The sequence below is a fragment of the Medicago sativa genome, chromosome 8 (assembly GCF_051527215.1).
Source record: "Medicago sativa cultivar Bolivia chromosome 8, Bolivia_mono, whole genome shotgun sequence".
Classification (NCBI taxonomy): Eukaryota; Viridiplantae; Streptophyta; class Magnoliopsida; order Fabales; family Fabaceae; genus Medicago; species Medicago sativa.
In genome coordinates, this window is record NC_140756.1 from 6,407,841 (window position 1) to 6,479,929 (window position 72,089).

The 72,089-nt window shown below is 33.5% G+C and overlaps 3 protein-coding genes and 1 long non-coding RNA gene across 5 annotated transcripts; 1 reads left to right on the forward strand and 3 right to left on the reverse strand.

Moving 5' to 3' along the window:
- Nucleotides 1–9,105: 9,105 nt before the first annotated feature.
- Nucleotides 9,106–9,916, reverse strand: LOC146896475 (uncharacterized). The gene is made up of 2 exons (XR_015023586.1): nucleotides 9,767–9,916; nucleotides 9,106–9,651 (listed from the first exon to the last, which is right to left on the reverse strand). It is a non-coding gene; the product is annotated as an uncharacterized LOC146896475 (long non-coding RNA).
- Nucleotides 9,917–25,700: 15,784 nt separating this feature from the next.
- LOC146896476 (NAD-dependent malic enzyme, mitochondrial-like) lies at nucleotides 25,701–44,262 on the reverse strand. 2 transcript variants are annotated; one of them, XR_015021063.1, is made up of 19 exons: nucleotides 43,966–44,262; nucleotides 41,966–42,062; nucleotides 41,525–41,643; nucleotides 40,427–40,594; nucleotides 34,259–34,387; nucleotides 33,633–33,693; nucleotides 32,848–32,951; nucleotides 32,656–32,739; nucleotides 32,180–32,286; nucleotides 31,681–31,792; nucleotides 31,209–31,322; nucleotides 30,278–30,343; nucleotides 29,891–29,963; nucleotides 29,706–29,792; nucleotides 28,371–29,118; nucleotides 28,199–28,270; nucleotides 27,550–27,612; nucleotides 27,345–27,459; nucleotides 25,701–26,143 (listed from the first exon to the last, which is right to left on the reverse strand). XR_015021063.1 is itself a non-coding variant. In XM_085731346.1 (19 exons), the coding sequence occupies exons 1-19, from the start codon at nucleotides 44,149–44,151 to the stop codon at nucleotides 26,069–26,071; spliced, it is 1,887 nt and encodes a 628-aa protein (XP_085587472.1). In that variant the 5' UTR covers nucleotides 44,152–44,262; the 3' UTR covers nucleotides 25,701–26,068. The 2 variants fall into 2 exon arrangements, 1 of the variants encoding a protein (XP_085587472.1); XM_085731346.1 differs by having other exon boundaries at nucleotides 28,371–28,425.
- Nucleotides 44,263–49,790: 5,528 nt separating this feature from the next.
- LOC146896477 (phragmoplastin DRP1E-like) lies at nucleotides 49,791–57,690 on the forward strand. Its single transcript, XM_085738016.1, has 15 exons — nucleotides 49,791–50,072; nucleotides 50,162–50,225; nucleotides 50,903–51,010; nucleotides 51,595–51,696; nucleotides 53,214–53,264; nucleotides 53,375–53,436; nucleotides 54,299–54,389; nucleotides 54,477–54,541; nucleotides 54,620–54,814; nucleotides 54,887–55,006; nucleotides 55,100–55,170; nucleotides 55,671–55,896; nucleotides 55,990–56,040; nucleotides 56,127–56,558; nucleotides 57,307–57,690. Exons 1-15 carry the CDS (start codon nucleotides 49,926–49,928, stop codon nucleotides 57,433–57,435), a joined length of 1,914 nt encoding a protein of 637 aa, XP_085594142.1. The 5' UTR covers nucleotides 49,791–49,925; the 3' UTR covers nucleotides 57,436–57,690.
- Nucleotides 57,691–59,541: 1,851 nt separating this feature from the next.
- Nucleotides 59,542–66,787, reverse strand: LOC146896478 (UMP-CMP kinase 3-like). Its single transcript, XM_085738017.1, has 10 exons — nucleotides 66,740–66,787; nucleotides 65,250–65,306; nucleotides 64,554–64,605; nucleotides 63,820–63,937; nucleotides 63,364–63,520; nucleotides 63,177–63,257; nucleotides 62,974–63,081; nucleotides 62,817–62,888; nucleotides 61,851–61,896; nucleotides 59,542–59,809 (listed from the first exon to the last, which is right to left on the reverse strand). The coding sequence occupies exons 2-9, from the start codon at nucleotides 65,277–65,279 to the stop codon at nucleotides 61,888–61,890; spliced, it is 627 nt and encodes a 208-aa protein (XP_085594143.1). The 5' UTR covers nucleotides 65,280–65,306; nucleotides 66,740–66,787; the 3' UTR covers nucleotides 59,542–59,809; nucleotides 61,851–61,887.
- Nucleotides 66,788–72,089: the final 5,302 nt, after the last annotated feature.

The window sequence follows — 72,089 nt, forward strand, 5'->3', positions numbered from 1 at the left end:
AAGAAATAGTCACAAGAAAGGGGGGTTTGAATTGTGACCCTTTTAAAATTTAGTCCTGCAACTTAAATAAGTATATATACTCAAGAAGGTTCTTGGTAAATGTTAGTCTAACAAGATTAAAGTATTAGATATATAACAATTGATTTATACACGACCAGAATGTTCTGGATTAAATAAACCTTAAATGATTAAATAGTTTTGTCAAGGACCAGAATGTTCTGGAGAATGATTATATAAGTAGAATGAGAAAAATGATATTTAAGATAAAATGTGAAAACTATTTTGTCAAGGACCAGAATGTTCTGGATAGAGTAAGGTTAAATAATTAAGCAGTTTTACTAAGGACCAGAATGTTCTGGATAACAGTTATGAGATTAATTATTTAAACTGAATGATAAAATAATATTATGGTTAATTAAGGACCAGAGAACTCTGGATAAATATAACGAAGTTATAATTAATTATTAAGCTGCATGATAAAACAATATTAATGGTTATTTAAGGACCAGAGAATTCTGGATTAATTTTGTTGTGATTAATTAGGACCAGAATATTCTGGAGATAAATAAATATTAATGCGTGTGATGGTGTGTGCATATCGTGTAAAAATAAAAGATAGAGAGAGAGGGAGAGAGAAAGAAGAATAACACATGAGAGTTATCCTGGTTCACCAAACCCGGCTACTTCCAGTCCCCACACTTCGTGTGAGATTATCCACTATAGTATTCAGTTGGTAGAAACTTCTAACCAACACTATAAGGTCTTGATCACACCAGATCAGTCCGTAACCCCTGTATTATCAACCTCAGCAGGCTTCTACAATTCTTTGCTTTCGCACAAGAAAGGTTGGAACTTTTCTATCTCAAACTATTAAGCCCAATAGACTTGAGACTTAGCTCTTTACACTTTGTATGATGGAAGATTTTAGATCACGTCTCAAAACAAAAGAGACTTTTACAAACACAAACTCAAATAGATATCTCAAACAAAAGAGATATAGAGAATAAATATAGTGATGATTATGGAGTTTGCTTAGTGTTTGTTGAAGAGAATGATCGAGAGAATGTTCTTGCTTTGAGAGAGAGGGTTATCAAAGCTTTACATTTCAAACTCTTGCTCTAAGCCTCCAATGACCTCTTCTATTTATAGAGCACGAATAGCCTTTGAGGACAGGTCACAAAAGAGCTGTTTGAATCCATTTCAAACTAAAAAATGAGCTCCAAATGTTGCTTGGGGAACAAGTGTGCAAGCTGTCTTCAGAGAACGTTCTCAAGAACGTTTTTTCAGTGTCAACCAAAACTTGGGCATGAAGCAACACGTTTTTGCAAGGTGTCTATGAGCTGTTTGCCTTCTTTTAGAAACTTGGAGGCCACTTGAGATGATGTATTCTTGATGTCATTGTATGATGTCATAGAGTGACTCCTTTGATGATGTCATGTGAAAATATCATTTGAAGAAACTTTCCTTAATGGACCTTTTTCCATTCATTCCTTAATGGGTCGAAAATCTCATGGGGCCTAATCAGATTTTATTCCTTTGTAGTCTTGTGGTCCATGTGCACATACACTCTAGATTTGCTACACCTTTAAATGCCATTTTAAGGAATCTTGATCTCTTATGATTTTGATCCTTCTTTTGGTGGGACAAAGAGAATAACCATTATTCTTGACCTTTAATTCTGCACACTATTGTTCATTAATTAATAGATCATATTTGTCCTTTGTTTTGATGAAGATGCTTTGTTATCTTTGTGAAGTCAGAACGTTCTCGAGAACATTCTCACTGAAACATTCTCACAAAAAAACATTAGTAGATAACAAGATAATAAATGTAAATATGTGTTATATTTTAAAAACATCAAGTGAGGATGTTCTCTTCACAATGTATGACTAGAATGTTGTTTGTAAGAACATGATAAACCTTTCTTAAAGTAAAAATTTCTTTGATTGATTATTATTCTCCCAAATCATATCTTGAAAAATGATGGAAGATTCTTAGATCATCATAAATCTTATGATAGAATTTTCATGCATTTTATCATGAATTTTCTTCCTTGATAATTCTCCAATTGATGAATGACTTAATGAATAATTCATTCATGGATTGGTTTCTCTTTAGAGTTGATTCTAATCATTTCGATGAAGGAATAAGAATAATTTCAAGTGTAATAATCATCTTCATCATGAGAACATTCTTTTCATCAAAGTTGATAATGTTCTCTTTTATATGAGAAGACAATATCTTCTTGGCCAATTAACCTTGAATTATTTTGTCTGGTGATGTGATTTTTCTCATAATTCCTCTCAGTGATTTCACACAATGTTTCTTGCCCATTGAGTATCTTTGAGATGTTTTAGTTTAGGCATGCATGTAATCATGAAGGTACATTCATTCATTCTCTTGAATGAAACTTTTGTGCCTTTTCCTTAAACTCTTTTAGAAACTATTTGAAGATCATTTCTTTCAAATATTATCCTTTTATTCGTCGAATCTTTAAGGCTTTGTTGAAAACCATGTGGTGACGAGGATGAGTCAAATAATCATAAAATTCATCTTCTTGTTGAATCTATAATCAACACTCTTTTGATTCAAACAATATTGTTTTTATATCATCTTTGAGCTTGTGATGCTACTGTTTTGGTATTCTTTTATCCAGTATATATATGCACTTGTAAGAGACTTATTTCTTGTCTACTTCTCTGAAAAGACTAAAGTGCAAACATCAGTAGATCACTATTCATAAAACTTAGCGTTTTATTCCATAAGGTTTGTTATCATTAAAACATTCATCAAAAAGATTTTTGGTTCAACAACGATAACTCTACTTACTACTATTACTTCGATAGGCCGTGCACTTGCGGTTTGGCCCTATCAGTTCTTTTGTTTGGATGGTTCTCTCTTTTATTGGTTGATGGTGATGGTTTTTTCTGCTCTCTCTACAAAGATAACTCACTTTGGTTGCTGCTCTCCATTGGTTTTGTTAACAGCTGATTTGGTTTATTTTTCTGGGTTAATTTGTAACAAGCTTAAAGTAGTAAGCTTCAGCTTGAGGGGTAGTGTTAGAACTTTATATTATTTAGTATGTTTTTCGTATTTTGTTTGACAAACTCACAATGCTTCTTGTTGACTCATTGTGAGTTTGAGGGTAGATGTTAGCTAATAAAGTATTGGGCTTAAGTTGTTGGCATTTATATTAATAAGTTAGAGTCTGTTAGGTTTATTATATATTCTTTTATAACCTTTTGTAATGTTATGTCATTGACTAGACTTTTCACCCGTGTTGTCGCACGGGTCATAAACAATGTAAATGTAGTAGACAAAGGCAAGATTATATCGTACAGTCTCAACTTAATATTTAACTGTTATAACTTTAAATACAATAATAATTTAAGTTTCTTGTGTCTACACATTTCGAAAAATTTCTTTAAACACTACATTCGAAGTACTATCAATCTCAACATCGTCTTCATCTATTAGCAAATTTTTTTAGACCATTTCTTGATGTAACTCTTGATATTGCTACATAAAGTTGACCATGCGAGAACACCAGTCGTAGAAGGTATATGCCCAATTTTCGTTAATACCACGTTTTTGTTATCATTGTCAGACAGAAAATCCATAATTTATAGAAAATTTTACAAAACTCATTTGTCATTGAAATCAATGACATTATTGATGTAGTGATAATGTTACAAAACTCATTTGTTATATTAACAGTCTCCTCATTGTCAGCCCCTAAATGAATAAAGCAACACACCGAATATACTTATTAAGATACTGATTAGATATGAGTACATTTAGGTACTACGTTTCTATTTGCAGCATTTCTGATGCTTTGAGTAGTGACTAAGATTATGAACATATAAGAGTTTCACTTGTAGCATTCCTTATGTTATGAGTAGTACCTAATACATTTTTTTCTTGTTTAAAAAAAAAACATAACTTCATACAATAGTTCTATGAAATTCATCCCATTTGATGAATGAGTAATTTCTTTTACATCATACTTGTATGATCCATATTGGATCATAATACATAAATAAATTTAAAGCCTTCTCAAGATGCTCAAGTTCCTAAATACAGAAGTAAAACTCATTGTATTTAAGTATATCATATTATAAAGTGATAGTAAAATTACATAACCTTTCCGAAGTTACCATGTTAGCAGATGTATCAAAACTTTATATCCAAGATGATTATAAAACTTTGCAAGATAAACATAAACACTTTATATTGATACCTATAAATCATATGATAATTAACTTTCAAAGCTGCACATTTAGTTTTTCTGTCCAACGTGGGAATTTAGTTAGATATGGGCTAAATACGCATAAGCTCTTCATGATTGGTTATAGTTTTTTCTTAACATTTATCCTTCTTGACCTCTTCTTAAACCCTTCTCCCAACTTTAGACCTTTTTTTTGCTTATTTGTAACCATTAAAAAGGTTAAAGAAAGGAAGAAGAAAATTTTCTAAAAAAGCAATTTTCATCCAATGTCATTATTAGAACAAAACCAAAACAACCACCATAAGTGACAAACAAAAAGTAAAATACAAAGCAAAAATTGAACAAATTAACATTCACCCTCTATTGATGATAGCACCAAAACAGAAATGTTGTGTTTCACAATTGCAACCACCTCCCAATTCCTAGATTATTCAACTTACCATGTGAAAGAAAAAACAATTATTTATATGAACAACAGTGCTGGCGAATAGGAATCATACGAAGAACTTTTTCAAAACTAAGTAAAAAAATGAGTTATTTATTCCATAAGATAATGCAAATTAAGAAGTTCAAAGGAAAAACAATTAAGAAAACAAAGACTTGGCTTGTGATAAACAGAGTCTATAAGGAAAAAGTAAAGTACCTTCAAAAATGATGAATATTGAGACCTGATGTATTCAATTACTGGACCTCATACATCCATAGAATGCATATTGGCTGCACCACCGTTAGCATTTCAATTGCTAAAGTTACATTGCCACTGAAAAAATTACCAGAAAAAAGATAAATTACTTTGATTTAGGAAATCCCAGATATAAAAATTCCTAAATTGGCAAACAAATCAAACCCCAACTATTAGTTGCTCTCAAAATCACAAAGAATGATATGATACCATATGATAAGCACATCGAATAATTACCTAAACGGTGGAAACCGAATCGTCTCCGAAATGCTTCCTGGGTTGTAGAAGAGAAGTCTTGCAATTGACTCATTCATTGGAGAATATTAACCATGTGTTGTATTAAGTTGTCTCGTTGTGACCATTGCGACGTGGAGCCATGGATTCAAAATCAATGCTTGAAGAAAGTATAAAGAAATATTAGCATATAGCATGAAACCAAATACAGAAAGTATAATCAACTAATCAATTACCATCTACAAAATATCAATTTAAGATAAAGAACTAACCTTTTGTAGTGATGAGAAATCAATGCCAAAAATTGCTAGATGTTGTGCTAAAAGTGGATCCAACACATTATCAATTTATCATCATCCGGATAGGAGAAAACATCTGAGCTGCCCCAATATGTTGTCCATAATTAGCACATACATTGCAAAATAAATTACTTCTATTTGCAAAATCTCAGTACGGAAATTCCTAAATTGACAAACAAACCAAACCCTAACAAATTTATAAAACAATTACCTTCATTTGTGAGAGAAAAATCAAAATCGAACTGTAGACTATAGCCACCGCATAAACCGCCATCAAATAATCCTTAACCAAACACAGATGTGCGATAAAGGAGGAACCTGATTACAGAGACGTACCCATGATGAATCCAGAGAACTTGGTGAAAGGAGCGATACACGACAAACCGCAAGTAGAGATTGATGTTATGAGTTTGTTGTAAAGATATGATGCCACAGACGGAGGCGGGTCGGCGACCACCAGTATCGCCGTCGTGACGTTTGTCGCCGCCGTTTCAACCCTATATTTTCAACAACTTAAAACCCTATCAATTCTAGAAACAACAATGGTGAAAAGAGAGTGGAAGGAGGAGACTGTAGTATTGCCAGAAGTGGAGACGGCACGCGAAGAGGATGAGGCTGTTGTTGCGGCGGGAGGTGAAAAGTTGGTAGAAGAGAGTGGTTGAGTTGTGTAAGGAGGTGTGTGGAGCAGAAGGGGGAGAACGCCGGTGGATTGAGGGAGAGGTTTGGTGGTTGCCAATGGATGGGGGAGAGGGTTGGCGGTGGTGATGATGATAAGAGGAAGAAATGAGGTTGTTTTGAGAAAGAGTAAACGCGTGTATTGATATTTGAGACATGAAATATGTTTTCCAATGTATACGCGTTTTCCAATGCAGGAGGGATATGAGGGAAATTCAAATTCAAATTTCAAACAGTTGGAGCCAAATAATTAGGTTTAGAGTTTGGCAATTAAGGTAAGCATGCTTGCTAGGATTAAATATAAAGGATATTTTATGAAACCCTAGCTGTCTTTGTTGTTCCTATTCTCTCTTTCTCTATTTTGCATTGGTATTCTTAACAAATGTAACGTTAATTCCTCCAACAGACGCCGTATTTAACTTTCCTCCAACAAGTCACACTCGCATTTGCACACCATAAAAAGATACCAAAGTGGTTCATTATTTGTTCCACATGTATTTGAACACTCTACACCTTTATCAGTCTCACTATACACCTTCCAGATATAGCTATGAACCCTACAAGTTGATTCACTCTTTCTTCCACATGTTATTCTTCACAAATTTCACAAAGAAGCATGCATCGCAATAACTTAAATATGTAGTACCAAATACTTAAATTTCATGTTAAATGAGAATGAAATACTTCATAATGATTCGGATTCCACTTGTGTACCATTAAGGTGTACCATTAAGGTACCAATGGTATATACCATTGACCAATTAGAGTGTGCCACCTACCAATGTTACTTTATAAATGCTTTATTTGATATACTTTTTTAAAGGGTGTGCCACATGGCACATTCTAATTAGGCAATGGTATATACCATTATGATACACAAGTGCTATCCATAATGATTCATAAAGAGTTCCACATGTTATTCTTCACAAATTTCACAAAGAAGCATGCATCGCAATAACTTAAATATATACAGTTAAAACTCTATAAATTAATAATGTCAGGACCGGAGAAATTTATTAATTTAGAGAGTTATTAATTTATCGATAAATTAATAATTATTAATTTAAAGAGTTTTTAAGTAATTATACTGTACATACCAAACAAAAAGGCAAATTAGTCTATGCCTCTTAGAATTACGTTGCAGCGAACCTTGGAACTCAACGTAAATTAGTAACTACTGTGTTCATATGCATTGGAAATCAATAATGACTTTTGAAGTGCAGTAAATGTAAACAAGAGCAACAAATGTGTTCAATGTATTCTTAATATTTTTTTTTCAGTTTCTATGAATTATTAATTTATGATTTTCTTGGGACCAAAAATTATAAAGGGATCTCCCGAAAAATTATTATCTTATTATTTATATTTTATCGAGTTTTTCAATTTTTTACATTGGCCCAAGTCGGGACCGGACAAATTTATTATTTTAGAGAGTTTATTAATTTACCGAGTATTAAATTAAAGAGTTTCTACTGTAGTACTAAATACTTAAATTTCATGTTAAATGAGAATGAAATACTTCATAATGATTCGGATTTCACTTGTGTACCATTAAGGTGTACCATTAAGGTATCAATGGTATATACCATTGACCAATTAGAGTGTATCACCTACCAATGTTACTTTATAAATGCTTTATTTGATATACTTTTTTAAAGGGTGTGCCACATGGCACATTCTAATTGGACAATGGTATATACCATTATGGTACACAAGTGTTATCCATAATGATTCATAAAGAGTCATGGAACCATGACATTCTATCAGGAGCAATTATTTTTTTATTATCTTTGCATTTTATTGAAGATATCGATCAAATCAGCGGAAAATCAAGCCAGAATTTGGGTTTCCTGACATAGAAGCACAATAAGATATATATGAGATTGATTTATCAAAATCATGCAGAATTACTAAATTTCTACATTTAATTTGTTGATTTTGAATTAGAAAGGTTTGATCTAAAGCAACATGGCTTCAGAAATCCAAAACACCGCTTTGCAATCTATTACATTAAAAAATGGCAATGCTATCTTTATTGAGATAAACAAAATACCAAGGTGGTCCATATAGGAGAAGAAACAAAAATTATGAATTTAAATATTGCACTATGCCTTTAACAACGTAAGCTAGCCATAAAACCCAAATAATTGCTATAAATTTCTGGATTCCTTTTGAGAATACTATACCTTCAGTGAATATCACTCTCCGGCCAACAATGACAGTCGATAAAATTACGATGCCTCATGAGATCAAAATAATGATAGCAGCGGTCCACGAAACAAGACTCACTTTTATAAATGATATCGCAGTATACATTTCCTCAAAAAATATTATTTTACTTGATATATATTTTAAAATTTTAACTGTTGGATTGTAAGTTTGTATTATAATTATTCGTGTAAAAAAAAATGAAGTTTAAGTATGAACCATTAGCTACATTTAACTATGATCAATTTAAAGTTAGGGGTAGATGTGGTTAGTGGTCACAGATCACAATCTACTATCCAATGAACGAGAAGATCTTTCTGGTGTGTTTTTGGAACTTTACTTTGATGACCAAATTGTTTTCATGACCCTCGAAGAAAAGGAATGTAACCCTGTTTGGAATAAGAGCTTCTTATTCAACATGTAAGATCCTTCCATGCAGTTCTATATTAATACAAGTGTAGTGTAGAACCTTTGGCTACTACCAACCCCTCTATCTCCCCATAGACAGGTTGGAAACTAGAAGAGGCTTGAATTTAATATGTGCACATCTTAGGGAGGACCAAGTCATCAGTTCTATATTTTTTGAAAAACCTGAACTCTCTAAAGCCTTAATAGAAGGAGTTGGCTCTTTATTGAGTTATTGAAATCATTTTAACAAATAAAATTACAACAAAAATGGTAAATAATAAATTAAAAATAAAAAATATTGATTTCATAAGTGCAAATAAATAAATAAAATTCAAAAGTAAATTAATCAAAATATGTACTACACAACGAAATACAATAAAAAGAGACAACCCAATACAATGTCACGTATGTCATTCTTCAAGCTAATAAGAGACAATAATTCTTAATAATTGTAAACGAAAAATTTAAAAGGGCTGTCTGGTGCACATAGCTCCCGCAGGATTTGAGAAGAGGTTTTAGTATTTTGTGTATTGTATATAGTCTTATCTTTGTTTTTACACATGAGACTGTTTCAAGACTTGGACATGTGACATTTCAATCACATGACAACGACAACCTTCCTGTCGCACCCAAGCTCCCCCTTTGTATACGAAAAATTTAACAAAAACAAAATTGTGCCTACCTAATGAGTGCAACTTCTCCTCAAATTCTTCCAAAACCTTAGCTTTGTCAGGGCTTCGACTACCAAGGTAGAAATACATTGTAGCATCATACAATTTTGCATAAAAAAATTAGCTAAAAACAGCTCATGCTCGTCTCCATTAATTAACTCTTACAAATTTCACACCATGGAGAGAAGCGAAACACTTTGGCACAACAGCAGAATTCAAAACCTCTTCCGAAAATTCATGTATTCCCTGATGATAAACCATCAAACAAAGTCTAAATAAGACACTAAAAGAGCAAAATGAAAAGTCGATAAAAAATGGATAAGTAATCATAGTTGCATTATTAAATACTAATAGTACCAACCTTGAGAATTAGTGACTTAAGAACCGGTGATTTTTGAAGTAAAGATAAGAGAACATCAACCCTAACGAAGCCAACGTCTAAATACGTCAACATTGAAAATACACATAGTTGTTGTGGTGGAGCCAGATCCTGCATAACACATAGAAACTAATTCATATTGCAATAGAGGAATAAACTTAGATCATTCATTAGAACAAACTTATGAAATACATGAAAGAAATTCGGGAATAAGTATTTTATTAAGATATCAAATCACCCATGTGTAACCCTTAGGTAGTGAAAGTATTATATTACACGACTCAATCACTTTTAATCAAATACATATTCTATTAAATATATGGATAGATTGAAAGTATATATCATATAGATGATTTATGTAAATTTTTACATAAATTTTAAATTGCTTTATATAATTGAAACGCGTCAAGATAAACTCAGCATCTTTATTAAACAACGGAAATCATTATGTGCCAATAACATTTAAAAATAACTTCAAATTTACATAAAAAAATTATAGAGATGGTTTGACATAGATCATCAATCCAACAAGAGTTTATCAAAATATTATTGAGAAGTATAATACAACTACAGTGTTACACTAGTGTAACTGAGTTGTCTTTTGGTGTAATACGTATTTGACTGACTTTTGCAAATACATAAAAGCAAGATCAATATATTTATGTGCGCTATTACGTGAAGAAAAAAATGTGTGTAATACACTGTTAACCCACCAATGATCTAGTAATTGATAATAAGAATAAGAATTTTTCATTTTAAGAACTTAAACTAACCCACCAAAATAAACTCCTTACATGTTAATAAAAACCCTATTTTGTTTTTCCCGCGCGCAGAACCAATACATCATTCATGCTTCATTTCATCAAACTCATCGGCACCCAAAATGTTGGGTGTAAGGGATCAACTTCCTTTAACTACAAACCATACAATCAAATCAAACATACGGTGTAGTATTATCAATTAAATCATACGAGACATAAACGGCAAAAAAAAAATCCAAAAATCTCTTTTTTTTTATAAGGTCTTTACGCAATGTTACGCTTGCTCTTAAACTAAAAGATCCGGATATAAACGAGCCACGAAGGCTATGCAAATGTCATGATAATGAATTTCAATATATATATATATATAGATATATATATATGGATTTGCTAACTTAGACCAACAAAAAACATAGGTCCAAGTTAGCAAAAGTGCACCATTTCATTTGGACAAAAATATACTTCATCTTTATTATTTATCTTTATTATTTAAAACAGCTTGAGGGTTACTTTAGTAATTTTCATTAAAACATATTTGTTCCAATTTGCTAACTTAGACCCACTTTTATTTACTAAACTATCTCTTACTTTAAATTGGTTTACACTAATGGATATTGATTTTTTATTTGTTGGTGTAGCCAAGAGGTTAATTAAAGTGGTGGTTATTGTGGAGGACAAAAACAAAATGCACTAAGGAGGTATTAATTTAGTCAACCCTTTTGATTTTGTAGCAAGGTGACGTTAAAATTTTGTAAGGAAAAGAAGGATAATGGTGTGTGAATCAAAATTGATACATATTCAATCACTATCAGCTAAACACATTTGGTTGCTAACTATAACATTTTATTTAATTTCATTTACTCATTATTATGAGTTTTGATTCAACACTTTACCACTTCTCATTATGGTTATTACAAGTATTATGAGGATTGTCTTGCCAAATTGAATAAAATGGGTCGATCATCAATTCAATCGGTGCAACATATTTTTTTTTTACATCCATTGGTCATAAAATAAGTTTATTTTTTTTGAAGGACGGTCATAAAATAAGTTGTTAACTAAATAAAAATCAATAAAAATATTATAAAAATGATATATATGAATTTTATAAAACATTGGGTCGTTATAAAAGCAACAAATAATTTAAGACAAATAAAAAAGAGGAACAAATAATAAAGAGGCATGAGATGAAGGGAGAACCTTTCGGTCAAAATCGAAGGTGCTATCTTTACCGAGAAAAACAAAATTTCAAGCCAGTCCTTTCAAAAATAAAAATTTCAAGCTGGTCCATATAGGAAAAGAAGAACAAAATTATAAATTGAAATAATCTACTATGCCTTTAACAGCATAAGCTAACAATAAATTATCAATTCAAATAATCCACTATGCCTGTAACAGCATAAGCTAGCAATAGGAACCAAGTCACTGCTCTCAATATCTGGATTCCTTTCGAGAATACTATATCTTCTTTGGAGATCACTTCCCAGTTAACAATGATAAGCGATAAAATCAAGATGCCCCAACAGATCAAAATGATGATAGCAGCAGTCCACGAAACTAGACTCACTTCTATAAATGATATTGCAGTTGATAGCAGAAGTATGAATATGATCCCGAATATATTGTTATTAGCCGGGTGCGATGTCATTACAGAAAATATAAATGATTGAAAAAACATAACAAGCGGGACGATCAAGGCTATCACGACAGTCTCGTTGAATTTACCACCATCTGATGACATCTTTAGGGCAGGGAAGATAATCAATATCCAGCATAATATCACCGAGAACGAGACCACAACTACTTGCTCAATCCAGCTCTCATCATCGCTAAACACATTCATGTATATTTTATGTGTTAATTCAATAAAAAAAAGTATAATAATTGGAAAGAAAGTAAATCAAAAAGATTGAATACCTTGTTGGGTCCTTTGAATCGGAGGAAGTAGGTGGTTCTTTGATCGTAATCACTTGATCTTCCAAGTTTTTTTCACAATCGCTATAATAATGTGTATAAGTTAGTGAGATACATACATTATCTTAGAAATTAAAATATGAAAAGCATAGCATGAGGGTAAATTAAAGAGATAGAGTACCTTTGATTTATCGGTTGATACTTAGATTCTCCCATCGGATTCACTTGATTTTTTGTGTGCTAGAGTAGAGAGATCGTTAATAAATATTGTTTGAAGGCTAACGGAAGAAGACCTAAAATTAAGGATGAGTGATAGCACAGGAAAGGAACTATAGAGAAGAGGTATATGGTCTTAAGAACACTCTCAATTCTGAAGGGAGAGAAGAGAGGAAAAGCACAGGAAACATCAACTGTGAATTTTTGTGTGTAGAATGCATTGTGTGAGCACTCTATTTATAGAGAAAATTCACAACTAATAAGTGAGAAACTTTGGGAACAAGTAATTCACATATTATATCTAGTACAAAAATATCTCAATTGAGTACCAAAATATATTATATTGAGTACATAAATATATTATTCAGTACATAAATATATTATTGAGTATCAAAATATATTTCAGATCATGTACTAAAATATATTTGATTGCCTACCAAGATAGTTCAGATTGTATTCCAAAATATTCTATATTGCATTCCAAAATATTTTATCAAAACTTGGGGATTAAGGAAACACTTTCTAATAATGATTAAATTAACTATTTAATTTATCATTTCCAAATAATAAAATATACTATCAATATATATTTTTCTATAATGATTACTTCGTTCACATAATTATGAACCTCTAGCAGAGATACACGCCCACTATAAAAACACTACTAATGTGTGTGTTTTATCCGATGTGGGACTTTCACTTTTTTCAATTCACACGACACTATTCTACCTAATATGAGAATTTGTGTTTAGTCTTTTAACTCAATTTCCACATATATTCCAACAGTTACCAAACACAACGAATGATGCTAAGGAAACGCGCCCGAAGTTTACAGCAGTTCAAAATCTACCCAAAAGGGTAGATACAAAGGTTACAAATGAATTGCTCTTCAAGGGAAACCCTGAACACCTGACAATTACCTCATTCTCAAAGCATTGAAAACTCCTTATCTCATACCTTACTTTAAAGAGAAATGATATTTTGACAACCATTTTTTGACAACTTTTAGACAATTTTCTCTCTCATACTCACATGATGTTGTTATCATCTCTTTTCCTTTTTCTCTCTCCATTTTTTTTGACCAATAAGAAGTGAGAAAAACAAGGTTGTCAACAAAGTTGTCATCAAATGGATGTCAAAATATCATTACTCTACTTTAAAAGATCACTTTGATACCTTAAATTTAAAACCGGTCAATTCGGTGGTGTGGTCTTTAACTTATGTCGTTAGTGCAACTTGGTATTTACGAAAGAGAAATGTTAACAATGCTCTCACGGCACTCTTTAAGCACCCATAGTTGTAAGGTTTTATTAAAGTTTGTGTATTTGTTTAAAGTTTGTGTATTTATTGCATTGAAAATTGAAGTCTTTAATTTTTTTAAAGAATAATTTCTTCATTAGGAATGCTTAAAGAGTGTTTGGGGCACTTTCGTTAACAAAACCCATATAAAAATTGCTATTATGTTCATTTAATGAAGGACCGAGTTACGTTAACTTACAACATGACGGACCCAAAAAAATTGATTTGTGGGGACAATAGTCATAAAAAAAACTCACACAAACAATTGGTGGAGTCTGAGTGAATTCGGCTAAACAATTTCAACTTTCTTTCAAACTAACTAGAACGTGTAAACTAATTTTTTTTCATTTTAAACACCATCAAATATATTATTTGTGTATGTGAACGAATAATCATTCAATAATTTATATGTCATATTATTATCTATTTAATTCTTTACAAATAAACTTATTGAATACGTAATAGTGTGGGATCGAGACTAGATTTCATTAATCAATGAAGGTGCTATCTTTATCGAGAAAAACAAAATTTCAAGCTGGTCATTTCAAAAATGAAATTTCAAAGCTGGTCCACATAGGGAAAAAAACAACAAAAATATAAATTGAAATAATCTAGGCTTAATTGCATCAATGGTCCCCTAAATAATTATCAGTTTACATTTTGGTTCTATAAATTGTAAAACCAACATTTTGGTCCCTCTCGTTTTGCTCCGTTAGTCAAAAAGTCCCCTCCTCTAAAACTTTTGATATGATTTTAACCATTGGATTGCATGTCCATTGTAATTAATCGTGAACCGTCGGCACCTAATTTTTTTGGCTTTTCATCATCTTCTCCCTTCTTCTTTCTCATATCTTCATCAACCTTTTCCTGATTTTTTTCTTTCCAAAAACCTAAATCCATTCTCGATAATTGAAATTTATATTCACAAAATCCAACACTAAACTCAACAATTCATCACTGCAACAACAACCTATTTTGTCATTGTAACCATCAATTCATCGATACAACAGCAACCCATTATGTTCAATTTCGTTCCAATCAAAGGATGCTAACACTGGTTTTGCTGTTGTGAAAGAATTGGGAAAAAAAATAAATCATATATGGGCTTTGAGGAGGTGAGAGGGAGAAAGAATTTCCCAAAGAGGAGGAGGTTACGAAACATGTGAATCTTGTTCTCTTTTCCAATTTTAATTCCCAAAAAAAAAAATCATTTTCGTAACCCTGGAATTGGAATGTTATTAGTAGTATTAGCTTCTATGTGTGAATCAAAAGCTCTAATTGTAACACTATTTGAATTTGAATATGAATGTTAATATTGTTGTTACAATTTCTCTATAGTAATTTGTTTATCTACACTTTGAAAAGAGTTGTTGAGATATTGAGAAAGGAAAGTGTTCTTGAAGAAATTGAGTGATTGGGATGTTGTTGTTGTAGAGATTTAAGTCATGTTTTTTGTTTGGATTTTTTTCTGGATTTTTTATGAAGGTTGATGATGAAGATGGTATGAAGATGAGGAAGAAGATGAAGAATATGGGCAAAAAAATTAGCTATTGATGGTATTCCATATGATACAATGGACCTTCATTATCCAACAATCACTTTTTTATATTAAAATTAAAAGAATTAATAAAGTCTATGGTGGACCAACACTGTTTATGTTCCACTTTAGCATTTAAAGTTAAAGTTAACGGGACTCTTTTGACTGACGGAGCAAAACAAGAGTAGGGCTGGAAATGATTCTAGTCGAACTGAACTCGTCTGAGCTCGACTCGACTCGATAAAAATCAGCTCAGCTCGAAACTCGACTCGAGTTCGATACGAATCTTTTTTTTAACTCGAGTTCGGCTCGTTTAATGTTCACGAACAACTCGGTTCGACTCGTTTGGTTCAACTCGTTAACATAATTCAAAACTTTTTTTTGTTTTGTTTGTCAAAAATGTATATCTTGACCATTTAATTTATTTAAAAAAACAAAAATTAAAATAAAATAAAATCATTGACCTAGTCGGTCTTTAAGACCACTAAGGAAAATAGTTGTAGCATTTATAACTACTGCTCCTCTCTAATGTTGTTAAACTCCCAGATGTGGGACTAAATTTAGTGCAAATATCTTTGGTTCAAAGCCCGTACAAGTATGTTAGCGTCTATTCTTTTCATTCTCTTTTATTATAATTATTGTTAATTGTTAAACAAATTAGTATTATTTCCTCTGCAAACAAGTACATAAATATCATAGAAAGTTAATATTTACTAACTAATATATATCGAGCTAGCTCATGAACCAACCGAGTCGAACTATATACAACTCAAGTTCAGCTCATTTATTTAACGAACTTATTTTTCAGCTCAAGTTCAGCTCATTTGGTTCATGAACCAAGTTCAACGAGTTAATTGTCGAATCGAGTTCCGAACTATTGTCGAGTTGGTTCGGTTCATTGTCAGCCCTATCTGTTACAGATTGTTCTTTCTTGCTGCATGATATTGTTTTGCAGGACCGTGCTCCCGACAGATGGTGGTGGCTACTTGATACAGTTGTCGATTACTCCGTAAAGGGGACTTATCAGTACATTACAACAGCAGATAATTCTCTAGAACGGGGCAGGTACGATGTTGTGTGGCAAAGGCAAGTTCCTCTTAAGTTCTCTGTGTTTACGTGGAGGCTTCTTCGTGATCAACTTCCAACTCGAGATAACCTTCGATGTAGGGGAATCATTCATCAGGATGACACTTCTTGTATTGGGGGTGCGGTTCTTCTGAGATAGCGCCGCATCTCTTTTTCCAATGTGAAATCTTCGGTTCAGTGTGGCACTATGTTTATCGATGGTTAGACATTTCTTTTATAGCTCCAGCGACAGTTGGTGATCACTTTCAGCATTTTGGTCAGTTGGCAGGTTTATCGAGATCTGCTCATTCTTTTATGACAGTAATCTGGCATGCTTGTGTCTGGGTTATATGGAAGGAAAGAAACAACAGGATTTTTCAGCACAAGTTGATGACTTCGGATCGTTTAGCAGAAAGGGTCAAGATTATGTCTTTTAATTGGTTTAAGGTAAATATGCCCAGCTTTATTGTGCATGGGTGTGCAAATATGCCCAGCTTTCTTCAGTTATAACGACCGGGGACAACATCCTTTATTGTGCATGGGTGTGCTGGTGTAGCTTTTTGTCTTTTTTTTCTTCTGTTATTCGTTTTAGCTTGTGAATTTCGATTGTACTAAATTTTGTTTGTGATGGGTGTTCTCTTTTGCACATCTTGTGCGAGATGAACCAGCTGTGATAATTTAATATATTTCATTTTGGCTTGTTCAAAAAAAAAAAATTACTGGTAACCTAATACAGCAAATGAGCAGGAAAATATTAGGTTAAGTTGCTGCAGACCTAATAAAATTAATAAATAAGGATGAGTGGAAAAATATTAGGTTAGATTGTTGCAACCTAACAAAATTAATAAATATTTTTTTAGTATTAAATAAGTGTACAAAATATTTCCTTCAAAAAAAAAGTGTACAAAATATTCTCAAAAGAAAGGCATAAAATTGGTGCGATGCATTTTTTTAGTATTAAATAAGTGTACAAAATATTTCCTTAAAAAAAAGTGTACAAAATATTGTAAAAAAAAAAGGCATGAAATTGGTTAAAAAAAATGTACAAAATATTGTAAAAAAAAAGGCATGAAATTAGTGCGATGAATTTTTCTAGTATTGTGTACAAAATATTGTAAAAAAAAAAGGCAAAAGGGTAGCAAAAAAAACGGCAAGAGGATAGGAATGAAATTGGTACGATGCATTTTTTTAGATGGAATTTGTTAGGTTAAATTACTGTTAACCTAATACAGCAAATGAACGGGAAAATATTAGGTTAGATTGATGCAGATCTAACAAAATTAATAAATAACGATTTATTTATGGTGAAAAACATTACAATTTACGTACACTATCGGCACGTTTTGGTCAACTTACACTTGGTTTTGTTGCAGACGTGGAAGTCAATTTACACACCCAAAATACTCTCTATTTTAATAAATTAAAATTTTTTCCCAAAATCGCATACCCAAATGACCAAAGATCTTAAATCTAAACTAAGAGTGTGCGATTATCTTCACGTTTTAGTTAAAATTACACTCTTCTAATAGTTTAGATTCTTGTAAAGATTCCATGAACCTTTGGTGTAAATTGCTCTTGTATTTAACCCATGTTTAAACAGTGACAAGTGTGAGGTGAGTTAAGTTACACATTGGATGGAAAAGAGAATATTGAGGAATATATAAGTAAAATTTGGACTCATAAATTCAACATCATATGGTTTTAGGGAAAGTTGTGTAACATGGAAAAGGGAATATTGAGCAATATGTAAGTAAAATTTGGACTCATAAATTCAACATCATATGGTTTTAGGGAAAGTTGTGTAACATGTGTCAAACTCTATTTGTATAATTCTTTCGGGGAGTGTTTACCAATCAAGTCTTGCTAATTGCAACAATTATCTTCAGGGATGATTAGTGTTGTCTCATGGTGATAAACCCTTTTCCTCAAAAGATCTGCATGAGAAACTCTTGCGCTTATGGAAACCTATCAATCCGTGGAAGATGATTCCTCTAGGTCAAGGCATTTTTGAATTATGATTCTCATGTGCAGATGATCGTGTTTGGTTAAAAAAACTTCGTGGTAGTTACCCATTATGAGAAGTAAATATTACATGCATAAAAAAGAAAAAACTTCAAGACATTTGGCCACCGAAAATATCACAAGGCGAGAGGATATGGATTGCAAGGCATTGCGGAAAGAAGCTGTAACGCCCAGTTTGAAAATATTTAGAATATTCAAAAGTGCGTTATAACTGATATTGGATACATTAATTATACAATACTGAATTATTATCCAGACAAACTTTCACAATCCATAAACTCCCAAAGTCTCATGTTACATTATAGTACATAGTTTTTTACATGCATCTATAATATAACATATGCTTCTACTAGTCCAACACCAAAATGGTTCCTCGTGAGCACGATCAATCCAAAGCTTTTTCTTTACCTTTTCCACGTGAAACCTGAGAACCTAAACAAATAAGGAGGGGAATGAGACATAATGCCTCAGTGAGTTCTATCTACCCCTAAGCTAGTGATAACCTTGGGGAAAAACCTGGGGTTATCACGTGTCTACAATACAACCTGACGGTTGATTATACGTGTGTGGATATGTTTACCTAGACGGTAGTGCATACTAGTTCCGTCATAGATTTCTTCTTAATTGTTATAGGCTTTCTACCTCTATACGTGACATCGCGGTTAAGGGAAAAGTCTAAGACCGCTATGCCAAGATACACTCTATATATCGAGGCCTATATATAAATATAGTTATGTCATGTTATTAAGTCGGACGATTAGGGGAAAAACCTATGATCGTCATCAACATAACTATCTTTAACTATTCTAGTCATAAGCTTGAACGTATCTAACGTCATCTCGTAACCAAATATAATTAAGTTAGGAGTTAGCGTTGAACAATCACATATCTGAATTCATTTTACGGAAATTCCCGGGGTGGAGTAAACCCGAGCACAATCCCTATCTAACCGGAGGAACCTATCTAAGGTATAACCAACGGAACTCCCTAAGCGACGTGCGGGGCCCTTACGGCTAATCTCGTTTCACCTAATGGAAACCTCTTGAGACCAACCTAACGTGATCGCAAGAGACACGAAACCTATATGTTATTAAAACATTCTTGGTGAATAAGATATCTAATCGCATCACATTCTATCATACATCGTCTCTATGATGATGTTCTATTCTCGACAAGCTATGCCGAGGCTCTATGTCCAATCCCTTTCTTAGTTCATCACTACCCAGACATATTGCATATCATAACATCTCATGTGCTATTTGTCATTGAAATTCATGATGTTGTTAATGCATTTCTTTACCAATATCCTAGGGTGAAACGTGCAATAATAACTTGACTTTGAGGGGTTTTAAAAGTTATAAGAGACTGCAGGGAAAAACTTGGTCGAAAATACTACATTTCATGAATTTTCTTGTAAAAAGTGTTGTGCTGTGAAATCTAGCTTGAGCGAGATTCATCATGCTTGAGCGAGATTCCAAGCGAGATTTCTCGCTTGAGCGAGATTCCAAGCGAGATTTTAATTTGATTCGGCATTAATCTCGCTTGAGCGAGATTTTTCTCGCTTAAGCGAGGTTCTTCAGTACCAGACCTGCAGAATTCGTAATTTTGACCTCTAAACCTCAAAATTGAGTTTCCAATGCACACAAGACACCCAGAATACATAGAAAACTGTTTAGAACAATTACATGACAACAAACAACATCATTTCAATGATTAATGGCAAAAGGGGTACTAAAACCCTAACTTACTTACCAATACAAATCATGGTTACTCACAAGAATTGCACAACCCAAAGGTAGGAGAAACTATCTAAGAACTCACCTTGTTCCAAAAGAAAAGAAACTCAAGTATTCTAAGCTCAAACCAACACCCTAGATGTGTAGTGATCAAGAAGTGGTAGCTTGCTTCAAGTTCCTTTGTTACTTCAATCAAATACTAATCAACCATCCTTTCTTGTTTGCTTGCTTGCTTGAAGTGAAGATTTCAAAGTAAGAATGGATTGAAGCAAGGATAGAGGTTGGATTTCTAGAGATGGAAGAGAGCAAAAAGTTTTGGAAAACCTAGTGAGAGAAAACTATAGACATAATGAATATTTTGGGGCTAAAATTCCTTTAATACACCTCTAGCTCAAATTCCAAATTTGCCCCTAATCTTAAACGCGCGCATTATATCGTTAACAGGTATAGCGTCTCAACATAAAAGAGCGGGATATTACAGAAGCTCAAGAACTTGTCATCCTATAATTGAATCTTATCACGAGAACGGTGAATTATTGATCATCAGTGTAATTTTGATGATGCATCACAAAACACAATATATTTCTTTTCCGGATCAGGAATGGTTAAAACTGGCGCTTGAGTTAACTTCTTCTTCAAGATCCTGAAACTTTTCTCACATTCTTCATCCCACACAAAAGGTACATCTTTCCTTGTGAGTCGGGTTAAAGGTAAAGCGATCTGGGAAAACTTCATAATAAACCGTCGATAATAACCAGCTAGTCCCAAAAAGCTTCGAACCTCTGAAACATTCTTTGGCCTAGTCCAATTCTGAACGGCCTCTACTTTTGACTGATCGACTGCCACTCCTCCTTGAGAAATAACATGTCCCAGAAATTTAACTTCTGTCAACCAAAATTCACACTTACTGAATTTTGCATACAATTGCTTCTCTCGAAGAATGTCTAACACTATCCTCAAATGTTGAGCATGTTCCTGCGGGGTCTTGGAATAAACCAAAATGTCATCAATGAAGATAATAACAAATTGATCTAGATACGGCTGAAAAATCCGATTCATATAGTCCATAAAAACTGCTGGAGCATTAGTCACACCGAAAGGCATAACTAAAAATTCATAGTGCCCATAACGCGTTCTGAAAGCCGTCTTGGACACATCTGAGGACTTAATACGAATCTGATGGTAACCTGATCTGAGGTCAATTTTCGAGAACACTGACGCCCCCTTAAGTTGATCTAGCAAGTCATCAATTCTTGGTAAAGGATACTTGTTCTTGATAGTCACCTTATTCAATTGGCGATAATCAATACACAATCTCATACTACCATCTTTCTTCTTGACTAACAATACCGGTGCACCCCAAGGAGATACACTAGGCCTGATGAAATGCTTCTGAATAAGTTCTTCCAATTGTGATTTCAGTTCTTTGAGTTCCAGAGGCGACATTCTATATGGTGCTACAGACACTGGTTCTGCTCCTGGAATCAAATCGATTGAAAACTCAATTTCTCTTCCGGGAGGTAAACTTGTAATATCTGCTGGAAAAACATCCAGATATTCACTGACAATTGGAATATCACTGGGGCTTAAATCAGATTCTGCAGTCACTGTGAGCATGACATAAAAAACCTTATCCTGAGCACAAATAAATTGAGCCATCTGATACGTGTGCTTAATTAATTCTGACAAAGCTATCCCTTCCACCGTATCACTAGTAGGCATGTAAATACTTTTCTCCGCACACCCGATATAAACATGATTTGCTGAAAGCCAGTCCATGCCTAATATCACATCAAGTTGCTTCATAGGAAGACATACTAAATCTATATAATATGTCTTGCTAGATACGGTGATAGGACAATTCTCACAAATATAATTCGCTACAATTCCTCCATCGGTGGCCGTAGTCACCAACATAGGGGAATTTAGTAATGAAACAGATAATTGAAGAGTTTCCACACATTGAAAAGAAATGAAGGAGCATGATGCACCACAATCAAACAAAACTCTAATGGGATTCTGACCAAGAAAACACATACCGCCGATCAAATCTTCATTTGCCTGAGCCTTCTTCCCATCTAGCGAGTACACCCTGCCTCTAGTCATTGTAGTGCTTGCACCTTTGCCTTTGTCTCCTCTATTTGGACAATTTGACATGTAATGTCCTATCTGGCCACAAGCATAACAAGAGTTGTCACCCAACCTACATTCCCCTGTATGAGCTTTTCCACATTTCTTACAAGTTGGATAAGATCTGAATGAACCAGACTGCTTTCCCCTCTGGGGAGACCCCTTTGGCTTCAACTTCTCATGATGTCTATCAACGAAATTACCTCTTCTTCTATCAAAAGCAGTGGTACCTTCTTTAACAGCTCTGTCAAAACCTCTTTCAGCCTCCAGACTATTATGCACCATTTCATCAAAGTTTGTCAACCTCTGTTGACTGACCACCGCGTACAGTTCACCCCTCAAGGCATGCTTATATTGATTAACTTTCCACATCTCATTACCCGCATACTCATTATGAGTCGAGTAATGTGACAACTCCTCGAACTTTCTGGTGAAATCTGTCACGGACATGTTACCCTGTTTCAAGTGAAGAAATTCTTGTTCTTTCCTGACCTTGAATGTCAAAGGGAGATACTTCTCTTTCATCTCTTGTTTGAAATTCTCCCAGTTCAACTCTATACCATTAGCCACCATCCTACGCCGTGCAGTTTCCCACCAATCCTGTGCTGCACCTCGAAATTGATTAGTTGCAAAGATCACCTTATCTTCCTCAGTACAATTAGCCATAAGGAAAATCTTTTCCATATGTTTAATCCACCTCTTGGCCTCTGGCGGCTCACCACTACCATCAAACTCTGGAGGATGGTTCCGGTTATACTCTCGGAATGCTGGATTCCCTACAACTGGAGGTGGTGGATGCTGTTGATGCGCTCCTGGACCTTGTTGCATAGCTGCTGCCCACTGCTGATGGGACTGAGCATTCTGCTGTATCTGTTGTTGCATCATAAGCATCATCTGTTGATTCTGTTGCATCAACTGTGCCCACATGTTAACTTCAGGGTTAACATTCTCCTCTACATTCTGATTGCCCCTTGGCCGGCCTCGTCCTCTTTGTGCTCCAGACATTTTAATCTAACTGTCATATTCAAGTCAAAGTGATCAATTTCAACCAAATATAACAATGAGAATAAACATCCTAAACTCAAAAAGAACAACTTCTTAAATTGTAATCTTAATGACCCAAGGCACGATCTGAATCGACCTGCTCTGATACCAAATTGTAACGCCCAGTTTGAAAATATCTAGAATATTCAAAAGTGCGTTATAACTGATATTGGATACATTAATTATACAATGCTGAATTATTATCCAGACAAACTTTCACAATCCATAAACTCCCAAAGTCTCATGTTACATTATAGTACATAGTTTTTTACATGCATCTATAATATAACATATGCTTCTACTAGTCCAACACCAAAATGGTTCCTCGTGAGCACGATCAATCCAAAGCTTTTTCTTTACCTTTTCCACGTGAAACCTGAGAACCTAAACAAATAAGGAGGGGAATGAGACATAATGCCTCAGTGAGTTCTATCTACCCCTAAGCTAGTGATAACCTTGGGGAAAAACCTGGGGTTATCACGTGTCTACAATACAACCTGACGGTTGATTATACGTGTGTGGATATGTTTACCTAGACGGTAGTGCATACTAGTTCCGTCATAGATTTCTTCTTAATTGTTATAGGCTTTCTACCTCTATACGTGACATCGCGGTTAAGGGAAAAGTCTAAGACCGCTATGCCAAGATACACTCTATATATCGAGGCCTATATATAAATATAGTTATGTCATGTTATTAAGTCGGACGATTAGGGGAAAAACCTATGATCGTCATCAACATAACTATCTTTAACTATTCTAGTCATAAGCTTGAACGTATCTAACGTCATCTCGTAACCAAATATAATTAAGTTAGGAGTTAGCGTTGAACAATCACATATCTGAATTCATTTTACGGAAAGTCCCGGGGTGGAGTAAACCCGAGCACAATCCCTATCTAACCGGAGGAACCTATCTAAGGTATAACCAACGGAACTCCCTAAGCGACGTGCGGGGCCCTTACGGCTAATCTCGTTTCACCTAATGGAAACCTCTTGAGACCAACCTAACGTGATCGCAAGAGACACGAAACCTATATGTTATTAAAACATTCTTGGTGAATAAGATATCTAATCGCATCACATTCTATCATACATCGTCTCTATGATGATGTTCTATTCTCGACAAGCTATGCCGAGGCTCTATGTCCAATCCCTTTCTTAGTTCATCACTACCCAGACATATTGCATATCATAACATCTCATGTGCTATTTGTCATTGAAATTCATGATGTTGTTAATGCATTTCTTTACCAATATCCTAGGGTGAAACGTGCAATAATAACTTGACTTTGAGGGGTTTTTAAAGTTATAAGAGACTGCAGGGAAAAACTTGGTCGAAAATACTACATTTCATGAATTTTCTTGTAAAAAGTGTTGTGCTGTGAAATCTAGCTTGAGCGAGATTCATCATGCTTGAGCGAGATTCCAAGCGAGATTTCTCGCTTGAGCGAGATTCCAAGCGAGATTTTAATTTGATTCGGCATTAATCTCACTTGAGCGAGATTTTTCTCGCTTAAGCGAGGTTCTTCAGTACCAGACCTGCAGAATTCGTAATTTTGACCTCTAAACCTCAAAATTGAGTTTCCAATGCACACAAGACACCCAGAATACATAGAAAACTGTTTAGAACAATTACATGACAACAAACAACATCATTTCAATGATTAATGGCAAAAGGGGTACTAAAACCCTAACTTACTTACCAATACAAATCATGGTTACTCACAAGAATTGCACAACCCAAAGGTAGGAGAAACTATCTAAGAACTCACCTTGTTCCAAAAGAAAAGAAACTCAAGTATTCTAAGCTCAAACCAACACCCTAGATGTGTAGTGATCAAGAAGTGGTAGCTTGCTTCAAGTTCCTTTGTTACTTCAATCAAATACTAATCAACCATCCTTTCTTGTTTGCTTGCTTGCTTGAAGTGAAGATTTCAAAGTAAGAATGGATTGAAGCAAGGATAGAGGTTGGATTTCTAGAGATGGAAGAGAGCAAAAAGTTTTGGAAAACCTAGTGAGAGAAAACTATAGACATAATGAATATTTTGGGGCTAAAATTCCTTTAATACACCTCTAGCTCAAATTCCAAATTTGCCCCTAATCTTAAACGCGCGCATTATATCGTTAACAGGTATAGCGTCTCAACATAAAAGAGCGGGATATTACAGAAGCTCAAGAACTTGTCATCCTATAATTGAATCTTATCACGAGAACGGTGAATTATTGATCATCAGTGTAATTTTGACATTGCAGTTGCATTAAAATGAATTTACAAATACACCATTTAAAAATTGGTGTAACGGGTGCACAATAGTTGTCCTTAAACATGGTGCTACAACCTCACAAAAACTATATGTTACTAATTTACATGAAACTATAACTCGTAAGCTTGGTTGTAAACCCATGATAACATGTGTACGATAACATAAATAAAAAAAAAAGTTGTATAAATAATCAATTTGCTTTTCTTGTTTAATCACAAAATAAGCTATGTGATGATATTTTAGAATCTATATAAATTGAGTGTGTAAGGTTTGATTTCACCCTGCTGCAGATTGCTCAATCTTTCCTGTAAACTAGTGTTGGGTACTCGGGATTCCACATGTTATTAATCACGTATTCCTTAATTTCATCCTGCAACTCCACAAAAGAACATGGATAAGTATATAAATATTTGAATTTAATGTTAAATAAGAATCATTTCTTCCAGATAATTCATATTGGCATGCAAAACTTAACAATGTAAGCCAAAAAACTAAGCAGTTAAAACCCCAATTTCTGAAAAGCCTATGGAAAGCTCACAAACTTTGAACCATGGACAGTAAGAAGTCCTACAGAAAACAAAACACCATATGAAGCAAGCAGGATAAAACCTTCATAAATTCCCACTTTTCAAAATTGTCTATCAAGGAACCTTTTGATGAATACTGGAACAAATTCCCACCCATTCTAACCATGTTTGCATCTTAAACATAAATCTTATTTGAGCAAAGGGAGAAATGGTTAAAAAATTCCTCAATGTAACAACACTACGTGAAACCAATGTTAATTTGAACCGGATCCTTGATCATATTTAACAATCATACATTTATCATTGATTTGAGTTCTGCGAATACTTTAATACCACAGCATGAGGAACAATTTGCTAAGAATGGAAAATGCACAACCTTTAAACAGTTTTGTAGTAGTGTTTGGTTTGAATTCAGAAGCAACTTTGAGCACAGCTAAGTGAACCCATTTAAGAGGGTAAATCTCTTCCACCAAAAAAAAGAGGGTAAATCTCTCACAGTAGCTATATTTTCCATTTGTAAGACTTGAACCTAAGACTATGAAAACCAATTTCCTTACCATTTGAACTAACAATAAGTGTAATATAATATAATGGGTCTATTAACTTGGTAAAAAGGATCTGCAACTTTTTTCTTTCAGCAATAGAGACAGTAATTTATATTTATATCATTTTACAAAAAGGAGTTTATAATTTAAGAAGATGAATTTTTATATTATTGTTTTTTGCAAGTAAAGTAAAGTATAATCATGGAGACATTTTATGCATGAGACTTATTAAAACTTTATATTGGCCTGGTATGTGGATAATGTCATAAAAACTTGGGAAATCCTCTCATAAATCTAAAGAGAATAGCTGGAGTAAAATCAATCTCCCGCGCAGTAGACAAGCCTAGTCTAACAGATGGTAATGGTACCAACTAATTCTACATGGACCTTACGAGTGTATTTTCAGGCAAAATTAATTCCAACCACAATATAGTAGAGATTACATTGATACGTAAGTTGCAAACATAATCTCTAATATTTCGAAACAAACAAAACTTACCCGACTTAGTTTGCGAAGCTCTCGAGCATCCATTTCATGATATCCTTCTGCTAGATCCTCCTCCACAGCTTCTTCTATAACAGCTGCAGCTATCTCCTTTGTAATATCTCGAATTCTGCAAATATGAATTAGTTTTGAGAAAGATGAAACTTCATTTAAACTACCTCTTATAAACTATATTGTGTAATAAAAAACACATTTCTACCTTGATATTGAAGGGAAAATAATCCCTTTGAGAACCTCTTCTTCACTCATATATGCAGCCAGACTTCAGTTTCCAATGATCAGGCGGACAAGAAAAAGAAAAACAGAGATTAAGGTGACATTTCAAAGTTAGACAGCAACTCAGCAAGAAAAATACAATGCACAGATCAAGTGTTATGCATGAAATGAAAACAGTTCTGTTATTGTAAGAATTTATACACGGTATTTTCTGCTATCTTGATTGTATCTTAGAGTAATTTAGAGTATCTAAGATTATCTCTCATGATGTGTTTCAAGGGAGACAAAATTATTTCCGGAATTGTGAACTAGGTATCTTTCTCCTCCATAAGGAGGGAATTCACTTTAGAGTATAAACTACAATGATAACCACTACTTGAAAGATCAATGGTTGACGTTACAATAAAATATATGCACAAGTCAGTAAACCGTGAAGTTATTAAAATATTGACAGTTGAAGTTCTAATTGACAGTAATAGTGGTATTCACTAATTCACCATAGCAGTATTTTTCACAATACTTGTAGACTGAATAATAGATTCACAAGTCCTGTAAATCATGAACTTATGCAAATAATTCACTGATTCATAATAGTGGTATTTTTAGAAATTACTGAATTTTATAAAACATACCGCTCAGCAGCAGCCTGTAACATGCCGTCGGATACGATCCTAGAGCCAGACAAAAGAGTTCCAAGACCAATGCTGAAATAAATAAGACATAGTTAAAAGCAAAAGAACGGTATGATATACAATAGCACAGCTTAGATTAAATCTAGGTTCATTTGCGAAACAGCAAACCTACCCTGGAAATAGGTACATGTTGTTTCCCTGGTTGCAGTGTCCAATATTACCATTTCCTGCAAATTATTATAGAAAACTGTCGGTGAATGTTTCCCTTGAATGAAACACAGAAAATGATAACAAACTAGAGTATTTGAAGAGAATTCATACTTTACCAAGATAAAGAAAATTTATAAATTTCAAAAAACATGGTAGAAAAAAAATCAACTTTAGATTGTTCTTGTCCTTTTGCTTTATACTTTAGTTTCTAAAATAGAATTTGAAGAGAATCTGAAGGGCCTGAATATTGTACTTGTCTTATTGAAAATCTATTTTAGAAAATAAAGCATAAGGCTTGCTTACAAAATGTATATAAGCAAAAAGACAAACATCGATGTTCAATTTTGTAACACAAATTCAAAGTATTTCAGGTCACACGAAAGTAAAGAACCAATACTGTTTAATGTTTATGACATTAGTGTTAGGAAGTAAACAATATTCAACGAAGTTGAATATCTTTCATGGTTGAAGAGAGGGATGCAAGACATGAGCCAAAAATAATTGTTGTTGGGAAAAATCAAAGTAACTTATTGACTAGAGATATTGCCTAAATAGAGCTTATAAAGCTAAGGCAATCATATAAGTCTGTTTTGTGAGGTTGAAATCTGAATAAAGCCTAGATTTTAATATGGTATAAGAGCCTATCTTAGATCCAGTATTGAGTCAAAATCTCTGTTATTCCACCCACATTATGTTGAGTAAGGACGGACCTGAAAATATAAGAATTAGATAAATTAAAATGTCACAGATTAAAGGGACAAGCATCCCTTTGTGATTATTAATCTATCGAACACAGATGCATATTGCTTTCATATTCCAGGAAATCAGTATCATGCTGCAAAAATTGGGAACCTCCAGGTCACTTCGTTCCATAATATGTAGAATTGAGATTTCTGATATTATTAAGATTTAGTAAATATTTAGTAGCGAGAGATCTATCCACCTACTCTAGAACATTTTTCTTTCAATGTTCCTAAGGCAGTAAAGGAGGCTAGACAAGCTAAAAATACAACTAAAACAGTTAAATCTCAATTTAGAATATAGTTAGTAATACATAAGACATATTTACAAACAATGTGTAGCGATATGGAATTCTACAACCTGCAGTTCAGAGAGAAATATAGCGGCGGGAATCTAATCTTCCTATTTGACATGAGTTTATTTACAATTATCATAGTTCTTAAATTTCCAGAAAGCAATAAGCAAAATAATTACACTACCACATTTTACGCAGCAATCACTAGATTATAAATATGAAACATATGAAAGATTAGTCTGGGGATTTGTAAACTTATACCTAGATCAACATTACTAAACGGACTTCCACTAGCAAATATAATGTTGTCGCCCAAAATGGAGAATGCTTCGTCAGGGGTACATTCAGCTGTCAAAGAATGAGGGCAGTGGTATGCAAACTATCAAAAATCCATGTTACCCGCTGCAACAGCACATACCAAAAGAAATGAGAAAAATTATTTATACCATTCTTTGTTGGATTTGACATGGCAAATATGGCTGGTCTTGTTGACGTTGAACCCTTGAGGGCCTCCAATACCTAGATAATAGGATATGTCATCATCAGTATATCGAAGGAAAGAAAGTCAGCAAAATGTTATATACACACATACACACACATTAAGCATAATAAAGTCAAAAACTCTAAACTTAATAAGGAGAATATAACATTCTGCAGAGCAAAGCAAATTTCAGATTGCACACAGAAAAAGATTATGAACATGGACATTTTGAACATTTGTATTATTAAACTTTTCCAATGAGATGGATAGAAGCAATACTGATTCCATAGTCTTACTCAACCGAATAAAAGTGCAATGTAATATCTAACCAGAGCATCAGAAATAGATATACCTCGCTTGAGAACAATCCTCCAACAGCAGATAGTCCTAGGAGGACATCAGGCTTCACTTGCTTGACCTGTTACCAAAGTTAAGCAACGATATATGAAGGAAGCATCTCAAGTTGATCAATAAAAAAATGGATGAAATTCAAAGAAAAGAAGTGCATGACAAAATATTAAAACGGGGGAATTTCCCAAAAATGTGTAATGAGAGATTGGAGAGCCATGTTATATTGATGTTTTTCCCATATGTTTTACTTTTATGTCATGGAGGATCCCCTATCCTCGAGACTGATGGCAAAAAAATTATCTCATTTTATTCAAGGAAAGTTGACAGTCACTATAAAATGTATTAACCAATATGCATGTTTGTCTAATTATAATGAAGAGAGAAAACAGAAAAACTTATTTTTATAGGTTTATGATAGTGGAAAAGGAAAAGAGTGAAAGAAAGCTGGAATAATTAACAGAAAATATTGCAGATAGATTACAAGACTAAGTATAGGTCAAGGATTGGTATTATTAGTAAAATCCCAGGCCCATCAACAATAGGACTCAAACAAATCAAGAAAGATATTCTATGATAATATAAATATCTCTTAAATATATTGTAACAAGGCATACAAATGTTTTTGTTTTTCTTCAATCAGACTTATTATCTGTTATATTTAGTTTTTAAATAAAAACATGCTATAAAAAGATAATACGTTAGTAACTCCCATGGTTGAAAGTTAACTTTTAATCTAACAAGTTGGATTCTTTATTCTTCAATTCTCAGGCATGGAAGGTGGTTAAGTTTACCATATCTAAACCAAATGCTGAGAACCTTTCCAAAATGGGGTAATATTAACTGAAGATAAACAAGCTACGTCAAAAATTTGTTTTCATCTATCTCATATTATGGCATTTCATATTTGCATCTAAAGTGATATTTTAACGAACCACTTCTGCGAGACTTGCTCCTTCCCTTAGTCCTTGGCGATCCATTTCTTTCAAATTCCTTGCAAAAGGAAGGGCATCTGGATCAATATTTTCACGTCCTTCTGTGATTAATCCCTGCATTTCCAACAATAGGAAAAGTGCATATCAAATGGTGACCAAAACATATGAAAAAAATCATAAATATGGCAAAAAAAAAAAAAAAAAACTAATCTTCATTATGATGAGTTTTCGTGGCTCACCAAGAATTTTATTTATATTATAAATAAAATTAAAGCCATCACAAATATATCTTAGGTTCAAATGCTCAGGCTCACATTTTTTTTAGATTTTCAACAATGCTAAAAACGGTAAGTGAATATCCAATGAACTGAACTGAGTTTAAAAGATTATGTTTTCTATCAAAAAAAAATTAAAAATTAACTACTACAAAGAACCAAACCATGTTTAATATGTATATCAAGCTAAACAGTACCTTTGCATCAACAACCCAAAATTGACTCTTTGCACTCTGAAAAGCTACTTCATTATTACCCAGCATCCTTGCCATTGTTTTTCTTGCTGCATTAAGAACACCGATTCCAGCACTGCAGTAGTACAAACAAAATTAACAAAACAACACACCAAATGTGAATATCCATAGTGACTATGAACGCAACAAAGACTTTCAATTGCAACAACCATTCCATTCAAAGCTTTCATTAAAATCAAATCTATTGTAAACATAACTGCTGAAACTTTGACCAGGATTCCTAGGAGATCATTCATCCTGGTACAACCTCCCCAAACAAACTTAATGATGGAACACAGGCTGGATCTAATGCTTAAGTTCTTACCTATGTCTCCAACGACACAATATTTTCAAGATATTTCAAAATAAATTGTGTTTCAGATAACTAGTTCTGAGCTAAAGAACTTTATGCAAAATCATAGAAGCCTGTTCATCCTTTCACAAGAAAAGATAACTAGCTAACCTTCCAGCACCAGCAACAACTATCTTCTGCTTGGGGAAGTCAATCATTGGCCTTCCTTGAGCTCTTACAGCACCTAGAAGTCCAGCAATTGCGACACCAGCTGTCCCCTGGGGTAGAGAATTTCACATACATTAAGCAATAAAATGCCATGACAAGATCTATACAAAATTTTCATCTATGCAGTGAATTCAGTTCTCATGAGGTAGAGATGATAACTCGGTAGCTATAGAGCAAAAAATGTTATTGTTCTGAAACCATTGATCAATGACCGTTGGTGAAATGATCAATGGTTTGTATAAATCTTAACAAAGTAACAAAATATTCCCGCTGTGTGGTACCTATGATAAGTGAAATTTATTCAAAAACATCCATATCATAAATTCCCCAGTTCAATTAATAATTAACAATATTTCCTCTGAGGCCTTTAAAAGCAACATGTAAAATACACTTCACATGATAAATAACAGAAATTTTACCTGCACATCATCATTAAACATTCGGTAGGTAGTTCTATACCGTTGTAATAACTTAAAAGCCCATTTGCTTTGAAAATCTTCAAACTGTGAAAGCACAAGATTAATGATAGTTGAATAATAGAAAAATATGGACCTTATGAATAAAAGGAAAATGCAAGCTACTAGTTTTATTTTAAACATCATTTTCAATACCTGTACAATCACATTTGGCCAGCGAGTAAAGACAGCTTCCATAAACTCATCTATAACAGCAAGATAGTCATCCCCATCAAGGCGATGCTGCTGCAATCCTAAATCTGACGACAAAGAATAAGCCAATTATGTTCCGTAGAGTGAATTCAACTCATAAAGCTTATGATGAAACCAGAATAAATGTAACTGAAGCAACAATAGGTATATGAAATATCTGAGTGAGCTGCACAACACAAATAGTGCTTAGAGATATTAAACCACACATAGGCTTCAACCAGATAACTTAAGCATTTGTGAAGTTGATCTTTTAGCCTAGATGATCAAGATTCAATTCTGCGACTATCATTCTTTTACATAAAGAATTTTAGCACAAGCTCAAGGCTTGAGCATTGTTCACATTGCAAGCAAGCACAAAGAGCTCATGAGGAAGTAAAGTATGTTGGAGATGTAAAAACAATTCATAGTCTTCTCTGCCTAATAGATTTGGATTTTAGGAAAGTTAGTATTTGATAGAAACAAAACCTAACATTGATGAAAATTTAGATATGGACACTCATTTTGATGCAAATATGCAATCATGTCAACCCATTATAGGTCCCATTATATGATTTCTAACTTTTTTTTAGGCAAAATAGAAATTTTAATTAAAATAAAAAGGAAGTACAAGACTGGGGGGCATGAACCTGACCCAGAAAACCCAAACTCAAACCCTAACGGGTAATACGGCAAATCAGTACACAGGTGGTATATAAAAACACTTACATAATGGATATAGAAACACTTACATAAAGGATCCTCGAGTAACTTTTTGTTGTTAGTCCCAACGTCAATCATCACAGGAAGTACCTATTAGAAGTACGGGGAAAAAATTCTTGGAATCTTAAAAGACATGTATGTACTATATAGAGCTTACAATAGAAGAACAATAAAATACATAATGCTAATGATGTAAAGGGGTAAAATAGCATGGTTATAAAGGTCAATCGTACCACGGCATTGATGGGAGAAATTACAAGAACTATATAATAGCCAAGCAAGATGGGAGAAATTACAAGATAGAATAACAAGTAAAATAACAACCAGAAGCCATGACAAAATTATTATTAAATTAAGCACAAAATAATCTGACCATTCCGGTTACCATCTTGTAGAATGAAGGAATATTTTCCACAACTGAAAGGTTTATTAATTAATATAAAAATCAAATTAATGTGTTCCCTCAAAAAAAAAAATCAAATTAATGTGTATAAGGTATAGCCAAAGACAGTAAGTATTATACAAAACAAAAATTAGTTCCATCGTTGAATTGGGATATTTGATATTTTCTTACCAACAACTTAAAGATATTAACTAAATCATGAATTTTAACAGTTTTAAAGAACCGATTACAAAACATTGAGTAGCCACATACTCTTTGAGGATTTATGCCAGCAGCAGCAACATATAGATCAAGTTTCCCAATAGTAATGCCAATTCCTTGAACTCCAAGATCTCCAAGTCCCAGAATTCTGCTCCCATCTGTAACTACAATCATATCGACCTGAAAAGGATCAAATGAGATGTCGCCATTTGAAACTTCAATAAGTTATTGTCTACCGAAATATTATCCAAACACAGGCCATAAAGAATTTAGAACATAAGAAAATGCTAGTGTTTAATCGTCTGAATACGAGTTAATGAACATGGAGCAAAAGTGTTTGAGAAAGAGAGGTAAGAGAGGATTTAATATTGATTGCACAATGAAAGAATAAAAGAAATTTAGATACAAAGTTTGCAAGCAACTAAGCTATTTACAAAGGATGTGGTATTTGTTTCACAATGATTAGGTAAAAAACAATAATCTGATAGTTTTGAGAGAATCTATAAAAGGAAACAAGGGAACACTAATGTAGAGAATCAAAACAATAATGCAGAGAATCAAAATCTCATAACTGATTTAATGGGGGAGGCGCATGATTAGTGGGGATCTGATGGATATATAGAGAAGGAAAGTTCAGTATTGAAATTCAGGAATTTAGTACGTAGTCTCACTACACTGGGAGATTCTAGGTGTCTCGAATTACCTAGGCTATCTTTATTTTTCTGCATTTTACAATTTCCGTTGTTCAACCATTGTAATCAACAGTTAGATCCCATTTGAACTCTAACTGGATTATTCAGCAATAATATTTCCCTTTTCTCATCAGAATTTTACTATTTCAGTCCTAATACTAAATTGAATCTTATCAATTTGGTATCAGAGCCTTGGTTACGGTCTCGTTAGTGGATGGTAAGTACGAGAAGCATCATGGAGAGCAGAGTTGATGCGATTGAACAGAGGATGACTAACGTTGAAACGACGGTGGAGCAGATCCGTCAATTGGTTGTGGAACAACAAGCACGACCTCAAGTCACAATTGAGCAGATCCGTCTGCTGATACAAGAGCAACAACCGCGTCATCAACGACGTCAGGGACGAACACTTGGCCGGAGAGATCGGAATTTTGATGATGAGGAAGGAAGCGACAATAGCAGAGTATCAGAGGAATCGCGACCACGTCATCGTTATCAAAACGGCGGTCACGGTCCCGGCTTTTACGGAGGAAGGAGGAGATTGGAGATTCCGGTGTTTAAGGGGGAGGACGCGTATGGATGGCTGGTGAGAATCGAAAGATATTTTCGATTAAACGAGGTACGTGTGCAGGATAAGATGGATGCAGTAGTGTTGGCTATGGAAGATAAGGCGCTGAACTGGTTTCAGTGGTGGGAGGAGCAGACACCATTGCGAACCTGGAACGAGTTTAAACTGGCAGTAATTCGTCGTTTCCAACCAGGGCTGTTGCACAATCCTTTGGGACCATTACTCAGCTTAAGGCAAAAGGGTACAGTGATGGAGTATAGGGAGAAATTTGAGATGTTAGTAGCTCCCCTACGAAGAGAAGAGAGAGTTATGTTGGACTCTATTTTTTTGAATGGGTTGAAGGAGGAAATTCAAGCTGAATTGAAATTGCATGAAAGCCATGATTTAGCAGAAATTATGGACAGGGCTTTACTTATTGAGGAGAAGAATGAGATTGTAATGAGAAAAGGAGCCCTAGGGAGAGACAGAGGGAGTACTTTCAGATTCAAAGACCCTGGAGATTTCATTGGAGTTAAGAAGGAAGGGGAGAAGGGAGGAATAGGAGCTAGTGAAAAAGAAAAATTCAAGGGGAGGAGGTTGAACCCATCAGAGTTAGAAGAGAGAAGCAAGAAGGGACTATGTTTCAAATGTGGAGAGAAATGGGGGAGGGATCACATTTGCAAGTTCAAACACATGAAATTGAGGTTATGTGAAGAAAGTAGTGATGAAGAAATAGAGGAATTGAAGGGTGATCAGAAGTGTGTAGAAGATGAAGTGGTGGAGTTGAAAACCCTGAAATTATCCCTGCAAAGCAAAGAAGGGTTCACTTCAAACAAATCTTTCAAGGTGCGGGCACAAATTGGTGACAGACAAGTGGTAACTCTCATTGATTCTGGTGCAACCAGCAACTTTATCTCTACCAAACTGGTGGAGGAGCTAGAGCTGAGAGTGGTGGATACTCCTACCTATGTCATTGAGGTAGGAAATGGCGAGAAGGTGAGGAAACAGGGGGTTTGTGAAGGATTAAAATTCACCATTCAGGATGTTGAATTCCAAGAACATTTTTTTATAATGGATTTAGGAGGATCTGAGATGGTTTTGGGGATGGATTGGTTAGCTGGTCTGGGTGATATTGAAGCTAACTTTAGAAATCTTTGTTTGAAATGGAATAAGGAAGGTAAGAAGTATCATATTCAAGGTGACCCTGCTATGTGTAATAGGCAAGCTTCATGGAAAAAAATGATGAAAGCTATTTCTATTGAAGGGTTAGGATTTTATGTGCATTCTGTGGAGGGAAGCATGAGTGGAGGTTCAGATTCAGAATTGTTAACTGAATGGGACCAGATTATTGGGGAATTTGAAGACATTTTCAACATGCCATCAGGTTTACCACCTATCAGAGACAATGACCATGCTATTATGTTGAAACCTGATGCTGCAATTCCTAACTTGAGACCCTATAGATATCCTTTCTATCAAAAAAATGAGATAGAAAAGATCGTCAAGGATATGTTGCAAGCAGGGATAGTGAGACACAGCACCAGTCCCTTCTCTAGCCCAGTGTTGCTGGTGAAGAAGAAGGATGGGGGATGGAGGTTTTGCACCGACTACAGAGCTTTAAATAAGGTAACTGTTCCCAACAAGTTCCCTATTCCTATTATTGAAGAGTTGCTGGATGAACTAGGGGGAGCTGTGATTTTTTCTAAGCTAGATTTGAAGTCAGGTTATCATCAGATCAGAATGAAGGAAGATGATATAGCTAAGACTGCTTTCAGGACTCATGAAGGGCACTATGAGTACTTAGTGATGCCTTTTGGTCTAACAAACGCTCCGTCAACATTTCAAGCTTTAATGAACGAAGTTTTGAGACCATATTTGAGAAAATTTTGTTTGGTATTCTTTGATGATATACTTATTTATAGCAAGAATAAGGAAGATCATAAGAAGCACCTGAGAGAAATATTAATGGTTCTGAGAAAACACCAGTTGTATGCTAACAAGAAGAAGTGTTCCTTTGCACAGGATGAAATTGAGTATCTGGGTCACCTCATATCTGGAAGAGGAGTAGCAGCTGATCCTAAAAAGATAGAAGACATGGTAAAATGGCCAATTCCCACAAATTTGAAAGGTTTAAGGGGTTTTTTGGGCCTGACTGGATATTACAGGAAGTTTGTGAAAGACTATGGGAAGAAAGCTTGGCCGATGACTCAATTGCTGAAGAAAGATAGTTTTGTCTGGAGTAGTGAGGCTCAAGCTGCTTTTGAGTGTTTGAAACAAGCTATGACCACAATTCCGGTGTTGGCTATGCCTGATTTTGATAAGGAGTTTGTGGTGGAAACAGATGCTTCAGGAAAGGGTATAGGAGCAGTATTAATGCAAGCAGGCAGACCAATAGCTTACATGAGTCAAACACTGTCTGACAAGGCCCAAAAGAAGTCAGTTTATGAGAGGGAGTTGATGGCCATTGTGATAGCTATACAGAAATGGAGACCTTATCTCTTAGGGAGGCATTTCAAGGTACACACCGATCAGAAGAGTTTGAAGTTTATTACAGAACAACGAACTATGGGGGAGGATCAACAGAAGTGGATTTCAAAGTTGTTGGGGTTTGACTTTGAAATAAAATACAAACCTGGGAAGGAAAATAATGCAGCAGATGCTTTGTCCAGGCAGATGCAGTATCACACGATTACTACCATTCAGTGTGAAGCTTGGGAAGGGTTGGAAGAGGAAGTACAAGCTGATGAGAAGTTAAAAGCTATGGTGCAAGCTCTAATAGGAGATCCCATGAGTCATCCAGGTTATCAATTGAAGGGTGGAAGATTATTTCATGAAGGGAGGGTGGTAATTCCAAAACAATCTCCCAGGATTGCTTGGTTATTACATGAGTTTCATGATACAGCAGTTGGAGGTCATTCAGGATCCTTACGAACTTACAAAAAAATTTCAAAGTTGGTGTATTGGGAAGGCATGAGGAAGCAAATACATGCCTATGTACAAGCTTGTGAAGTATGTCAGAGGAACAAATACCAAACTCTAAGCCCAGGGGGATTACTACAACCACTACCCGTGCCCACTCAAATTTGGAATGACATTTCTATGGATTTTATTGGAGGTTTACCTAGAGCGCAGGGGATTGATACTATCATGGTGGTAGTTGATAGACTGACCAAATATGCTCATTTTCTGCCAGTGAGCCACCCCTACACAGCTAGAGACATAGCTGAATTATTCATCAAGGAAGTAGTGAGATTGCATGGTTTCCCTAGCTCTATAGTATCAGATCGAGACAAAGTTTTTTTGAGCAATTTCTGGTCAGAGATATTCAAACAGGCAGGAACTAAGTTGAAATATAGTAGTGCTTATCACCCTCAGACTGATGGGCAAACTGAGGTGGTGAATAGGTGCTTAGAAACATATTTGAGATGTTTGACTGGGTTAAAACCAAAACAATGGCCTAAGTGGTTATCCTGGGCTGAATACTGGTACAACACAAATTATCATGCATCCTTAAAGACAACTCCATTTGAAGCCTTGTATGGAAGGACCCCCCCAGTACTAGTGAAGGGAGATGTGAGTCTGTCTGCAGTGGAAGAAGTTAACAGGTTAACAGCTGAAAGAAATGCGATGTTGAAGGAGATGCAGGAACAATTGTTGAAGGCACAAGATGTTATGAGAGCCCAGGCAAATAAGCATAGAAGGGAAGTAGAGTATAAAGTAGGTGACATGGTTTATTTGAAAATTCAACCTTATAAGTTGAAGAAATTGGCTAAGAGATTTAATCAAAAGCTTAGCCCTAGATACTATGGGCCATATGAAGTGCTTCAGAGGATAGGAGCTGTAGCCTATAAGTTGAAACTACCTGAAGACACTAGGGTCCATCCAGTGTTTCATGCATCATTATTGAAGAAAGCTATTACCCCTAACATTGAGCCCCAACCACTACCAGCTTGTATGAATGAAGACTGGCACCTAGAACCGGGTCCCGAGAAGGTTTTGGACCAGAGATGGAATGCACATAGAGAGGTTGAAGTACTGGTCAAATGGGAAGGCTTACCAGAGTTTGAGAATTCATGGGAACTCATGGAGAAGTTTAGGAAAGAGTTTCCAGGATTCCTCCTTGAGGACAAGGAGATATTTGAAGGGGGAGGAATTGATAGTTTTGAGAGAATCTATAAAAGGAAACAAGGGAACACTAATGTAGAGAATCAAAACAATAATGCAGAGAATCAAAATCTCATAACTGATTTAATGGGGGAGGCGCATGATTAGTGGGGATCTGATGGATATATAGAGAAGGAAAGTTCAGTATTGAAATTCAGGAATTTAGTACGTAGTCTCACTACACTGGGAGATTCTAGGTGTCTCGAATTACCTAGGCTATCTTTATTTTTCTGCATTTTACAATTTCCGTTGTTCAACCATTGTAATCAACAGTTAGATCCCATTTGAACTCTAACTGGATTATTCAGCAATAATATTTCCCTTTTCTCATCAGAATTTTACTATTTCAGTCCTAATACTAAATTGAATCTTATCATAATCCTCTTACAGGGGACTTCTCCTTCTCCAACTGAGAAAATCTAAGTTTTAATTACTGAAGAAAATTAACTGCTGATTGAAAGAAAAAGGACTGTATAATCCGTAGACCACGGATACGAAAACTCAACATCACTGAACCAACCTGAACAGCATAGCATGTTAGAGATATTAGCCACGAAGGGGTTCCACTGAACAGTTTAAGCATTTTATTGGATAGGTTGTAGATATTGTATAGCGTTGTCATTGTATCGGAGCTTGCCAAGAGGTAATGATTTCAAATCGTTCCGCCCAAAAGCTTCTACTTAAATTACATTTTTCAGCTAATTAAATTAATATATTCAAGGTCCACACATAACAAACTGGAAAGAAAAAAAATGCCATCTAGGATACCCAATAAAGTACTGGCTAAAAATTTGTAAAGGAAATGGATTTAAAGACCTGCTCAGCTGGCCAGTTATAGACCATGGACATCATTTCTCCACGATCCTCAGCACTGAAATACATTCCTCTTGGTCTTCTGAACAGCCCACTATAGTTCTGACATACAAGACCTACTGTTGGAGTATATACTATTGGTGCATATTCCTCAATGTTGTTAATCAAAACCTGACATTATACAGCATGTCATTGAAGCTAGAATCATTTTTTGATAAAGTAGAATTTTTAAGATGCATAAGAACAAATTCAATAATTTACAATATTCCAGGATACAGGGCGTATTTAATTTTCCAATGCATGACTTTAAGGAAATATACATACAAAAATATGATACAGCATAAAACATTAACATGCAGCTTTGATGCAACTGCTATTCCAGACTATAAGTTTCAACTTATTATTTTTTTGGCATAATTTTGTAATAGGATTTCATCTGTACAATAGGTATTCTAAATGCAGATGTTCGTGTATGCAACTCCATGCTCAAATCTTGAAGAAAACAAACGCAGTTGTGGCCTGTTTTATTTATTTAAGCAAAAAAAATGTATGCAAAGGCATCACAATAGAGAACGGGGTCCCAACTATGTAATCACCTAAGACCCTAACAATCATCTGCAGCGTGCCAAGAATTTTTATATAGAAAAAATAAAGAATTCAAAAACAATGGTGGGAGATGGAGTAAACACATGAAGACGAATAGAAGGAACTATTTTCTCTATATATAATAAATAACTAGGAACTAGTACCCACTACCCTTCTAAAAGATGGAAGAGCCTAATCCACAGCTACCAAATTTACTAGAAACACTAACAAGGACTGCAGGGTGAACAAAAGACTAATTGGCCACTAATACTAATAAAAAAACTAGACAGCAGAAATGTCAATAAACAAAACCTTAAATGATAGTCACGCCTATAGCATATCATTTTATCGCAACCACCTAAGCAATTATACATTACTGTAAATCATGGAGGCCTAGATCATTGCTAATCTTTTGGCAAGCACTGCTAGAAATTGACCTCAATATCGAGATCAAAAATTTATTCAGCCTAGAATTGTTTGTTATCAAAATAGTGCAATAAAAAACTCTGGACATACTTTATAGTACATAGTCTCATTTCTGTCATGCAGTCGGTTTAGTATTCGCCACTTGGCCAGTGCATTAGGATCAGAAGGTCCATCTCTTGCTTGAACTTCAAGCCTTTTCAGATCAACCACTATAAACGCAAAATTTATAGAAATAGTTAATAAAAAGCAGAACAGCGCACAATTGAAAAATTACCGACAGAAAAAGTAATAAACAAATGTCTGTTACTTTTACATGCAAAAAAGTCACATTATATATCTTCTATAAACAGATAAGATAACTGAATGATGGAAAACCCTTGATTTGAATGGCCTAATTCCCATTCAAAGGAAATATGGACTCAATAATTAACACTACCACTAGCAAGAAGAAGAAAGATTACTACCAAACAAACCCGCATTCATTAGATACTGTTAACATTGCATGAGACCAAAGAAAATAGAAAAACATACTGAAACGCTCAATCTGCACGTCAGGAGACACAACATTTGGAGGAAGCAGTCCTCGTAGATCGAGACGATCTCGTTCTGTCATGGAAAAGGCTGTTCCCTATATTCAAAAAATCAAAGTACATATATTACTAAATCAGACTGAAAGTTATTAGGAAATGAAAAACATATCCACGATTGGAAGAGTAAGTGACTATAAAACTTGTAGCAAAAGCACACAGCAATCTTCAGCCTGTTACTTAAAAGAAACCTAGGCAAAATATCAGAATGAAGAAAATAGAAGTTGCCTGAAATTTCATGTGTACTTTCTAGCATCATGTAAAATAAGCAGAAGACTAGAACAACTTATGTAAGGATTTCAGCTTCTAAAGAAGTGTTTTCTATGAAATTTCATGTGTACTTTCTATGAAGGATGACCAGCAATTTGAATTGTGGGATGATGAGGACTCTTATCATGACATGCTTTAGAACTCTATCTCGACTTAGATTAGCATGAGTTGTGCGTTTATTTCCCTAGCCCAACAAATTTGTAACAATCTTCGCCAGCCTTTTTTGTGAAATAAAAGATTACGACCTACTTTGAGTCGAAGACAAAAATGTTGGCTACCAAGCGGGGCTCAATTTCAGTCGCATAATATTATAGAATGCTTAACAGCATACTGGTTGAATTCGAACAGCACCAAAAATTATTTTTGACAAATTATTGTTAATTCAGTTTTCTATTTATATAGATTGATTTGCTTGGTTCCTATTGTTAAGGCATATCTACTTCCGGTAGTATAGCTCTATTGTAGACGATTAATCAATAGCATCATTCTTCATTGCGTACACCACAGCGCAAAAGAAAACAATATAGAACCATTGAAGCCTCCTTAACTATATTATTCTGACAGAAGCCCTGTTTGCACAAGATTATTTCCACCTCATTTGTGTTTCTTCATAATAATAAATAACCACTTCCGCAACATTTTACACTTGTTTGAATGAACATAAAACAGTATACGAAACTCATATAAGTTGTTTTCAATTCTATTTCCATTAAAATAATCTTTCTTTGTGAATCAAAAATTAAAATGCCTGCAGGTTTCAGCATAAAAACTGTATATCCAATCATATTCAGCTAAATTAAAACTAGGACAGAACTTAGATGCAGTTGCTTAGGTGCAATATTACTTTTCTTCAATCCCAATTCAACATATGAATTATATATCCAATATCCCATTGTAAAAGTAAGATTATTTTAAATTCAAATTTAAGTGAACAATTCATCCACGTGACAAATCATAATCAGTAAACATCACAAATAGCACCTAAACAAAAATTAACACTTCACCTTCTGAAAAATGGTGTTCTGAAACTCATAAATGTTGTTTTCAAGTTTAGTTTTCTTAGAAATTAAGTCATTATCAAAATTAAAAATACCTGAACTTATTCTTCACCATAAAAACTGTTTATCCAATCATATTCAGCTTAATTAAAACTATCCCAATAAAAACATTCCTTCAATTCAAGTAAATAAATAATTAGAATAAACCATCAATTTAGTCCCTAAACGATATAAATACAATAAGTAGTCCCATAATGTGTATGAAATCCATCAATTTCGTCCCTAAAGTATATGAAAATCCGTCAATTTAGTGTAACATCTAAATTAACAGATTCCATATACGTTAGGAACTACTTATTAATACATTTATATAGTGACTAAATTGGAGAGAGAGTAATAGTTCGCAAACTAAATGAAGTTTACCAAACACTACAAATTCAATCAGCTAACTTATTCGCCATCAGCTATAAGCTAACTATTAATCATCTGCTATAAGCTAGCTTATCAGCTACCCGCTAATTTTTACCAAACAGAACCTCTAAATGAATTTTATCGAACACTATAAATTCAGCCAGCTAGCTTATCCACTGTCATTAATCCGTTCAAATTAACTAGTTTTCAATTCAATTCAAAGTAATACGAAACTAAAAACTCAAATGAAGAGATTATTACGCACTTTATTGAACCAAGGATCATGAAGAATGTCGAGACTCCGTTTATGAACGATAGTAGGACGATGACCTTCCATCGTAGTGAAAGATCGCGACAGTATGAAGTAATCACCGCCGGTGAGGACGTGGCGTTTGAGTCGTTGAAGTAACGGAGACGATGATGATCTCGCGCGGTTCCAGAAGATCGCCATTTTTGTTCGCGATGGATGATGATGAAAGATCTATAAGGAAAGTTTCGCTCTCGAGTGTGGGAAGAATCAATGGCGCGTTTGTTTGGTGTTGATTTGAGAGTGGGGTCCGTTGTAATGAGTAAGAATTATTCTGTATATATGTATGAATGAGTGTAGTTCGGGATGAGAATATTATTGCCAATTAATTGGACCAATTGTAGAGTAGAGTAGAGTATGCTGCCCCTAACTATAAAGTCAAATAACCCAACCAACACGGAATTATTTTAGTGTTTGGAGTATAAAGTCAAATTAATTTTAGAATTAAAATCTACGAATCATATCATGTAAAATTAATTTTAGAGACAACAAATTATGCTTGAAAGCAATAAAACATGTCAAAATCAATTTTATATCTTCATAATCAATTTTAACCACTCAAATGTTCTGTTTGTTTTGGAAGATAAGTTGCAAAGAAATAAGTAAGTGAGAGGAGAGAGTGATAAGAGAGAAAAACGTGAGAAATAGAGTAAAATTGATGGACTATTTGGTACAAGAGAAAGATAACAGAAATAAAGAAGAGAAAATTATGAATTATTTATGAAAATACAATAATACCCTTAGATTTAGATGGAAAAAATGATCAAATGAGATGATAACTTCAATGTAGGAAAAATTATATCGGAAGAGTTTAAAGATCAAGAGTTTGAAGATCAAATCAACTTTCCAGCTTATATTGTGATGAATCGCATAAAATATTGAAATATAGTTGATTATTCAACTCATGTTCCAATAGATAGTGTCTCATGTACGTTACAATTGAGCCAAATATATCTATTGTGTCTTCTGCATGTCCATGCATGTCAACCCTGAAAACTTCTTGATATTGGACAAAATATAAAATAGGATTAAATTGTTTTTGTCCATAAAATAGCGTTCATGTCTCCATCGATGAGTAATCGTCTTTTCTTCTTTACAGAGATAATCATATATGTCACTTACGGGATCATCGCCATATACGTTATTGTTGTTGTCATTGTATCAGTTAACAAGGCAGACCTCAAAGCTCAAAGTACTTACACAGTTATTAGTTACTGGAAACCTACCAAAGATATCACCGCATTGACAAGGATAGTTGAACTCACAACCTCACGAGTTTATCTAAACGTGATTTGATGATGATTTGAAATCCCGGTGCCAGAAGAAAACATTGTTTGCCCACATATCATTTTTAAAACAGCATATAATAGATTCACAACATCTTCTCAAACATTATTCTTATAACTATTTTTGTTGAAAGATTCTTATAACTTATATTGTTATACTTTGATAATATTATATTAGAGTTAGATATGTTTTTAATCCTTGTAAATTTAACATTGGGTCGTGCTAACAAATATCTTTATGTACTTGTTAAGGATTTAAAAATGAAAATAATTGTTAAGTTTTTATGAAGAAAAAGATTCTTTTTAATGTTATAATGTGTTGATTACACAGTTTCTAAGATAAAATTTTCAATTTAAACACTTTGAGTTTTTTGTTTTGTATTACTTTGAATTGAATTGAATTGAAAACTAGCTAATTTGTTAGCATTTCTCATTACCATTTTGTTTTTATTCTTTGTAAAAAACATCATCAACTTTTAGTCCCACAAAATTTTATATCCTGACTCCAAGTCGTTTAGTCTATGCAGTTAAATAAACTTAATTTTTTTAATAATTTTTTTGCAAGCATATTTATAACATTACGAAGAGTTCACTAAGGAGAAATGAGTACAAAGATTTCTAAGTACAATTTTTTCGCCTTTACATTGAACTTCTTACGTTTAAAAATTTATATTTTAATCATCTCATGTTAAAAAAAAAAATCTAAGTTTTTGTTGAGAAATTGCTTATAACATTATACACATGCCTCTAAAATAAAGTTGAGAAATTTGTCAAATAATTGTAACGTTACAAAAAAATGTGATTATTAAGAAAGAAAAAAAAATCAGTTATTTAATACATACATGTATTAGAGGTTAGAATTTACTAGCATTTTATATTTCTAACATTTATAACATTTATTATCACTTAACATGTAAAACTCCAAAAGTCATACTTAATACGTGAAAAATTAGGGAGAACGGATTCAAGAGTCATGCACATGTAGTTGGTTGGTTGGTTGGTTGTTTTATTTGTGATTGATATGCATGTAGTTGGTCCTTGGCGATTGATATACATGACTTAGGAGGAGTCGTACTTAATACATGAGAGTGAGGTAGAATCAATTGTATATGATTTATCTAATAATCAAAATTAGATTTTTTTTAAATCATATTTAATATGATATTGATATATTATTTATGAGTTTTCATCCTTTGTTTAATTGAAATTTGTTACACTTAGATTTTTAAATAAAAAGTAAAATTTTATATTTTAATTTTTTTTAAGAAGCAAAACTAACCCACTGAAATTGGCAGCAGGGATAATCGAACATTTTTTTAAAAAGAAAAACTAACCCACTGGCAGTAGGAAGAATCAAGCATGAGATCTTAAGAGGAGCATACTTAAGGTCTCACGCCAACATCATCAGGTCAATCCGTAAATTTTTTAATTTTCTTTATTTTTAACTTATCTAATTAGAACAATAATTGACATGTTTTACTCACCTTTTGATTGAATTTAAAGATTGCGAGAGTCTCCTTGTTGGTTGAATTTTCAAATTTTAAAATATAACTTATTTAATTAGAACAATAATTGACATGTTTTACTCACCTTTTGATTGAATTTAAAGATTACAAGAGTCTCCTTGTTGGTTGAATTTTCAAATTTTAAAATATAACAACCTTTGGTCTCTGTAATATTGCAGTTGTAAAAATAATCAACCTTTTATTCTATATAAAAAAAAAAGAGATCAATAATGGTCTTCACTTTTCCCTTCATTACTTGAACCCATGACTCATAGAGTGTATGAAAAAAGTTTTATCAACTAAGATACGTGTTGTTGTCAATTGTAAAAACAATTCTTATTTTAAAACTTTTTTATAAAAAAAATATATATATTTTTTTAGTTCTCGAAATACTCCTTATTAAAAAATAGAAGGTGACAGGGTTAAGGATGTTGTTGGTTCTTGGTTTGCCAAATTTGGGGACAATCGATCACCACATGGTAATTTCTTTTCTAAGAGCATCTACAATGGTGAGGTCTTCACCATTTAAGACCTGGTACCTAATAGGTACCCCCATTGTGGAAAAAAAAAGTGAGGGTCTTAAAAGATGCAAGGTCTAAATTAAGACCTCATTCTTAAATGGGCCCACATCACTTTTTAATTAAAATAATAATTAAAAAGTGTATTAAAATAGATAGTGTATTAAATAAATAATATTGGTGGGACCCAATTAGACCTTTTGTTAGAGGATCTCCATTGGAGTGGTTGAGTACCTATTAGGTACTATTATTAAAAAATTATTAAAAAGTGATGTGTCAATGTGGGACCCATTTAAGACCTCAAAGATGAGAGTCTCCATTGTGGATGCTCTAATAGTTTTTGCAAAATGTTGGTTTATAAAAATTAGTGAATAGTTATAAAGGATAAAAATTATGTTCGACATCAATTTGGCAGTGAACAAATGTGATAAAGATGATGCAATGTGGGTGCGCAAGCTAAGTTTTGATTGCAAATCAAATTGGGAATGAAAGTCTATATCTAAATCATATTACCGGACCTTACATATTTTATACATTGTCTCAACCAACTGAGCCAAATCCACGAAGACAATTCATTGATTTAAATCAGCTTTACTAATTCATTGGTTTAAATCAACTTTATTACCTTTGAATCATCTTTGCATATTTTTCAATTATGACAACGATACAACCTTCAAATCAACGTCAAACAATGTGGTTAAAAAGAAGAAAATGTGTTCCGACAATTAAGATATTTTTATATCATTTATGTTTGATACTTTTGACTTTCTAGCATTTGAGATTGTTGACTTTCTACAAAGAATTATGCATTATATGTTATGTCTCTTACTAATATGAATATTGTATTTAAGATGATTGATTTTGTCATAAAAAAATTTAACACTGCAACTTATTGTCCAATAATCTTTTGTCTATATATCAATTGAAATTTTATATTGACTCTATTATTTTTTGGGTCATGTTAACTTGTGCCCTAAGGGCACAAGTTAAGAATCTAAAAAAGGAATTAAAACATAAATTTTGTATTAAAAAAATAAGTTTTTAAACTTTCAACACATTGAATGCACAATTTTCAACATAAAATTTCTATATTTGACTTCTAAACTTGTGCCTTAAGGACACAAGTTAGCATTTCCCTTATTTTTTAAACCCAAAGTATCGTTGCATTGTCTTTTGACAGTCAGCAATCACATCACAATTTCACAACGAAAGTTTCTTACGAAAAAATGGATTGAATTTTGGCGCAGCCTTTCCCATTCTATCTTCAAAACAAACGTCGGCCCCACAAACACAAACACACATTTTGAAATTTCAACGTTCTTCAAACAATGAAAACTAACCACTCCATGCTTAACTTTTTGTTTTATTCTTAATCAATGTTCTTTTCCTTTTGTTTCCTCTTAAACAATGTGGTAGTAAGAAAAGAGACCTAAATAAGAAATAGGCCGAGGATGCTAATACAAGCACTAATAAACATTCTCATAAAAAATGATAAATCCAACTATAATTCAACTCGAGCTTGGAGCATTCATTCATTGTACTCTATATACTTATTTGTATTCTTAATTATTTAGATTTTGTTACAATGTTAATAATGTAGGGCTGTATGACTTTAGTCAAGTTCTACTAAAGTCAAGTTCTACTTTAAGACATTATAGTTATGCATGTAAATTTCAAATGGTACTTGCCACTTTCTCTATGTAAAAAAAATATATATGATGAAAATTTTCTTGGTATTTGTTATATAATGGAATTGTTGTACAAGCTGAATCGTTGTTGAATTGATCATTCAATAAAATAAAGAGTTTATATGCGAAAATACATTTTTTAGCGGTGGTTGAGTTTAAATTAACATTGGTTCAATCCTGAACAAATCTTTTATTTTGCCCTTGTAGAAATAAATGTAATTATTTAAAAATTTCTCTATTCTAAACTAGAACGACGTTGTCTTTCCCCAACTATTTTTCAGTTTTTTTAAATTTTCTAATTAGGTATCTTAACTTGTCAATAATTTATAATTAGATTCATCAACTAAAAAACGAAACAAGCTCTCAAATAATTAAATAAATTAATCAAATACTTAAATTAGTAATTATAAATGAATCAAAAGTTAAAACCATTAAAAACTTTTTTATCTTCACTTTTAAATACGTACATAAATAAAATAGTTAATATCTCGAATAGTCTCTAAGAAGACAATTTACACTTCTATAATTTTGTAATTTTTTTTTCATATTTCAACTGTTTAAATAGGTTATTTTCAGACATCTTATATTCAAATATTATTTCAACAAAGTGAAAATAAAATATGGAAAATCCAAAGATTATATAGGAATGAAATTTGTATTTTTTTTTACTAGAATATTGGTATGGCATTAACCCTAAAGAAAATAAAATACTAGAATTCAAACAAAGTTTAAAAAGACACCGTCCACAACGCTATATGAATGATATCACCTTCGTATTCTTCTTCCATTTCCGTCAAACACGACTAGTCTAGACTTGTCCTAAAAACCGTTTATTCTCTCTTTCTTCACCGATTTTCTCTCTTCTGCTAAATTCTAGGGTTTCAAAACTTCATACTATCAATCACCTTCATCTTCTTCGTGATGACGACTATGGAAAGCTTAATCGGCTTGGTTAACAGAATCCAACAAGCTTGTACTAAACTCGGTGACTATGGCGGTTCTGATAGCAACAACACTTTCTCTTCTCTTTGGGAAGCTCTTCCTTCCGTCGCCGTCGTCGGTGGCCAGGTACCGTTGCTTCTAGAAACTTCTAAATATTGAATTTCATTTTATTTTATGCTATTTCTTATTTTATTTATTTTTGGAGATGAGAACAGAGTTCAGGGAAATCTTCGGTTTTGGAGAGTATCGTTGGACGTGACTTTCTACCTAGAGGATCAGGTTCTCTTTCTTTTTCCTTTTTTATTTTTACATTTTTTCGTTTTTATTTTTTTTTATTTTTTTAGTAATTTATTTTGGTTTGTGGAGTATGTTAGTTATGCCTTCAGATAAACAACTTATTTTGCAGCTTATAACATAAACGCTTATCATATGAACAAGTTATTTCTGTAATATAAGGTAAAATAGCGAAATTGTTTTCGTATTTTAAGAGGTTTTCGTAAGCTATCCTGAAGAGTTTATGGAAATAATTTGATAATAGCTTATGCTATGAAATACTGACACATGAGGTTTTGGGTAGCTCAACTGGTTTTAGCTATAAGCGACAAGGAGGAGTTAGAGGTTCTGAGTTCAAACACGATAAAGGAGAAGAAATTTATCTAACAACTAATTACTAATATTGGCCATTAAAAGAAAGATGGAATACTGACACACTTTTTATAAAAAAGTGCTGGTGCTACATAAAGCTTATCAACATGTCATAAGCTGTTTTCATAACCTCTACCAAACAATATCACAAGTGTTTATGCTAGTAGATAAGTTCAAATAAACCAATATAAACGGGCTCTTGGTCTATTTAGGTAATTTAGTTATATTTTTTTTGTTGTTGCTTATGATTTGTAAGTTCATGTGTGTGTTCGTGAATTGAATTTGAAGCGGAATTCGGATTTAAATTGCAGGGATTGTGACGAGGCGTCCATTGGTGTTACAACTTCATAAGATAGAAGAAGGGGAAAAAGAGTATGCCGAGTTTCTTCATAGACCAGGAAGGAAGATTACCGATTTTGGTAAAGTAGTAGTCTAGTTAGTTACATCTATATTCTATTTTCTTATTTTTTGTTTCATTAATATCTGTTTAGTACTTCATAAGTCGAAGCTTTTGATCAGTTACTCGAGATTCGTAGTGTAACGCATGATAGCATATTCACTAATTATGGGAATAAGATACCCTGTTTTTTATGACATGATACCCTTCTTTTAGTTTCTTCTATTAATCAATGGGTTGTTTGCAACTGAAGTTGAATGCTCCTAACTCGTTAGTGAACCTTTTGAACTTGTTTGGTTTCATACCTGTATATCATCTTAATCTGCCTCTATTATGTTTTAATTGTTTGCATATGTGTTTCTTCCGTAATTTTGGTGGCAGGTTTTATGTTTTACTCTATTAGACTCGTTCACATTTTTACGTAATCATAGCATTAATCTTTCAAGTGATTTGTTTTTCATCATTATTCATGGACTAATAAAATAATAATCAAGTTTACCAGTGCGATAATTTGCATGCTATTGCTAAATCTTTTTTTAGTGTAGTTTATATATATGAAAATAATGTTTATGTCTTTATTTTTTAATTCTGGTTTTCCTTATGCAGCGATGGTACGCCAGGAAATTCAAGACGAAACTGATAGAATTACGGGAAAGACAAAGCAAATATCTCCTATTCCAATTCATCTTAGCATTTATTCTCCAAATGGTACGCTTCAATTGTTGCTGTCTTTTTCTGAAAATTTTAGTAGATGTTTGCTGTAAACTCACGTTTGACACTTCCATAGCTTACTTTTGAATTAAAGTAATTTTTGGTATTGAAATATAGAAAATAGTACAAAACAGAGGTATTGGTATTTTTTTTACCTCCCAAGTAGTTTTCTAATGAATATAACAATTCCATACACTGTGTGCTTGTTGGCGAAATAAGCTCCGTCACATAAGTCATTGGCTGAACACTATAAGGAATCAACAATCCAATTCTTTAAAATGAAAGATGCAAAATCTTCTGCTCGAAACAAATCCTTGATTATTTTCCATCCAAACCTCTGAATCTGCTTCATGAAATTCCCTCCCGCATTTCTCTGTGAAGTTGAGAATGTATAAGACAGAAAATTTTCCATGTTTGCTGGATAAGCCCAAGGCTATCAGAAAATTGCTGCATCTCATAAGCTAATAACATATAGCTGAACACTTATACTGGGCTAATGTTTTCCTTTCTATTCAATCAAGTCATCACTCATTATTATTAGTTAAATTCATCAATTTCTTTACTATAATTCAAATGTAAATATGTAATTAAAACCTTAAATGGAACCATAGGGTAGCAATATTCTTAATCAATTGTGCTATATGACTGTAAATTTTTGGGTGAGGTGCAAGGGATTGGAGTTTAGGGGGGATAGGGATCTTGAAGAATTTCGGGGGCCCTAGGGGGAAGGCTTTCCACTCCTTCCTTACATGCAGCCTGCACATAGCATCAAGGATCTGAAAGGAAACAGAACTGCAAACTCTCCCACCTGCTAGTGAAGATAGGCAGAAGTGATAAAAAAAATTAAAAAACCAGAGGGATCCCTCAATCAAAAAATCCTGGATAATAAAAGTTTCTTGAAACCTTGCCAAATGCTACTACATATTCAGGTGACCAGGGAAGAGTTAGAAACGAAATATCGAATAGAAAAGCGAAAATTTCAAAGAAAATAATGTCAACAATCTATATAAAACTGGAACCATTTAACCAAGGAAAGGAAGAATAGTCTAGAGTGATAAATTTGCCAAAGACTAGAATAACACGAGTTTTTGGTTGGACATCCTAAATATTTTGATAAATAATATGGTTACTTAGTAGCTGTTTGCTTCCATTTTAATGGGGCGGGAGGATTAGCACCTCTTTTAGTAGGATCTACCTAGTCACCTGCTCTCTAGGTAGTTGCAACTACCTCTTTTGCAATTTCTTGAATGTATTTTTTAGTGTTTCTTTAGTTTCACGTGTTTAAGGTTATAGAACAGCAATTCGAGAAAGGATTTGAATATTTTAATTTTAATTTACTTGTATTTTTTTCATTTGATAAAGGTTTAAGTGTATATTTAATATTTATTGTTTAACTTTGCATTTTGTTGATGTATAACTATATATGGATCAGAAGAGACTAGTTATTCAACGGTTTTGAAGTCTACCAATCAGCATTTTGTGATTCCTAATTCAGTTTCTGTTTTTTTGAGCAGTTGTCAACCTAACTTTGATTGATTTGCCGGGGTTGACTAAAGTTGCTGTAGGTATAATTTGCATTCAACTGTTGCTATAAATTTATTTTAAATTAAAAAAATATATATGTTGTTCAAAATGATAACCTTCAGTGAAATGTTCACAACTATGTCATTTTCAGAAGGACAGTCTGAGAGTATTGTTCAAGATATTGAAAATATGGTTCGATCTTTTATTGACAAGGTAAAAGGAAGTTGTTCCATTTTATTTTAATTTATCCTCATTATTCTGGTTGAATGTTAATTTGGATGATGTCCCCATAATATTGTTTTAAGGAAAATTTCGATGCTATATGGGAATGAATGTTTGATGGTAATTTGGTAAAGAGCCAATTAGAAAGTAAGTAGTGTTGCCATCTTGGATTGATGAAAATGATAAATTTGACGAGTGGCCACACAAGACGAGACACTACTAGGAATGAAGTCTAAATGGTTTAGAGAGAATGTAGGGATAGCACCTGTTATAGAGAATATGGGAGTCTCGTTTTTTATGGTCTGTGTATGTCATAGATGGAGGATAGTCAGATCACTAGAGGTAGAGGAAGACCTAGAAAAAACATAAGAGAAACTATTAAGAATATTTAGAGACCAATGAGTTGGATCCTAATATGGTTTGTGATAGAACATTATAGTGTAATTTGATCCATGTAGCCGACCCCACTTAGTGAGATAAGGCTTGGTGGTTGTTGTTGTTGTTGTGTATGTATGGAGAAGACCCATAGTTCATAGAAGCAATACCAATGAGGGTAAATTAAATGGAGAATCATTTAATAGGTAGAGATATAAAGACCCAAAAAATTGTAAGCCAAACCATTAAGAGAGCTTTTGATTAAAAGGTCCACATTAGACATTAGACATGGTTCACAGTTGGACATTACGGTGTTGACTGTTGATGCTCTTTTCATTTATTTGTTTTGCATTGGGGCTACAATTATAAACTGCATATTGTCAAAAAAAAATCTCTTACTATGCTTCTAATGGTGAATTAACAAGAGATAGCATCAAAATTCATATTTTCTTTAACCAGTCATTTTTGCTTTTGGCAGCCTAATTGTATCATACTGGCTATATCTCCAGCCAACCAGGACATAGCAACTTCTGATGCTATCAAAATTTCCAGGGAAGTGGACCCCTCAGGTATGTTAATGTACCATGGATTTATCGCTTCTTGCCTTTGGCCGAGTAATTGTCTGTCACTGAAATCCTTGTATGTTAACTGTCCAGGTGAGAGGACATTTGGCGTGCTGACAAAGCTGGATTTGATGGACAAAGGAACTAATGCATTGGATGTAATCTCTCTCACACTTTCTCTGGCATGATTCCTTGTATAATTGGTTTGTCCTTTCACCCGTTTTTTTCCCTTTTAGGTCCTTGAAGGGAGATCTTATCGTCTGCAACATCCTTGGGTCGGTGTAGTAAATCGATCTCAAGCAGATATCAACAGAAATACTGATATGATTGTTGCCAGGCGCAAGGAGGTTGAGTATTTTGAAACCAGTCCTGACTATGGCCACTTAGCCAGTAAAATGGGTTCAGAGTACCTTGCAAAACTGCTCTCACAGGTTTGTATTATGGAAAGTTGTTTGCCTTTAATGAAATGTGGTATAATTTAACACTGTTTGATTATTTTGTAGCACTTGGAGTCGGTAATTAGGGCACGGATACCTAGTATAACATCTTTGATAAACAAAAGCATCGAAGAACTTGAATCAGAGATGGATCATCTTGGGAGACCAATTGCTGTTGATGCGGGGGTGAGTGGTTTGCATTTGTATTTATTTCAGGATGAGTATAGGCTTTCTATACATCCATTATAATTACATTTTAACTGTATCTTTTTCTTTTAGGCTCAACTATACACCATCCTTGAACTTTGCCGCAAATTTGAACGTGTATTCAAAGAGCATTTAGATGGAGGGTAAATATATTCTATCATGCTATACTTTATCTCTATTCTCTGCCTTTTCTGGGTGGACAGCATGTATATTGTATAACTTGACGTTTTGGGTCGATACTTGGGTAAAAAATGCTTTTTTTATTCCCGCCTTCATGAAATAGCTTCTGCAAAAAGAAAAATGAAAAAATATTTTAATGAAAGAAAGTTATTGCTTAAAATGCTCTTACTTATTTGATTCTTTTTACAGTAACCATCAACCATGGATTAAATTGGACGTCCAAACTCAATAGTGTTGTATTTGTTGAGTTAGCTAAATCCAAATTTAATTCTTAGTTATGTTTTCACTGCTGGTTCTTTCTGAGAAAAACTTTTCATACTGCTATGCAAAAGATGAAAGATTTAATATACCAAATGAATATTTAAGCAATTTGGAATAATTTTGTGAAGTCAGCTTTTATGTGATAGACAAGTTGATAGGTTCTCTTTGGTTACACAATCATCTCTCTTGTTTATTGTCACAGGCGACCAGGAGGAGATAGGATATATAATGTGTTTGACAACCAGCTTCCTGCTGCTTTACGTAAGCTTCCGATTGACAAACATCTTTCTCTTCAGAATGTGAAGAGAGTGGTGTCAGAGGCAGATGGTTACCAGCCTCACTTAATTGCCCCAGAGCAAGGTTACCGGAGACTGATTGAAGGGACTCTCAGTTACTTTAGAGGCCCAGCCGAAGCTTCAGTTGATGCAGTAAGCAGCCCTAGTTGTTTTCTTTTTTTCATTTGTTTTAAAGCTAACATGAACAAAAATACTAAGCTATATATCTCTATGATCTGGATGTAGGTTCACTTTGTATTAAAAGAACTTGTGAGAAAATCAATAGGTGAAACTGAGGTAAAAATTTTAGATTCATTTTGCAGTAACCCTGTTTGAAATGTACTTAGAATAGTCAATAAAGCACAAATTGTGTCTCTGTACAGGAATTGAGACGTTTCCCTACCCTTCAAGCCGAATTAGCTGCAGCTACAACTGAGGCTCTAGAGAGGTTCCGCGATGAGAGTAAGAAGACAACTATTCGGCTTGTGGATATGGAGGCTTCGTATCTTACTGTGGATTTCTTCCGAAGACTTCCTCAAGAAATGGAGAAAGCTGGTACTCCAGCTCAACCTACTAATCCATCTAATCGGGGTAATCCAGATCAACCTACTAATCCATCTAACCGTGCTGGCATAAATGACGATCGTTACGGTGAGGGGCATTTTAGAAGGATTGGATCAAATGTGTCATCCTACATAGGAATGGTGTCGGACACACTCAGGGTCACTATTCCAAAGGCTGTGGTTTATTGTCAGGTCAGAGAAGCAAAACAGTCATTGCTGAACTATTTCTACACACAGATAGGAAAGAAAGAGGTACTCTCTCTCTCTCTCTCTCTCTCTCTCTCGCTCACTCTCTCTCTCTCTCTCTCTCTCTCTCTCTCTCTCAGTGAAAAGCTCACTTCTCTTCCCTATCCTTGCAATTGCAATTTTAGATTTATCTTTCAAGTCCAACCTCTTTTGGTAACAAAGACATTAAAAACAATCGAATAAAATACAACCATTTTTTTTATAAATGATGCGGATTAAGTGTCTTGACAATGGAAGGAGAATAGTCTTGGGTTTGGATTGGATTTCTTTTCAAACTGATATTCTACTAGGAGTTTGTTGACTAAAATGAATACATAGAAATCATTTATTTGATCACATAGCCAGTGTCCCCATAAGAATTTTTCAATGCCGTCTTAGTGTATTTTTGTAAGCATGATGAGCACAAAAATTATAAGCATGGTATAAAATGTTGAACTTTCTCATTTTGTCCTTACTGTTTCATGCTAAATACAATTGCTCTCTAGTCTACATCTACATTAATACAAACATTGAACGTGCCCTATAATATCCTAGCATAAAATCTGCCATATACCACTACATGGATTTGGTTCCTCTAAAGTTAACTCACTTTAAAAGGTACACTAACATTTGAATCTATAACTGTGTAAATCCACTCTTCACAAAACGAACTAGGCGAATGGCTAATTATGAAAACATACATTTATGCTCATAATACCCGTTTTGTTGTTTTCATTATATCCCTAAGATCTTGTCTGCTATAATGTTGGTGCAGGCTAAACAACTATCAGAGGTATTAGACGAAGACCCTACCGTGATGGAGAGAAGACAACAATGTTTCAAAAGGCTTGAACTATATAAAGCAGCAAGGGATGAAATTGATTCGGTTTCTTGGGTACGATGATCTTGGTTGCTATTTGACTTTCTTCATTGGGTATTATATGTAGCCTATAGTAGTTATTGATGGTGGGTTGAGTAGACCCAGATTTGATTTTTATAGTTTGTATTATTTTGTTGCTAAGCCATTTTTTTATTTCTCAATTTGTATGATCACGTTATTATTTGCATTGTCTGAAGCGTTGATATGTACGTAAGCAGCAACAACACGAACCACTAACTATTCAACTTTTATCAAAATTGAAAGTCACATTCTTTATCATTTGTGTTGCAAATTACAATTCTGAACTGTGTTCCGTACAGTTGTTTAATTAGATAGTAGACTATGCATCTCAACACCAGCATTTGCTAAAATGTATTATTGGCGATGTCTATGATCTCTCACCATTCGTATGAATGTGATTGAAAATTCTTAAAATTCTCAAAATGTGACCATGTTCCCTTCATTGCATGTGGCAGTGTCCAGTCGTTTAGATTTTGTCCAATCCAACATTTCCAACCAACATGACAAGAATATTTAAATATAGGGTTAAATATGTTTTTGGTCCCTATAAATATGGTAACTTTTCGTTTTAGTCCCTCTAAAATTTTCCTTCAATTTTTGGTCCCTATAAAATTTTCAATCTTCACTTTTGGTCCCTCTTTTAAAGTAAACTCATGTAGAATTTATATTATTTAATAAAATTTTCCAGAAAAATTCAAAATATTATAAGAATCACTCCAAAAAAATTCAGAATTTTTTAATAAAACATGAATTTAATATGAATTTTTATATTTTTTACGGTTAAAAATTCATATTTAATTTGTGTTTTGTTAAAAAATTCTAATTTTTTTTAGGAAATTTTTTTAGAATATTTTACACATTTCTGCACAATTTCATTAAAAAATACAAAAATTAAATTAAAAATAGTGATTGAAAATTTTATAGGGACTAAAAGTTGAAGGAAAATTTTAGAGGGACTAAAACGAAAAGTTGGTATATTTATAGGGACCAAAAACATATTTAACCCTTAAATATATGTTTGTTTTTTTCTTTTTCAAGAACTAAAACTAATTCTCCATCAGGTCATATTTATAAGAAAAATTGATTTTTTTTAATTCATTGAATAATTGATGTATTCGATATAAAAAATTAATTGTTTCTTATAAATAGCGACTAAAAGACAACAATTCTTAAGCACATATTCTGTCTTTGAATTAAATAAAGTAATTCCTCTTAGCTTTTCAAAAACTCTTCCTTTGCTATGAAAGGAAATTGATTCTAAAAAGCACATCAGCAAAGATTTGCGTCTCCCTGCAATCTCTTATCCGGGAATACACTTTTGGGGAAACACAGTGAAAATAAATACTCCCCCCGGTCCTATTTATAAGAGAAAATAAACACAGTGAAAAATTGATGTATTTGGTTAACAATTCAGTCCAGATCCATCGACTTTTGTTGACCCAACTTTCTTTTATAAATAGGACCGGAGGGAGTAATTCACTTAGATTGATGATTTATATGTATGGTTTACGTAGATTGATGATTTATGTATGGTTTGTTTGTTGGTGTTAACTACATAATTCATTGGATTACAGTGAAAATAGGGATAATTGATGCACACCCGAAATTGATATTATCTAAAATACCCCGTCTCATTTTAATCTTAAAATCTATTATATTTCTACCAGTGACATTATATAAGTGATCTTTTCTAGTTCCATTAGTTCTTTCTATGCCAGATAATCGTATGTGAAATGTATTTCAAAAAGTAGTTTTAATAAAATATGTAACCTTTGTTCACGTACCACCCCTCAAATATATGTGAATTCCATTCTCTCATACAACTTGTAAATTTTGACTTTATAAGTTGGAGGAGAGGTTATTGTTATAGGGGGCGAAAGAGATTGATCAAAAGGTTGGCTGTTGCAAACTGCACTAATATGTCTCTTCGATAAATGCCAAATCATCAGGACAGGCGGACTGAGTGGGATTGGTGGTGGTGGTTGATAGTTTGTGAATGATGGAAGCGCGCCAGAGTTTTAGTCCAGACACGGTGGTCTCGGAGAAGATTCAGAGGATAGCCAAGGTTGTAAAAGAACGTAAAAGAAACAATGCAGTGTGTCCATCGAATGAACATAAGAATCAGTTTGATTTAATGGTTAAAAATATTGGTCCACTACAAACCCACAAAGGGCACTTACACCCTCCAGAATTTGAAAATGTTGGGATCAAATTTCCCGTGCTTAAATAACTCAAACAAAATTATCTGTTATAAATGAATGAGTCGACAAGGTGCAACAATAGAATATAGAGGCAACAACCTCAGGTATAAAATACATTTTTCTATATCTAGCAACAAAATATGAGGCAAAATAACAGAAGCCAACACTAATGTGACCTGAAAAAAAAATGGAAAAAATATATCAGCATCAACAAAAGCAAATCAATTTCATTTGTCGATCGAAGTCATTGTATGCAATACGATTAAATTCTGTAAATTTTATTCACCATAAAAAACCAATGCAATAATAAACAAATGAGATTAATTTCTATGCAACATCTATGTAATTTTTTTCATATATATAATGAAAGCATACCATAATATTAACTTACTATATTTGTTCCTAAAATACTTCACAAATCTAATAAAAAAGTTTAATGTTGACCGAGCATACAAAATCTATAATTAAATTACTTAAAACGAATAAAAACATGAGTCCTATTCATTTGCTTCTAACTTTTTCCAAAAGTTTCAACATCACCTCCAGTTTGATATGAATTGTATATATATATAGGGGTTTGCTAGAACACACCCACTAGTTTTTATATATATAGTCTACTAGAAATCCATATAATAAGCTTTTTGGTACTAAAATATCATGTTTATTATTTATCAATGTAAACCATCACATCACTTGATTAGAAACAATTTTGAAATATATATTAATGTTATTTTACAAACCTAGTAGTGGCTTGTAAAGAAATTAAGCGCAGATATAATCAACAAAGTAATTGACCAAACTTATGTAACAAATTGGATGATTCAAGACGCAAGAGTAACCATCAGTCACGTGCCTTTCTTTTCTTATCAATTTCATCAGAATATTCTTTACTTTCAGAACTAACCATCAACAAAATATCTAATCTAAAGTTATTACACAAGATGATTGAACGTGTCATCTTATCCAGGCATAAATAAGAAAGGTTCACCCCAAAAAGAATCTATGCTTTATTTTTAGAAGTAGAAATCTGGATCTAATGATATTTTAGTTTTAAGATGATATAAACTTCTACGCGGAATTGGGAAATAAGAGACTCCCATTGCTCCACCTCCTAACCATAATTCTCTCGTACTTAACAAATAGAGCAATGCTAGGAGCAGTCGCTCCTACACTCGCGGACTGTCACTCTCTCTCCTATTTGGGACACGTCATTACTTTTTTAATCTCTTAGACCTGTAACCGGTTGAACAAGTCTAATTATTCAGCCTTTTTTTTTTTTTGAGAGAACAACCTTTTTTTTTTAATTCCTATTCTCAACAAAATTGTGTTGTACAAAGATCCAAAAACACCTTACTCCAACCTCTTCAATCTCCATTATTGCAGCAGAAGGAAGAACCGAATAAGATCCATAACAACATGAGAAGAAGCTCATCTTAAGCGATTTTTTTTTCTTTCAAATAACAAAATCTCCTTTGTGGGCTGAACCCATTGAATCTCTCATATCAAATTCTCTTATTGTAAGCTCTCTCTTTTGGTGCTACAGATTGAAGAATTAGGAGTACTCGATTGTGTCCATAAGGTTGTGGGTGTGTTTTTCAATTCTGGGCAACACAAGGAAAGAGAATACAACCATTAAAAAAAATAAAAGGAAAGGGAAATGCAGTTTTTGAGGAAAGGGAACTTGAGTTTCTCTTTTTATTTTTTTATTTTTTGCTATTTGGAGTGTTGATAGTTTTTGATTTTGCCTTGAATTTACTGGATAGTTTATTGGAATAATTTGGCTTGGCCCTTTGTGTGAAATTTGGGGAAAGGTTTGTTTTCCCGTTGATGTGTAGTTGACTAAGGTGCTAAAGGTTGAAGGTTAGTTCTCAAGTTGCTATGAATGTGATGTCGGTTCAGATCTAGGATTGCAAGCGATTTTTTGCACATATAAAAAATAAAATAAAAAAACAAAAGAACTAAACTTGAAGTCTCGGTAAACAGGTGACTGCCTTTAAAAAAATGGTGACGTGGCCGTATACGCAGGAGAGTGCCTAACCGAGAGTGGCAAAGTGACTGACGGTAGCATTGCTCTAACAAATAATCTGTTTTTTCATATCACCCACTCAGTAATATTTTTTTGTCCCACTAGTTAAGATGATTATCAAAGGCCTCTTCAACAAAATACAGCAAAATGCGGATATCATATGACAAAATAAAATGTATGGGGTCTTTTACCTCTTAAATATCCAGCACGCAATCAAGGGCAACATACTCAATCAGCCTGCAAATACCATAGATAAACATCAATTCCTGGAAAACATTGCGGTTTGAATGACACAAACTAAACATTTCATCATAATAAATCATTTCTCGCATGAAAATTTCATCAATTATAATTTCAATGTGCTTGGCCTGAATTCTAAGGAAGTTCCAATTTGTCAGACAAGTCATAAAGTGAAAATGATGTAATAGCATTGATGCTAAAAAAGTAAACAAATAACTGTAAGAATTTACAAAAGCGGAGAGTCAAATTTTTTTAAACTTCCCAATATCATTTTCAAAATTTTGTACCTTCCTAGTGTTGGCATGTTGATACACACAAGTCTAGGCCGAATACAATTATACCAGTTGGTACAAAGAAAAGTAGTTCAATCAGAAAAGTATTATTTTTAGTCATTTGTCTTTTCTCAAAAGCACAGGTTGTGAGCCGGCAATTAGTTTTATATTTGGAAGTTCCAATGAATTTGTTTATGCCAGTATCTTTATTTAAATTTAAATGCGACGTAGTCTTTCTTTCTTTAAATAAAAACATTTTCATTCTTTGAACATTCTTTTCTATCCACTGTTAATATTGTTCTTAATTATCTTTTTTTTTAAAAACTATGAATTCCGTCCATAATGCATTGTAAAACAACTAAAATATGATAAAGTAAAAGGGAAAAAAAAATTATACTTAACATTTATACGCTCACATGAAATTATAGAAAATATTAATAATGCACATAAATTAAATTTATTTAAAAACTCATGCAAGGCATGAGTTACTTTATAGTTAGTTTAGTATACATACATCATATTGCAATATCAAGATAAATACATTACATATTAACAACAATGACTTTGATTTCCAAATTTTCTCTTTGATAGAAAATGGAACTTGTACATGTAAATTTTTGACATGAAGCGAACGTAATGATTTACCTTCTCATTTTTTGGACTGAAAATTGCTTTGACCGACTCAAATACCTCCTCAACAGGCCTTGCAGCATCAACCTAAAACAGGTAATGTAATGTCCTTTAGCACATGAGGCAAACAAGAAACTCACCAAGACATGGTAGAAACACAACTGTCAATTACCTTGCGAACTTTTCCCTTTGCATCATAATAATTAATCACAGGGAGACTTGAATCCAAGAAAACCTTGAATCGCTTCCTTATTGTTTCAATGTTGTCGTCTTCTCTACCCTTTATCATTGATATCCAGTATTAAGCACTGAAAACATAAGGAAATGCATACAAATTTTTCAGTATGTATTGCATAATAGTGTAGGGTCTATTACCTGGTTCCTACTAAGAAGTCGTCTCTCCATTTCTTCCTCTGGGCAATCAAAATATAGGACAAATGTTGGCTCTATTCCAGTCTGCAAAGCCATGATGCATTTAGGAAATTAGAAGGTAGTACATTTATCTGCTCAGGAGACAACTATAAATGAATTCTATTTGATGACAATAGCAATTAGCAATTACCACTCTCTCAAATGCTGCACGGTTTTCCTCATTGCGAGGAAAACCATCAATAAGAAATTTGTCATTGCCACTGTCTTGCATTGCTTGTTGCAGAAGCCTAATTGTTACCTCGGAAGGAACAATTTTTCCTTCTTTAATCATATTCTGGATCATTGTGCTGTTTAAAATCAGGAATAAACGTGTCAATGCTAAAAAATATAGACAGCTTAAACTCGATGCAGATGGTAGACTAACATCAATGCTCAGAAGTTGACGTTGGTCAGGAAGACACAGCCCAATAACCTAGCATAAATACATAGAAATTCTACAGAATAAAAACTATCATTTTTGTAAAATATGAAAGAAAATACTGACCTATAAAGCTAGCCATTTACTATTTCAAAAGAAGAAAAGGGACTATAAACAATCAGTGAAACAGGACTACGGATCTATCACTAAGGAGCATATAATTTGTACCCATTTTCGGAGCCAGATTTGATTTCCGCTCGCAGAAGGTCACCAGCACTGAGGTGAGTAAACCCAAAATGTTCGACAACATTTGCACATTGGGTACCTTTTCCACTGCCCGGACCACCTGTACCATTATCATTATTAGATCAATAATCAACTTAAGATTAGAAAGAAAAAAAAGTAATCCACAAACAACTTCAACAATAAACACAATAGAGACAGACAAATGGATAAATAAATACATTCGCTTTCAAAGGGAAAAAACTAAAAAAAATGATGTGAACAATAAATGATATGCCTTAAGTTAAGTTTGCAATAGCTGGTATACATTTCAACTATGGATGCATTTGGAAGAGCTTATTTATGTTTATCTTAAGGCATTAGCAATTGTGTGTGTTTTGTTTTGAAAGGCTAACAAAAATAGCTCATGAGAAGCCCACAAGCTGTTTTAATCTTACTCCAAAAAGCTTCCCATGAGAGCTTATAGAACTAGCTATATAAACTGTATATCCGAATACCTATATCAGTTGAATATCTTGTCGAGAGGGTAAACATTTATTTGTAGCAAAACTCAAAACAATTAACTACAGATTCATGTTTTAGCTGCAAAACTGCTTGTTATAAATAAATTGGAACAACAAAGAAAGTATACATGTTAAACATAAATAGTCAAATGCATTAGGATTTTACTAACAGCTCATTCAAAGGTAAGATGACTATGGAGATTCGTTAATGCTCACCTAACACAAACACAACTGTAGGTTTTTTATTTAGGACGCTTCCATTTGTATCCTACAAATAAATGAAGAATTGAAAAATCAGTTGACAATAACACTGCATCAAAATTGATACCGTTAGTATCCTACAATCAAATAAGTGATTAAAAAACCAAGTTGAAATCAATACTGAATTGAAAATGACACGATTTGAATTCTATAATTAAACAAAGGATTGAAAAATAGCTGAAAACAATACTGCATTAAAATTGACACAATCTCACTAATAGGAATCCACAACACAACCAAGCATTATCCCACTAATCGGGGTCAGTACTAATAGGTATCCAAACCATATTATTTAATTCTTTAAAAAAATATTTTTTGTTGGACATTCTATCATGGAAAAATATATTATCAAAGTTTGTGTCTCCAAATTATATAATTCTTTTTTTTTTTTGCGGTCAAATAGCCTAGTGGCTAGAAATTCACCGCTTAAGCTGAATGAGCGAGGAATCCGGGTTCGAACCCCGACACCTGCATACTGCAATGCCCTTCCAAATGAGCTATGCTCACCGGGACCCAAATTCTATAATTCTATAGAGTCGTATGTAAAGCATGAGAAATAAATAGTCCAATCAGATTTTCAAAAGAAACGGTTAAAATGCAAAAAGAAGCTAGAAGCAAAAGCAAGATCATGTATGACACAACCATGAATACCTTGTTTGCAGCTTCAATAACAGTTCCCATGAGTAATAGCAACTACACTGTTTTTATCTGCAAATAAAGAAATACGGGCAAATATTATAATGAGTCCAAGATAAATTATTTATGTAAAGAATCAGGTATACTGACATATTTGTATTTATTCATTCCGTCACATATTGATAGCGTAAAATGCTACTATACGGTAAAACAACCTTTCACTAATGCCAAACCGCAACTTAATGAGGGAACAAAAAAAAAAAAAAAAATAGGCCAATCATAATTCATTTACATAAAATTAGGGGCACACTTTTGATACTAAAAAAGACAGGAATATGTATTTGGTCTTATAAATCTTCGAATCATATTAATATCTAAATACAAATTGCTTATGCCTGCACTTTTGCTACCAATAAAAGAAGGGAAAATGTATTTGGTCTTATATAAATCCATCCGCCTATCATATTAAATCTACATATAGTTGCTTATATCTGTACTTGCCTATAAAGTTTCTATGTTCACCAAATTCAGCTAGCACGAAATGTCATCCACCAATTAACAGATCAAGCAGACATGTAAACTCTCATTCAATTTTTGATAAAAACTTTCACCAAATGCCACGCAAGGTAATACCATTAACCAAATCAGGAGTCAAAACTTCAGATCTAAAGCCAGAACAATATCACAGACATTAGAAAAACTCAGAAATGATACTGCATTCTTCACATTACGCTCTCAGTTTTATGATACTGCATTCTTCGCACGCACGAAATCAAACACAGATTTCAAAAAAATCACATGACTATGAGCAAGATCACAACTCTACTCCCTAAATAGTGTCAAAAAATTCAGTTCCATTTCTTATTCTTAGGCAATATCAACCATGTGGATTTCAAAAAATCACAACTGAAAACATAGATCACAAATCCACTCCCTAATCAATGTTAAAAATTCAGTTAAACTTCCTATCCTCCGTACTCAGCAACATCAAACACTTGAATTTCAAAACAGAAATCATAAAAATGTGAGCAAGATCACGAATCCACAAGCTAATCAATGTTAAAAAATTGAGTTAAATTTCTCATTCTTCATACGCGGCAACATCAAATAGATTTCAAAAAATCACAAAACTATGAGCAAGATCACGAATCTACTACCTAATCAATGTGAAAAAATAACCTAAATCTCTCATTCTTCGATGCCGCAACATCAAATCAAACACATGAATTTCAAAAAATCACAAAACTGAGAACATAATCACGAATCCACTCCTAATCAATGTTGAAAATTTCAGCTAAATCTCCAATTCATCGAACACAGCAACATCAAATCAAACACATGATTTTCAAATCGAAAATCAAACAATGCGAACAAAATAGATCAAAATCACGATCATAACAGAGAAAAAAAGCATGGATCGGAGATAATTGCGATGAGATCTAACTGCAAACGAAACGGAAAGCGCGAAAACGTGAATTGGAGAGAGAATTTGAGAGACGCGTTACCTTTTGCGCGAAAGAGGAGAGAAAAAAGAGTGAATCTGAGAAATTGTTGTTATGGTTAGGATCGTTGAAGGTATTTATATTGGTGTTAAGAAAGTTCGGTTTTTTTAGTCGGTAGGGGTTAAATGGGAAAATAAAATTTCGTATGGAGTAATGGAAGGAAAGGGAGGTGGTTGCGTGATAGTAACGGCTTTATTTTCGGGTATGAATATGATTGTTATTTGTTATGATGATTCAACTACAAGAGAAGAATGTGAGAAGATTCTTGTGTTAGTGTTAAGCTAACAACAATAATCATGTTCATCTTTGACTAAAAAATACTTAATCTAAGACCACTTTATTCAATTTTTAAGTTAAATTATTATTTTGATTGATAAAAAAAAGTTAGTGAATGACTTTTTGGGTAGGGAAAAGGCTAGGTGTACCCTTTATAATAATTCATAGATCCTTAATACAAAAATGCTTTTCAAACACAGTAAATTTGATAGTAACATTGTATGTATTTGTGATCAGCAATGCTATCTCCTACGAGGAAAAAAATCCACGAAAGCCACGAACAAGTGTAAAGCGCTGCACAGATAGTATTTTTTTCATTTATAAAATAAAAACAAAAAACGGGTGTTTGGTGGAAAACAAGGGGATGCTAGCCTATTCTTGGTTTTTGTTGAAAAAACTTGTCGTGGTATTAGGTATTTCCCATTTGCGATTTATGATTTTCAACTTTTATATTTTTTTTTATCTCTCATTGATTTTGACACCACAAACATATGAGTTGTATTTTATATAAATTTGAATACAATGTTCAATTTTTCTGTATAACACAATTTTGAAAAGAAAAAAAAAACTAGAGTATACTTATAGAGGTGTTACATGAACTTTTTTTTTTACATTTTTTTAATAATATGTCTAATATATTGAAAACTAAAGACTCAAAATTGTCATATGATATTAGATACAAGAGAACAAAATACAAAATGAAGATTTCATCAATCCAAATAACATTATAATTAAAAGGAGTAAACATAAAAATGTAGCGAGTTAAATATGATTAGCACCACTTCTAGTGTAACTTCTTTAAAGCAAAATTACTCCTAACGTAACAAAAAGAAAACCTACTTGAAGTATTAATTCAAGCCCAAAGGTTTTAGAAAATAGACAACATGTGAATCTTTTTGTTCAGATTTGATCAACACGTCCTGCAAATCTATCTGCCTAGAAACCTTTGAAACTCTCTGACTTGTCTCGTATCTAGCTTGCTTTGCTAACATAGCTGATTATCTATAATTGAGAAATTTATGTCATTTGCAATTTCTTCATCAAAAACCAGCAAAATGGAAATGAACTAGATAATAATAGCTTATATGGCCTAAGAAGTATAAAGATCATGTATTTGCATGAAATTGAGGGGGTTTTCCTTATATTACTTGACAAACATGTAATTTAAGAGAAATTTGACTCTTGCCACTTGACCTAACTGTTATAGGGGTAAAATCGAGATATCCCCGCCCGAAAGTTTATAAATAGGACGTGCCTCACCAAAATCAAGATACACATTCTATTTATGAGAAATCTTCTCAAAGCTCGTTCATATCTCCCTCACTTGGACATTGAAGTTTCTTTGCAGGTATACCTATGCATTGGTGCAGTTTAGAATGCACAAATGAAAGATTTGTGCACCAAACACAACTTGTGCATTTAAAAGCTGACAGCCAATTACAACCGTTGATATATTAATATTATATTCTAACGGTTCAGATCTGGAGAGAGAAAGGCATGGGTGACCTGCTGAAAGCTTCTGCGTGAACAGTACACGCGGGTCCCACAGATTGAATAAATGTGAGTTTTTTAATGGTTTTTTTGGTATGTGTTTGTATTGGGCTTATCAATTTTCCAGCAAGTGAACAAAACCAGGCCCAATTGTTGTTACATGAAATTAATTTATATGAATAATTATTATTAAGTTTAACGGTTTAGAATAAAAATAAATACAAATTTATTAAAAGTATTATATTAATAAATCATATTCCAGCAAGTATTATATTTATTGAAAGTATTATATTAATAATTTATATTGAAAGTTTAACGGTCCTGAACAAATTTATTAATATAATAATTTTTTTCAACTTAGCCCAATTCTAATTTTTATTTTATGTGTGAATAAATCATTAATAAATCATTCGAAATCATATTTATACAATAATTGGATTTCTTTTTTCGAAAATTTGGAATATGAATAAATTGGTAATAATAGACAGTTTAGTCACTGTTATAAACAAAATATAACCTGTTAGGTTTATTTAATAAATAGTGCGTATGATGTATATTAAAGACTATATAGATTAATTATTGAATAAATATAAAATTTCAAGTTTTGCTTATTTTGGTGACCAAAGTCTGTACATTATTGTTAAATGGGTCAAGGTAAATGGACATTAAAATACGCAAAACATTTATTCATTAGCAAGTTTGAGTTTTTGTATTTTTAAGAATTTAATTTTGTATTTTTATTCTTGAGTTTATTTAAATAACGTAGTATTATGTTATTTTCATTTCAATGTGTTTAAAAAATAGTTGTAATTTGTTATCTATATTGAATTTATAAATTAGTTTTGGCATTAGAAAATAATATTATTAAAGTAGATTTATGATGTAATACACGCTAATTATAATAATAACGATAAAAAAGTTTAAGTACAATCCACGTAGTCGTTGTGACCTCTTGATCAGTCATTAAAGAGTTTGATTAGTCATTGAACGTTCATTCAAGTACATTGACTCCAAGATTCTTTCAGTTAGGGCAAGAGTTGCGAGTTTGATCAGTCGTTCTGAAATTTTAGAAGTAGTTTAGGTCAAAGAATCTTGTCATTAGGGTTAGAGTTGTCAATAGGGTTAGAGTTACAAGCTTCGGACGAATTATCCCCTCAGAAACTAGTCAACTTAGTAACTAGTTTACTATGGGGACCTAAACGTGCCTATCACCTGAACATCAACAAGTACAATCAATCCGACTGTTCAAAATGACCTTATAAGAGCTAAAAGGATATATAAACTTGAATTTCTCAGATCGAGTTCCCGGAGGTAAGTCGATCGGATGAACTATCCCTTCAAAAACTAGTAAACTTAGTAACTAGTTTACTCTGGGGACCTAAACGTGCCTATCACCTAAACGTCAACAAGTACAATCAATCCGACCGTTCAAAATGACATTCTAAGACCTAAAAGGATATATAAACTTGAATTTCTCATACCAGGTTCCCAGAGGTAAGTCGATCGGATGCACTATCCCCTCAAAAACTAGTCAACTTAGTAACTAGTTTACTCCGGGGACCTAAACGTGCCTATCACCTGAACAGCAACAAGTTCAATCAATCTGACCATTCAAAATGACCTTCTAAGACCTAAAAGGATATATAAACTTGAATTTCTCAGATCGAGTTCCCGGAGGTAAGTCGATCGGACGAACTATCCCTTCAAAAACTAGTAAACTTAGTAACTAGTTTACTCTGGGGACCTAAACGTGCCTATCACCTGAACGTCAACAAGTACAATCAATCCAACCATTCAAAATGACCTTCTAAGACCTAAAAGGATATATAAACTTGAATTTCTCATATCGGGTTCCCGGAGGTAAGTCGATCGGATGAACTATCCCTTCAAAAACTAGTAAACTTAGTAACTAGTTTACTCTGGGGACCTAAACGTGCCTATCACCTAAACGTCAACAAGTACAATCAATCCGACCGTTCAAAATGACATTCTAAGACCTAAAAGGATATATAAACTTGAATTTCTCATACCGGGTTCCCAGAGGTAAGTCGATCGGATGCACTATCCCCTCAAAAACTAGTCAACTTAGTAACTAGTTTACTCCGGGGACCTAAACGTGCCTATCACCTGAACAGCAACAAGTTCAATCAATCTGACCATTCAAAATGACCTTCTAAGACCTAAAAGGATATATAAACTTGAATTTCTCAGATCGAGTTCCCGGAGGTAAGTCGATCGGACGAACTATCCCTTCAAAAACTAGTAAACTTAGTAACTAGTTTACTCTGGGGACCTAAACGTGCCTATCACCTGAACGTCAACAAGTACAATCAATCCGACCATTCAAAATGACCTTCTAAGACCTAAAAGGATATATAAACTTGAATTTCTCATATCGGGTTCCCGGAGGTAAGTCGATCGGACGAACTATCCCCTCAAAAACGAGTCAACTTAGTAACTAGTTTACTCCGGGGACCTAAACATGCCAATTGTAACATCCCAGACTGCTTTTAGGATTGCCGACTAACCCCACAAACCAACACGAGTCTTTTCAGCGTGTTTTGTCCTCACTCGCACGCTTACCGGGAAACTTCCCGGTAGGTCACCCATCCCAAAATTGCTCCAAGTCAAGCACGCTTAACTGTGGAGTTCTTATGGAATGAGCTACCGAAAAGAAGATGCATCTTGTTGATATAGGTAGTATCAAACAATTCTTTTAAGCCTTCCTTCAACCATGTAGTCCCATACCTACACGGCCTCAGGATCCCTCTCATTCCGATGTGATTTGGTTTCTCTAGAAGCTTTCGGGAGCCGCTCATTGTAGTGCCTTGTGCACTGGCGATCACTCCCCTGCTCTCGTCAGCCGTGGGTGTTACACCAATCACCTGAACAACAACAAGTTCAATCAATTTTATCGTTCAAAATGACCTTCTAAGACCTAAAAAGATATATAAACTTATTATTATGTTATTTTCTTTTCAATGTGTTTAAAAAATAAAATGTAATTTGTTATCTATATTGAATTTATAAATTAGTTTTATAATAATAATGAAAATAATAATTAAATACAATCCACGTAGTGAATATCATGATTAATCAATTAAAATTTATCCAAGTACCTTCCGTATAAGATTCTTGTTGTTAGGGTAAGTTATGTGGGTTTGATTAATCGTTGTGACCTCTTCATCTAACCATTAGAGCAGTTTAGGTTGAAGACTATTGTCATTAGGGTTATAGTTGTCGTTAGGGTTGGAGTTGTAAGCTTGGTTAGTCGATAACAAGAGTTTGATTAGTCATTGAACGTTCATCCAAGTACTTGACTACAATATTCTTTCAGTTAGGGAAAGAGTTGTGAGTTTGATCAGTCGTTCTGAAATCTTAGAAGTACTTGAGGTCAAAGAAACTTGATATTAGATTTATAGTTGTCATTAGGGTTAGATTTGCAAGCTTGGTTAGTCGATAGATAGTTTGATTATTCATTGAACGTTCATCCAGATACTTTGACTCCAAGATTCTTTCAGTTAGGGCTAGAATTTTGAGTTTGATTAGTCGTTTTGAAATCTTAGAAGTAGTTTAGGCGGAAGAA

Bases quoted from the DNA above. Each gene is read 5' to 3' on its own strand.
- LOC146896476 (XM_085731346.1), bottom strand. From the start codon at position 44,151: ATGGCGATCTTCTGGAACCGCGCGAGATCATCATCGTCTCCGTTACTT. The intron at 31,323-31,680 runs GTACTGTTTAGC...TTGGAAATGCAG, and splicing joins TTTGGGTTGTTGATGCAAAG to GGATTAATCACAGAAGGACG. The intron at 28,426-29,705 runs GTATAAGTTTAC...AATAATTTGCAG, and splicing joins GTTTAGTAATGTTGATCTAG to GAAATGGTAATATTGGACAC.
- LOC146896477 (XM_085738016.1), top strand. From the start codon at position 49,926: ATGACGACTATGGAAAGCTTAATCGGCTTGGTTAACAGAATCCAACAA. The intron at 50,073-50,161 runs GTACCGTTGCTT...AGATGAGAACAG, and splicing joins TCGCCGTCGTCGGTGGCCAG to AGTTCAGGGAAATCTTCGGT. The intron at 55,897-55,989 runs GTAAGCAGCCCT...ATCTGGATGTAG, and splicing joins CCGAAGCTTCAGTTGATGCA to GTTCACTTTGTATTAAAAGA.
- LOC146896478 (XM_085738017.1), bottom strand. From the start codon at position 65,279: ATGGGAACTGTTATTGAAGCTGCAAACAAG. The intron at 63,521-63,819 runs GTACAAATTATA...GATTTTAAACAG, and splicing joins AAATCTGGCTCCGAAAATGG to CACAATGATCCAGAATATGA. The intron at 62,889-62,973 runs GTAATTGACAGT...TACCTGTTTTAG, and splicing joins CAAAGGGAAAAGTTCGCAAG to GTTGATGCTGCAAGGCCTGT.